The sequence below is a fragment of the Molossus molossus genome, unplaced genomic scaffold (genome assembly GCF_014108415.1).
Source record: "Molossus molossus isolate mMolMol1 unplaced genomic scaffold, mMolMol1.p scaffold_m16_p_19, whole genome shotgun sequence".
NCBI lineage: Eukaryota > Metazoa > Chordata > Mammalia > Chiroptera > Molossidae > Molossus > Molossus molossus.
The window spans coordinates 30,223,687-30,295,121 of record NW_023425354.1 but is presented as its reverse complement, the minus strand read 5'-3'; the positions used below and the strand labels follow the sequence as shown (position 1 = coordinate 30,295,121).

General features: G+C 42.8%; 8 protein-coding genes across 8 annotated transcripts; all 8 read left to right on the top strand.

Moving 5' to 3' along the window:
- Positions 1-4,999: 4,999 nt before the first annotated feature.
- On the top strand, positions 5,000-5,506 carry LOC118634112 (keratin-associated protein 2-3). The gene is made up of 2 exons (XM_036268429.1): positions 5,000-5,234; positions 5,328-5,506. The coding sequence occupies exons 1-2, from the start codon at positions 5,000-5,002 to the stop codon at positions 5,504-5,506; spliced, it is 414 nt and encodes a 137-aa protein (XP_036124322.1).
- A 5,812-nt stretch (positions 5,507-11,318) lies between these two features.
- On the top strand, positions 11,319-11,777 carry LOC118634111 (keratin-associated protein 2-3-like). Its single transcript, XM_036268427.1, has one exon. It carries the CDS (start codon positions 11,319-11,321, stop codon positions 11,775-11,777), a length of 459 nt encoding a protein of 152 aa, XP_036124320.1.
- Positions 11,778-22,422: 10,645 nt separating this feature from the next.
- Positions 22,423-22,833, top strand: LOC118634394 (keratin-associated protein 2-3-like). The gene has a single exon (XM_036268885.1). The coding sequence runs from the start codon at positions 22,423-22,425 to the stop codon at positions 22,831-22,833; it is 411 nt and encodes a 136-aa protein (XP_036124778.1).
- A 3,341-nt stretch (positions 22,834-26,174) lies between these two features.
- Positions 26,175-26,720, top strand: LOC118634391 (keratin-associated protein 1-3-like). Its single transcript, XM_036268882.1, has one exon. The coding sequence runs from the start codon at positions 26,175-26,177 to the stop codon at positions 26,718-26,720; it is 546 nt and encodes a 181-aa protein (XP_036124775.1).
- Positions 26,721-33,010: 6,290 nt separating this feature from the next.
- Positions 33,011-33,487, top strand: LOC118634393 (keratin-associated protein 1-3-like). The gene has a single exon (XM_036268884.1). The coding sequence runs from the start codon at positions 33,011-33,013 to the stop codon at positions 33,485-33,487; it is 477 nt and encodes a 158-aa protein (XP_036124777.1).
- A 6,989-nt stretch (positions 33,488-40,476) lies between these two features.
- Positions 40,477-41,022, top strand: LOC118634392 (keratin-associated protein 1-3-like). The gene has a single exon (XM_036268883.1). The coding sequence runs from the start codon at positions 40,477-40,479 to the stop codon at positions 41,020-41,022; it is 546 nt and encodes a 181-aa protein (XP_036124776.1).
- A 2,735-nt stretch (positions 41,023-43,757) lies between these two features.
- On the top strand, positions 43,758-44,186 carry LOC118634983 (keratin-associated protein 9-3-like). The gene has a single exon (XM_036269871.1). The coding sequence runs from the start codon at positions 43,758-43,760 to the stop codon at positions 44,184-44,186; it is 429 nt and encodes a 142-aa protein (XP_036125764.1).
- Positions 44,187-56,514: 12,328 nt separating this feature from the next.
- Positions 56,515-56,843, top strand: LOC118634766 (keratin-associated protein 3-1). The gene has a single exon (XM_036269516.1). It carries the CDS (start codon positions 56,532-56,534, stop codon positions 56,826-56,828), a length of 297 nt encoding a protein of 98 aa, XP_036125409.1. The 5' UTR covers positions 56,515-56,531; the 3' UTR covers positions 56,829-56,843.
- Positions 56,844-71,435: the final 14,592 nt, after the last annotated feature.

Genomic DNA, 71,435 nt, shown 5'->3' with positions numbered 1-71,435 from the left:
AACACATGTTTTAATAAACTGATATATCCTGTAAACCTCCCCGCTACCTGATTCATTTCTAAGTGCAGGTATTCCAATCAGTGTACACAAGTGAGCAGATGATGAGCAGGAAGGAGAGTGAAGAGGGAGACAGGAAAAGAGACAGAGAGGATGAGGAGAACAGGACAGAGAGACAGAGAGGTGCTAGGGACCCTGGTAAGAGTCTTGAACATGGTACAGGATGGCCAGGCTAGTCCTTGGGCTGTGCATGTGGGTAGGAATCTATGCACACCAGGTCCTCCATGGCCTGTCCTTTGTCCATATCTCCAGGTTCATGTCTCAACATCCCTCACTAAGTTTCACTAAGCAATACGAAACTTCTCATGACACATGCCATGCTGTTCCATTTGCTTCTATCATGTTCCTTCATTTTTCTGGAGTATTCTTCCCCTTCCCCTTCCCTCCACCTTCTTCACTTACCTAACTGAGTCATTTCCAAGTTCAGTTCAGTCTTCTCTAGCAGTCCTGTCCTAATCTCTGGGTCACACACACACGCACACACATGCATGCACACACGTGCACACACACGTGCACATACACGTGCATGCACACACAGGCTAGGGCAGGTACCCCAACAGATGTCAATAGCACCCTGTGATCCTGTGCTCATCTCCCTCCCCATAGGACATGCACTGAGATCATCTATTTCTCTCCCTCCAAGGACAAACCACAGTTATTCACTCTGGCTCCCAGTACTGAGCTCGATGTTTAAACAGAGTTGGTAATTAATCTCTATTTGTTGAATTAAACTGAATTAGAAGGGAATCGTCTTTATGACAAGAATTCTAAAAGACAGATATTTACGTAAAGGAAAAACGTCTGCATCAGTATAACTTCACTTTTCTCATCCTCAGGTTTCCTCATCTACAAAATGGGAACATTAATAGTCATCAGTGTAGATCACTGGAAAAGTTAAACGACTCTAGTTATGTAACGTGCCTTGTACATCGTAAGCACCCAGGACCGTTCATTCATATTCCCTGTTGCATATTTCAGCGTCACTGTATCAAACAGGTGCAGATGATGTGCTGTTTATTTATTTACATTAATAGGCTTATATATTTATTTTTCCCATTTAAAAATCATTTTTATTTTTCAGTTACAGTTGACATACATTATTATATTAGTTTCAGGTGCACAAAAGGTGCTATTTATTACATATCATGTCACAGAGAGTGGGAAAGGACTCAGGGAAGGCTATTTTAATTCAAGGATAGTCCACTTCCACTGATAGAAATAAATTTCCTACTAAATATAATAAAAAAGGCCCAAAACTTCATCATCAGATCGAGACTGTCTTGTAAGGAAAGGGTTCTTTAAAAGTTGACCTATAAGTTCATAGGCACGAGTCCTGGATTATAGGATTTATGAACAGAGATTTAGCATCAGGTACAAGAAATAGCCAGGGACAATATATGCTTCTGGCAATTTTCCTCTCACCCTGAACCACCCACAGGAATTGAACAACTCAAAGCTCTAAGAGACTCCGAAAGAGAACCTGGGTTCGTCTTCCCTGGCTTTAGGCAGATGAATATCTAAACCACTTACAAGAGATCTTTCTTCTTAAAATTTCAGAAATAAATCCCAATGGTCCCCTGATCACCTAGAGTTTTCTGTCTTTTCCAAGGAAAATATTTCTCTTCTCAATAATGACATCCATCTCTTCTGCCTTTCACATTTGTATGGGTTTACGATAAACCTGGCCCGTGAGGCCTCCTGCGTTTCACAGATGAGGAAACAGGCTGGCAGGGTGTGGTCCTTGCTCTAAGTCACACAGCTGCTGGGGGCGGAGGAAGGATCTGAATCCTTCTTGGTCTCCCCATCCTCCTCCTGTCCCTTCCCATTGATCTTCCCCTTCCCCATTTCTAACTGTTACGACTGCAGAATATTTTACTAAAGACCATTTTGGAGAATGGAGGAATTCTGTTTGCAGAATTTTAAACATTCCCTAACATCTAGTGGCCCCCAAACTAGTTCCTACAGAAACACAACTTACGAAGCTCTTGAGATGGGGGCCTGGTTCAGCATCACAAAGAGTCACCAACACCACGTTCTGTTTCCATCTCACCACAGAAAGTCTACAACTGACCACCACCTTGGCTAACGCTCACTTGCTCCCGCTCTGGTAATTATGCTCTGGCAGAATCTGAAATTTGAATGTTACGACACGAAAAGCCCACGCGATAAAGACCACAGACGCCATCTCTCGTCCCACAAGCTTACGTCCAGGAATGTGCTACAGCGAAGGAAACCGCACAGCACAGGACCACAAGGTGAAGGGAGAGGAAAGGTTTCTGTAGGATTTTGAGAAATAGTGGATTTAGGTGAAGTTATATAAAATGGTGTTTTGTTAGGCTCAAATAAAATAGGGCTTTGTGCAGAAGAATTAATAGCAGGACTGGCCTGTGAAAAGGACTTAGATCCTCTTTCTTCGGATACTCTACAGCTAAGGTGAGGGCGAGGGTCGTGTCTGAAAAATCTCGTACCTGAAACTCTGCCTCCGGGTTGGATATTGAGGCTGCTTCTCTGTGTTAAGGTGACTAAGGTCCTGGCCAGGCAATAGTGGGTGTAGGATGTTCCCTTCTTACAGAGGTGACTCAGACGGCAACGTTTCTGACACTCTGTAATTTTAGAACACAAAATGTCTTAGTACTATGTCTTTTTGTTAGTTTTTTAAAAAAAAAAAAGCAGTGACTTCTCTTCCTGGCACTGGAACCCTGAGCTGAGGGGCCTGGTGTGGGACGGGGACCCCTCACTCCTCAGGGAGGACCTTCACAGTCAAGGTGTCCCTCCTGATTTTAATCCGCCACACGTGGGTCTGGGGCCAGTCCATCCCTGCCTCTGCCCCTCCTACCAGTCTCCATGTGGCTTCTTCTTCAATTTTGTAGTTGTAGGCCTTCCATTCAGATTGATTTCACACGACCTAGAACCAAGATTACCCTACCCTGCAAAGCTCTGATTTAGAATCGGTGGACATATAGAGTTACCCAGACAAGAAAAAGCTAAAGGAATTCATCACCACCAAACCAGTGTTATATGAAATATTGAAGGGTCTTCTTGAAGGAGAAGAAGAACAAAAATATGAACAATAAAATGGCAATTGATACATATCTATAGACAATTGAATCTATAAACAAAATGAGCAAGCAGAACAGAAACAGACTCATAGATACAGAGAACTTTTTGTTGCTTGCCAGATGGGAGGGGGTTGGGGGATGGGTGAAAAGGATAAAGGAATAAGAAGTACAAATTGGTCGTTAGACTGGTGAACCTCAAAAAGAAGGGGGGAGAGAGGGCAGGATGAGATAAACCAAAGAACTTCTATGCATATATGCATAACCAGTGGACACAGACAATAGTGTGGGGAAGGCAGGAGAGAGGAGGGATTGGGGGGGGGGTTGTAAATGTAGCAAAAGGAGGGAACATCTGTAATCCATTCAATAATAAAGATAAGTTTATTTAAAAAGCAGTGAATCTGTAACAAAAATAAATTAATAAAAATTGCAACAACAAAAACAGCAGTGAATAAAATAATGGATATATTCCTATTCCTAACATCTGGATCTCTCTATATATAATCTAAACCAAACAACAATATGCTAAACCGTAAATCAAGCAAGTTCTTCTTTTCTTTCACTAGATGGGACAAAATTTTTGATAATGTTCACTACACTGAAGTGGCTCAGAGTTGGGAAAAGACGAGGCGTCAACCACCAGGGTTTACACGCAACAGAAGACCTGTGGAATCGCTGCAAGTTGGCCGGTCTTTGCTCTGTGTGACTCAGAAGCGGTTCCACAGATCTGGCCGTCCCCGCACTGTGATGGGCTGCGACAGTCCGCAAGTCAAAGGCTCTGAGCACCAGGACTGCGGTGGACCAAAGAGACAGAGCTCTTTCATGTCACCAGCTCACTGAGGCCCCTTTGCCTTCTCCTTCGTAAGGAATCAAAACCCTCAGCCAGCAAACCTAAGCATCCACTACAGAAATATACTGATTCCTGCAGAAATATTTTCCATATACTTTGAAGAACTCGAAACACGTGCTCATGTCACACCCAGCAAGCAAGAAATAGGTCCGTTTAAATGTCATTTCTAAGACCGTGTTCAAGCACAGTAGCAATAAAATCCACATTTAGTTTGGCTTTATTGTGCCATGAGACATTCTTTTCCTTCAATTGCTTTATCTGCCTTGTCCTCCCTGCCTAAAATCTGTCATTACTGTGTGATCAGAAGCTACTCAGAACATATTTTTCTTTCCTTTCCCTCTCTACCTCCCAAAGAGCAGAGCATTGTTTACGTGGTAAGTGTCATACGTCACTGTGAGTAAGAGACCAACGCGAACGGCCTGTAACACCAGCAGCCTTGTGGTCTGCGTGGTTATGTCCACGTAAACAAGGAGAAGCAATCTGTTGTTTGACAGAAGCTCTGCACCATTCTTGTCCTAGCAGGTTCGGGACACATCTCCTTTCATGAGTCATTTTGGTGTGGTTAGGGTTTTTTTGCTCTGTTTTTTTTTTTTTAGAAATTCTTGCTTCGTTGCAAGAAATCAAGCCCGTGAACATCACAGTCGCACACTTGGTCAAGGATGTGAACCGGAGGAGAGTGTGACAGTGGCAACCCTGGATTCTTCAGCTTGTCACGAGGTCTGGGGAAACTGGCTATTCAATGAGTAATTTTTCTGAAGGTATAAATCATCACGTAATCATTTCAAGGGGGAAAGCAGGAAGGAAGGAAAGCATCCGTCGGTGATGTTGGAATTGCTGCCTCAGCAACTGAATCCACCAATCTTGACTTCTCATTTCAGTGGGCAACCACAACTTTGGGAAGTGACCTTGTGTATCCTGGGGGTTATCAGATCCTGGCCAGAGTATATAAAGGGCCCCGATGGGATGGAGCACAGTCACACCTGAGAACACCCAACTCCTCACACCAGTCCAACCCCGCCCAGCCCCAGACACCACCATGACCGGCTCCTGCTGCGGCTCCACCTGCTCCTCCTGCTGTGGGGGAGGCTGCTGCCAGCCCTGCTGCTGCCAACCCTGCTGCTGCAGAGACCCCTGCTGCTGCCGCCCCTGCTGCTGCCAGACCACCGTGTGCCGCCCTGTGAGCTGTGTGCCCCGCTGCACGCGCCCCATCTGTGAGCCCTGCCGCCGCCCCATCTGCTGTGACCCCTGCGGCCTGCAGGAGGGCTGCTGCCAGCCCATCGCCTGCTGCCCCACGTCCTGCACGGCTGTGTTCTGCCGCCACCGTATCTGCTGTGACCCCTGCGGCGTGCAGGAGGGCTGCTGCTGCCCCATCACCTGCTGCCCCACGTCCTGCACGGCTGTGGTCTGCCGCCCCTGCTGCTGGGCCTCCACCTGCTGCCAGCCCATCTGTGTGCAGGCCCCCTGCTGCCGGCCCCCCTGCTGCCAGCCTGCCCCCTGCCGCACCACCTGCAGGACCTCCCCCTGCTGCTGCAGCTGCTGCTGAGCAGCCCAACAGGAAACTTTCCAAGTGTTCAGAAACATACAAACTTCCCTCCACTGTGGATCAGATCCATCTTTCCACCTGCTGCTCTTCAACAACCAATTCAGCAGTGACTGTCTGTGCATTTACCACGTCATTGTGCAGCTCATCCCAACCCTTTTTGAGAAACTTTAGAAAAATTCCAACCTTCGTCACTTGAGTTGCTGGCTTGAAAAAAACGAGTAAACACAGTTCAAATTTCCTCTTGAATGAAACGCTACCCTACTGGCTCATCATCTCTCCTCTGCTGTTTCGAGATGGGATGTGTTTCTAGGATAAGATCACATTCATGCTGGGTTACTGCACAGTAAAATAATAAAATTTTACTTCTGGGAAGCAAATGCGTTTCTCTTTATTGCTTATTCATCTGCAAAAGCTGATATTTAGCTGAAGCTATGGTATGCGGAATCGGAAGAACCAAAGGAAGGATTTCTCATGGCCATTATTTAGCTTTAGGCACAAGTCCAGGACAAGGTCTGTCATTTTAACAGCAATTTGAATAATTCGGAACATCTCATGTTAAGTACCCTCCTCTTCCAGGCCACAGGTTTTGCGGGGATGGTGACGAACTGGACAGGCCTCAGCGGGCCTCTCTGGTCAGGCACGTGACTCATGAATCATCAGCACCTGTGTTCCCTGATTTTAAAATGACACAGTGAGGAACGTCCACTGGTACCTGGGAATCCCTAACAACAGAGCCTGTGCTGGGAAACTCCCAGCTTCTCCAGGGCTCCCACCGGCACCACTGTGGCCAATTCGAATTTCAGTGGCATCACTGCCGCTGAGCGGTCAGAGAGATGTTCCTTGGTGGGTACCATTCTAATTTAGAACTCCGGATAATGTGGCCATTTAAAATAAGGATGACACAGTGGCAACGGTGATAACATAAATCCGCACTGGATCTCTTACTGCTACAAACTTTTTGGCTGGCTAGGGAACTAACTATTATTGTTTTCCCAAGCACTATGTACAGAGTTCCAACGATCTGATCTATGGGAGTTCTTGTCACTTGCTGCCTGTATGCTTGGACATATCTACCTGCCCAGTGAGGGGAGACAGGCCTGGATCTTAACTGACTTTGCTCACTAAGGGATTCCCTCTGACCTGCACGGGGTTTGGCACATTGGCTATAATCAGAAATGATTTGTTGAATCATTGAGTAAATTCTAAGGTTTGGAAGAGAGAGATTTCCCACTCCACTGTCTCCTCATGCCGGACATGTGCTTTCTTACAACGAAACAACAAGCCATCTCATGAAGAAGAGTATTTTTCTTGAAATATGGTAGTAGCTTCTCAACAGGTATCCCATTATAATAAAAGCTTAGCACTGTCCATGCATTCACAATGGAGTTTTCCCTTTACTACAGGTTGAATAGTTGACCAATGAGTAGGCTCCAAGGTCCAGTTTCTTTCTACATATTCTTGACCACCACTTTTTTTTTGAGGGGTATCCTCACTCGAGGACATTTTTTCATTTTTTGTTCAGATAGAGTGGGAGGGAGAGAGAGAGAAATATCGATGTGAAAGAAACACATCGAGTGGCTGCCACCCACACTACCCCAACCAGGGCCGGGGACAAACTGCAACCGAGGTACGTACCCTTAGCAGGAACTGAACCCAGGACTTTCTGGTCCGCAGGCCGATGCTCTAACCGCTGAGCCGAACCGGTCAGGGTTTGACTACCTTTTTTTTTTTTTTTTATGAATAACAAAAATTTATTTCTCATAGTTCTGGAGGCTGGGAGTCCAAGTCCAGGATGCCAGCCTCGTTAGGTCTGGCAGGGACATCTTCCAGGTTGCAGACAGCCAACTTCTCCATGTGCTCACAGGGTGGACGGGACGAGGTGTTGAACCTCTTTTGTAAGAGCAATGACCTCATTCATGAGGGCATCCTCATGACCTAATCACCTCCCAAAGGCCCTACGTTCTAACCCTATCACCTTGGGTTTCCACATATGAATGCGGTGGTCCCACAGACCATAGGATTACCTTTCTTCCATTCTAGCTCTATGTTAGAAGCACCGTGGAGCAATTTATTTTTTTTCCTTTTTATTTTATTTATTAGGGTGACACTGGTTAACAACATTATACAGGTATCGGGTGCACAGTTCTACAATACATCATCAGTACACTGTATTGTGTGTTTACCACCCCAAGTCAAGCCTCCGGCAGCCCTTTCTTTTCATCTGGAAGGCACAAACTTTAAAAGAAAAAAAGCGGCAAACCCACATTGTAGCCTTGCAGGTGGCTTAGTTTTTATCCCGTTAGTCCACCATCTTTCCGTTCCCTGTAGGCCATTAGACCGCCCTCCACACCAGGCAAGGCTCAGCCAGGGATGGGAGCAATTACATTTCACATGAAGGTGCCACCTGGCACAAGGTTGACCACCATTTTTAAAGGTTCTCTAACTTCCTCTGTTTTCCTTCATCCCAGAATTTCCCTTGTTAGCCTTTTAGCGACTTCCTCGTCTCACAATAGTTTCTCAGACACGGAATGCTTGCTTTTCGCCCAGGCTCATCATCATTACTGGATCCGTTTGCTTCGACAGTAGCTCCATGCTCTGGTCAGCCACAAGCTGGCACCGGTCTGGGTAAGCTGCAAGGGACTATGCAAGCAGAAAGATCGAGAAGAAGGCTTAAACTGGAGCCTTGGACCACAGACCCAGAGCAGACTTTGCTGTAAAGCAAAAGGTTGGAACCCAGCAAATCCAGAGGCAGAAGCTACCAAATTGCTGAGTAACAGGATTCTCCTACAGGCCCTGACGGTTTGAGACAACTGAATGTCACAGTTGGTTCTGTGGGCAGTTAAAGGTCTGATGCGAGGGAGATCACATCCACAACACAAGGCCAACGTAGAGCAAAATGGCTTTATAGCATGTGCCTGGGTGCAGGCGGGCTGAGCCAAAAAGGGTTCAGCTTCAAATAACAGTTGGGGTGTAGGTTATATACTCTACTTTTAGCTTCCAGCAGCTCCTGCTGACGTACTCTGCATGACCCATTGTCCACTTTGCAGTTGGACTGGTCTGGTACCTCATCCAGATTGTCTTGCGGATAACCCGAGAATCCTTATCTGTACTCAATAGAAAGCTGAGCAAAGGTCATGCAAGCAACACAATTTTTCACAGTTTCCGCCTTTTGCAAGCTTTTACCCTTACCCTTTAAAATCTTACTAACGCTCTGGCCGGCTTGGCTCAGCAGTTAGAGCGTCAGCCTGCGGTCTAGAGAGACCCAGGTTCGGTTCCCACTAAGGCCATGTGCCTCAGTTGCAGTTTGTCCCCGGCCCTGACCCAACCAAGGCTATGCGGGAGGCAGCCACTTGATGTGTTTCTTTCACGTCGATGTTTCTCTCTCTCTCTCTCTTCGACTCCCTCCCTCCCACTCTATCTGAACAAAAAAAATGAATAAATATTCTCAGGTGAGGATAAAAAAAATGTTACTAACCTTTTTGGGCAGGAAGAAACTCAAGCAGAGTACAGGGTTGGGGGAGACAGTGGAGCAGGGCGATGGGGTATGAACAAGGTGCCTGAACTGCACATGTGGTTGGAATCACTGCCTGGGCATTTTGCCATGCTGGCAGACCGCAACCCTCATCTGACCACGGCTTTGCTCATAGTGCCCATGGCCACTCAGTTACGTCCAGTTGTATTACTACCTCCTTATGGTATGTTTTGGAATTGTGAGAAGGCTGTGAGAAAAACTGGGAGACAGTTCTTCCAAATCCTGAGGATACTGGTGAGACAGAATCCTTTCAGATGACACTAAAATTTTGCTATTTCACAAATAACAACTATTCTTAAAAATTAATTCACTGCTAAAATTCCTAAATAAAACAGACATTGCTTAATGACAAGGGGGAATGCGATACCTACAGCTCCATTCTTCAGCTTCTTGGGCTCCCAAATAAGGTTCCCACAGATGTTTTTGGAATAAATATTAGTTCACACACTGCAAAGTTTACGAACTTAGGGAAGTTGCTTGTCTGGTTCATTGTGTGTAAAATGACTATAATAATACCAGTGTTACAAAGAATAGAGTAATACCTTTATGTCTTTTGCATAATGATTGCAACAGAGTTAGAACTCAGTGATACTAGCTATTATGAAGGTTATAAATAATGAAATTCACCTTGGTATGAAAAAATATAATTATAAAAATTAATGAGCATGTAATCCCTCCACACGCCCCCAAAAACAGAATTCATAGAATGAAATGGTGGTTCCCATAGGCTGGGTTTGGGAGCAAATAGAAGAAAAAATTTTTTTAAGTTTTATGTATATATATATACACACACACACACACACACAATTTTTATTAATTTATTTTTGTTACAGAGGTTTCTCCTTTTTCCCTCCTAGTCACCCTCCTCTCCATCCCACCCCCAGCCCCCCAGCATTGTTGTCTATGTCCATTGGTTACACATACATACATATAAGTTCTTTGGTTTATCTCATCCCTCCCTCCCCCCACCCCCCTCCTCTGATGTTTGTCAGTCTGAATCATACTCCTTTCTATGTCTCTGGGTCTATTTTGTTCATCAGTTTGTTTTGTTCATTATATTCCACATATAAGAGAGATCATGCGGTATTTGTCTTTCTCTGATTGGCTTATTTCGCTTAGCATAATACTCTCCAGGTCCCTCCATGTCGTCTCAAAGGATAAGAGATCTTTCTTTCTTACAGCTGCATAGTATTCCATTGTATACATATACCACAGCTTTTTTATCCACTCATCTACTAATGGACATTTGGGCTGTTTCCAGATCTTAGCAATTGTAAGTAGCACTGCTATGAACATATATTCTTTCTGATTGGTGTTTCAGGCTTCTTAGGATATATTCCTAGAAGTGGGATCACTGGATCAAATGGCAGATCAATTTTTAATTTTTTTGAGGAAACACCATATTGTTTTTTATAGTGGCTGCACCAGTCCGCATTCCCAAGAAGATACTTTTTTAAAGAGAAAGTATAATGGTCATTGCCAGGAGCTGGAGAGGGGGGTCATGGAGAGTTAGTGTTTAATGGGTAGAGTTTTCGTTTTTCAACATGAAAGAGTTCTGGAGATGCATGTTGCTGACGGCTGCACAATACTATGAATGTGTTTAATGCCACTGAACTATATACACAAAAATGGCTAAAACAGTCAATTTTATGTTATGTGTATTTTACCAAAATTTTTTTAAAATGAGGAAAAAAAGAGAAACACTGATTATAGAAGTTTATAAAGATACAGGCCTGTAGCTCCAAAAAGTAGACTGAAAAATTCTTTTACTGACAAATTGTGACTTTTAAAATATTCCTGCAGTATTTCTCTGAACTTGCTTTGCCAGGAGGCTTAGCAGCGCAACAGGACACTCGGCCTGGGGAATTCACTTCCACTATGAGGAAGTAACCCTGAGAAGCATGCCAGCTACGCTGTGCTGGCAAAACACCCATTGGTAAAAGCATCACCAAGTTATAAAGATAATTGGAGACTTTGAACTTAGAGTCATTAAGTTCATATTTGAACCATATATAGAAAATATAATGAGTTTCCATTAAATAAGGAAAACAAAGTCTTTTATGAGTACCTGAGCACCCAAAAGAAGTGTCTGGAGAACTTACTAACCTATCAGTGCCGTTTCAAAATAAAATAATCAAAAACAAGGAAATGACCCTGTGTCCTGGGGTTATCAGCACCAGGCCAGGGTATATAAGGGCCCCGATGGGGAGGAGCACAGTCACACCTGAGAACACCCGAATCCTCGCACCAGTCCAAGCCAGCCCAGCCCCAGACACCACCATGACCGGCTCCTGCTGCGGCTCCACCTGCTCCTCCTGCTGTGGGGGAGGCTGCTGCCAGCCCTGCTGCTGCCAACCCTGCTGCTGCCAGCCCTGCTGCTGCCAACCCTGCTGCTGCCAGCCCTGCTGCTGCAGAGACCCCTGCTGCTGCCGCCCCTGCTGCTGCCAGACCACCGTGTGCCGCCCTGTGAGCTGTGTGCCCCGCTGCACGCGCCCCATCTGTGAGCCCTGCCGCCGCCCCATCTGCTGTGACCCCTGTGGCCTGCAGGAGGGCTGCTGCCGCCCCATCACCTGCTGCCCCACGTCCTGCACGGCTGTGGTCTGCCGCCCCTGCTGCTGGGCCTCCACCTGCTGCCAGCCCATCTGTGTGCAGGCCCCCTGCTGCCGGCCCCCCTGCTGCCAGCCTGCCCCCTGCCGCACCACCTGCAGGACCTCCCCCTGCTGCTGCAGCTGCTGCTGAGCAGGGCATCATCCCTAAGGTCCCTCAGGAGATGCCCGGGTCCATCCTGCTGTCCCTTAGCGCCACTGCAGAACTAAGAAGCCCATTTCTTATCTCTTATCTCGTAGTAGGCACTGAAGACACCTTGTCGGGCTAACTACTGATGAAGAGCACCCTGTCTTCTCAAGACCCTGTCCAACTCCAAATCATGTTGTCTGTTTTCTAATAAACTTTGCACTGTCAGCATAGAAATCATGGTCTTTGTGATATTTCCTTTCTGTAGATTTCTGTCTCTTTGTTTTGTCCAGAGATCTTCAAGGCAAGATGTCAAATAATCCTCTTACATTGTTTTCTGCAGTCATCTAAGTCCGGTCAGTGCCCTTATTATCCTTGGAAAAGCATTTACCGGCACAGTAGCTGAGTGAGGAAGATGGACATGGCTGTATTTCCATCACGTACATGGAGTCACACGTGCTCACTAGTCCAGACACATAAAACACCTTCCAAATGACCAGGAAGGAGGCTGCGTCTGGGCTGACACTTCTACATCCCAGTCAGAGGGTGGCTCACTGACCACCTGTCAGCACAGCACAGCACAGAAAGCCCAGTATGTGGGAGCTAGAAGAACCTTAAGGGACACCTGGCCAATCAACTGATATTGAAGCTGAGGAGCCATGTGTAATGAAAGATCAAATAAGTTCTTACTAATGTAATTATAATGTAATTATAACCACCAGTGTTCAGAAGAGACCCAAGAGAAGACATTCACCCCCTGACATTCACCCTTTAGGTCAAACATTCCTCTGAGTGTAGTTCGTTGGCCAGAGGAGCTCTGTGGTCTTCTGTGGTCGAGTATAACTGCTACTCGGTCAATGCATCCTCTGCTGTGCTACATCTGATTGTTATCTAGAATGTTACTCACAGTAGTGCCTCTTGTGGATGTTAAATTCACACCAGCTCCCAAGGGCTGCTTGTCTTTGTACTTTGGGCATTAATGGCATTTCCCAAGTAAATTAATCAATTGTTGTCAATCTTCACGCATTTATTAAACAGCTACTGTGGAAAGAGCGCCGAGTTGACCACCTTGAGGGAATGTAAAGCCATGAAAGAGGGCTCTTGCCTCAGAGAGGTTATAATCCACTTAGGGAGGTGAGGTATGAACAAGAAAAAAAGTCAAATAGTACATAATATAAGCAACATAAATATAGAAGAAATGCCAAAAATAGTTTAAAATAGTTGAACCTTGTAAAGCAATAACATCATATAATTGCCCGGTCATGTATTTAAGTAAAAAATAAGTAAACTGCCCTGGCCGATTTGGCTCAGCGGTAGAGCATCAGCCTGCGGACCAATGAGTTGCAGGTTCGATTCCAGTCAAGGGCACGTGCCTCGGTTGTGGTTCATCCCAGGCCCTGGTCGGGGCCGTGCGGGAGGCCACCAGTCGATGTGTCCCTCTCACCTAGATGTTTCTCACTCTCTCCTTCTCTCTCCCTCCCACTCTATCTGAAGATAAATAAAAAAATATCCAGGGGTGAGGAATAAAAAAATAATAAGTAAATTTTAAAATAGTCAACTATTTTGTGAGGGAAAATATGTTCTTCATGTGCATGCCTCTGCTTTAGGTATGTTTTTTTCCCTAAAAAAATATCTGGACCAATATGCAACAAAATCTAAGAGTAACTAAGAATAATATTCAGTTTCTTTTTTTATATTTTATTAATAATGTAATTTTTCAATGAAATCGTATTTTATTTTTAATACAATGTACTGTCTAAAACCTATATCTATTTTGGGAAAAGATATTTAAACTTTTCTCACAATTATGCTCTGTTTTCTAAAACCTGTCAAAGTCTAAATGGGATTTAAAGCAGATAAATTAGACAGCAGCTGCTTGTATTCCTAAAGAAGTCTTTTAGGCCGGCAGATGTGCCTCAGTGGATTGAGTGTCATCCCAATGACTGAGAGGTCCCGGTTTGATCCCCTCAGGGCACATGCTCAGGTTGCGGGCTCCATCCCCAGCTGGGGGCATCTGGAGGCAGCCAATCGATGTATTTTTCCCACATCGATGTTTCTCTCTCTCTTTCCCTTCCTCTCTCTGGAAAAATGAATAATAACATATTTTTTTAAAAAGAAGTCTTTTATCATAAATATCATGAAATACTGATTATGATAACACATGCCTTGAAAGAGCATAGTACAAGCAACAAAAGCGAAAATCAGCAAATGAATCTACATCAAACCCCAAAGCATCTTCACAGAAAAAGAAACAATCAACAAAATGAAAAGGCAAACTACTGAAAAGGAGAAAATTTTGCAAACCACATATCTGACAAGGGGTTGATATCCAAAATAAATAAGGAACTTCTACAGTTCAATAGCAAAATAGGGAACCAATCAAATTAAAAAATGAGCCGATGACTTGAATAGACATTTTTCCAAAGAAGACTTACAGATGGCTGAGTACATGAAAACATGCTCGACATTACTAATCCTCAGGGAAATGCAAATCAAAACCACAGGGTGATATCATCTCTTACCTGTCAGAATGGCTATCATAAAAAGAGCGAGAGAAACAAATGCTAGTGAGGATGTGAAGAAAAGAAAACCATGGTGCACTCACTGTTGATGAGAATGTAAATAGGTACAGCCACAGTGAAAGAGAACATGGAGGTTCCTCAAAAATATTAGAGGAGACCGAAAAATGGCGGCGGAGTGAACGGAGCTACACAGACCGTCTCCCAGAACCAAACTGGAATTACAACTATAACACAGACAAATCGACGGGAAAAACCAACAGAAAAGCAGCTTGCGAGGACCATACAACGAGGGACACTGACTCCATCCCGGTAGGCTTGCGAAGGCGCCAGACGGGGCTGGGAGCGCACGGTCGGCAGCTCGGCAGCGGCCTTAGCTATAAGCGGCGCCCGCGGGTTACACTCCCAGGTGGCCCCACAGCGCAGCCGGGACTGAGGCTAAAACAGCCACAGCCACTCACCTTGGGCTCCGGCAGAGGGAGGGCAGACTGGACTGGAACTGTGTCGGGACACTCGGGGTTTGGAGGGCTCTCGGAGCTTTGGCTGAGTGCAGCCACTCAGGACGGTGGCCACATTGCTTCTTCCCAGGGCTCTGAGAGAGGCAGCAGCCCCTCCCTCGGAGATCCAACCCCACCCTGTGGGCCATTGAAGTGTTAATTGAGGCTCACTAAGGACCAGCATCTGCCCCACCCTCGTGAAAGCCCCTTGGCTGAGCACCAGAGGGAGTTTTTCAATCAACTGACAACCCAAAACTCATCAATTAACCTAGACTGCTAGCTTCCAGGCAAAAAGCTAGAGGATAACAGTACGTTTCCTGGGCTGGCAGCTTTAACCAGGAAAGTAAGACTTGACAGTGGTGTTCAACGCGGGTCCTCCCTCGCTCATCTAAACACAGGAGAGGGAGCCACAAACAGCAGAACACCAACACCCACAGGGAGAACTTGACAGGCTCCAAAGCCCAGAGTGATAGCTAAAATGGTGAAACACAGAAACAGAAGCCAAATGAAAGAGCAAACCACCTCCACCGAAGATGAGATCAATGTGGAGCAATTAGGCATGTTAACAGAGCTAGAATTCAGAGCCATGATCTTGAGGAAGCTGAACAGCATGAGTAAGGACATAGAGACACTGAAAATAAGCCAAATGGAAATTAAAAACCAACAAGAAGAGATAAAAAATGACATATCCGAAATGAAAAACACATTGGAAGGTTTAAAAAGCAGAGTAGGGGAAGCTGAGGACCGGATCAGCGAATTAGAAGACAGGGTAGAAAAAATCAACCAATCAGAAAAACAAAAGGAAAAAACTATTAAAAAACAGGAAGACAGCTTAAGAGAACTATGGGACAACTGGAAACGTAATAATATTCGCATCATAGGAGTCCCCGAAGAAGAAGAAAAGGAGCAAGGGATAGAGAATATATTCAAAAAAATAGTGAGAGAAAACTTCCCTAATTTGGTGAAGGAAGAAGGCATTCAAGTTCAAGAAGCACAGAGAGTCCCAAGTAAGAAGAACCCAAACAGGCCCACACCAAGACACATAGTAATTAAAATGCCACAAATTAAAGACAAAGAGAGAATCCTAAAAGCAGCAAGAGATAAGCAACAGGTTACCTACAAAGGGAACCCCATAAGGCTCTCAGCTGACTTCTCACAAGAAACACTACAGGCCAGAAGGGAATGGCATGAAGTAATCAAAGTCATGAAAAACAAGAATCTGAATCCAAGACTACTCTACCCAGCAAGGCTATCATTCAAAATAGAAGATCAAATAAAGAGCTTCCCAGACAAAAAAAAGCTAAGGGAATACATTAGCACCAAACCAGCACTGCAAGAAATGTTAAAAGGACTGCTGTAATTAGCAGTAGAAATGGGAACAAAAATAGAACCACACTAAACAAAAATGGCAATAAATAAGTACATATCAATAATCACCTTAAACGTAAATGGACTGAATGCTCCCATAAAGAGACACAGAGTAGCTGATTGGATAAGAAAGCATGACTCATCTATATGTTGTTTACAAGAGACCCATCTCTCAACAAAAGACTCACATAGGTTGAAAGTGAAGGGATGGAAAAAAATTTTCCAAGCAAATGGAAAGCAAAAAAAAGCTGGGGTAGCAATTCTCATATCTGATAAAATAAATTTCAAAATGAAGACCATAACTAGAGACAAAGACGGCCACTACATAATATTGAAAGGATCTATCCAACAGGAAGATATAACCTTGATAAACATATATGCACCCAATATAGGAGCACCAAAATATATTAAAAATCTTCTGGAGGACTTCCAAGGAGAAATCGACAACAATACAATCATAGCTGGGGACTTCAACACCCCGTTGACAGCACTGGATAGATCCTCTAGGCAAAAAATTAGCAAGGAAACAGAGACTCTAAATGAAGCACTAGACCAAATGGATTTAATAGATATCGACAGAGAATGACACCCCAAAACTACAGAATACACATTCTTTTTCAAGTGCATGTGGGACATTCTCAAAGATAGACCACATAATAGGACACAAACTAAATCTCTGCAAGTTCAAGAAGATTGAAATCATATCAAGCATCTTCTTAGATCACAATGGCATGAAACTAGAAATCAACTGCAACAAGAACATGCAAAGACATTTCAACACATGGAGGCTAAATAGCATGTTATTAAACAATGAATGGGTCACCGAGGAGATCAAGGAAGAAATCAAAAACTTCCTGGAAACCAATGAAAATGAACACACAACAACACAAAATCTATGGGATGCAGCGAAAGCAGTTCTGAGAGGGAAGTTCATAGCACTACAGGCCTACCTCAAAAAACAAGAAAAATTTCTAATTGACTGTCTAACCTCACAACTTAAAGAATTAGAAGCAAACAAAAAGAACACCACAGCAAGTAGAAGGAAAAAAAATAGTAAAGATGAGAGCAGAAATAAATGACATAGAGACCAAAAAAAACAATTCAAAGGATCAATGAAACAAAGAGCTGGTTTTTCGAAAAGATAAACAAGATTGATGGACCCTTAGCTAGACTCACCAAGAAACAAAGAGAGAGAACCCAAATATACAAAATCATAAATGAAAGAGGAGAAGTAACAACCAAAACCACGGAAATACAAAAGATCGTTAACAACTACTATGAACAACTATATGGCAACAAATTCGACAATCTCAGCGAAATGGACAAATTTCTAGAAACACACAGTCTCCCAAAACTATTCCCGGAAGAGATAGAAAACTTGAACAGACCAATAACAACTAAGGAAATTGAAGAGGTAATCAAGACTCTCCCAGCAAACAAAAGCCCAGGCCCAGATGGTTTCACGGGGGAGTTTTACCGAACATTCAAAAAAGAACTAACACCCATTCTCCTCAAACTATTTCAAAAAATTCAAGAAGAAGGAAGACTTCCAAACACGTTCTATGAGGCCAGCATAATTCTAATTCCAAAACCAGAAAAAGACACTACGAAGAAAGAAAACTACAGGCCAATATCCCTGATGAACATAGATGCCAAAATCCTGAACAAAATACTAGCAAATCGGATCCAGAAATACATCAAAAAAATTATTCACCATGACCAAGTGGGATTCATTCCAGGGATGCAAGGCTGGTACAATATTCGCAAATCAATAAACGTGATACACCACATAAACAAAATGAAGAATAAAAACCACATGATCATATCAATAGATGCTGAAAAAGCATTCGACAAAATCCAGCATCCATTTCTGATAAAAACGCTCAGCAATGTAGGAATAGAGGGATCATATCTCGACATAATAAAGGCCATATATGAAAGACCTACAGCCAACATCATACTCAATGGACAGAAACTAAAAACATTTCCATTAAGAACAGGAACAAGACAGGGATGTCCACTTTCGCCACTCTTGTTTAACATTGTACTGGAAGTCTTAGCCACAGCAATCAGACATGAAGAAAAAATAAAAGGGATCCAAATTGGAAAGGAGGAAGTGAAACTGTCATTATTTGCAGATGACATGATATTGTACATAGAAAACCCTAAAGACTCCATCAAAAATCTATTAGACTTAATAAATGAATTTGGCAAAGTAGCAGGATACAAAATTAACGTCAAGAAATCGACGGCATTCTTGTACATCAATGATGAACTCACAGAAAGAGAAACTGAAAAAACAATCCCATTTACCATCGCTCCAAAAAAATTACGATACCTAGGAATAAACTTAACCAAAGAAGTAAAGGACCTATTTGCAGAAAACTACAGGTCACTGAAAAAAGAAATAGAGGAAGATATAAAAAAGTGGAAGAACATACCCTGTTCATGGATTGGAAGAATTAACATAATTAAAATGTCCATACTACCCAAAGCAATCTATAGATTCAATGCAATCCCCATCAAAATACCAACGACATATTTCATAGAACTAGAACAAATACTTCAAAAGTTCATATGGAACCAAAAAAGACCCCGAATAGCCACAGCAATCTTGAAAAAGAAGAACAAAGTTGGAGGGATCACATTACCAGATATCAGGTTATACTACAAAGCGACTGTAACCAAAACAGCCTGGTACTGGCACAAGAACAGGCATATAGACCAGTGGAACAGAACTGAAAACCCAGAAATGGACCCAAGGCAATACGCTCAATTAATATTTGACAAAGGTGGCAAGAGCATACAGTGGAGTAAAGACAGCCTCTTTAATAAATGGTGTTGGGAAAATTGGACAGCTACATGCAAAAAAATGAAACTCGACCATCAACTTACACCATACACAAAAATAAACTCAAAATGGATAAAAGACTTAAATGTGACCCGTGAATCCATAAAAATTCTAGAAGAAAATGTAGGCAACAAAATTTCGGACATCATACGGAGCAGAATTTTCACTGATACATCACCTAAGGCAACAGAAATAAAGGAGAAAATGAACACATGGGACTACATCAAACTAAAAAGCTTCTGCACAGCAAAAGAAACGATCATCAAAATGGAAAGGCAACCCACTCTATGGGAGAACATCATTGCCAATGATGTATCAGATAAGGGGTTAATTTCCAATATATACAGAGAGCTCACACAACTCCACAAAAGGAAGACAAAGAACCCAATTAAAAAATGGGCAGAGGAGCTGAATAGACACCTCTCCAAACAGGACATACAAATGGCCAAGAGACATATGAAGAAATGCTCAACATCACTAATCATCCGAGAGATGCAAATTAAAACAACAATGAGGTATCACCTCACACCTGTCAGAATGGCCGCCATCAACAAATCATCAAACAACAAGTGTTGGCGAGGGTGTGGAGAAAAGGGGACTCTAATACACTGCTGGTGGGAATGCAGACTGGTGCAGCCGCTATGGAAAACAATATGGTGCTACCTCAAAAAATTAAAAATTGAACTTCCATTTGACCCAGTGATCCCACTGCTGGGAATATACCCTAAGAAGCCTGAAACACCAATCAGGAAGAATATATGTACCCCCATGTTCATAGCAGCACTATTTACAATAGCTAAGATCTGGAAACAGCCCAAGTGTCCACCAGTAGACGAATGGATCAAAAAGCTGTGGTACATATACACAATGGAGTACTATGCAGCGGTAAGAAAGAAAGATCTCTTATCCTTTGAGACGACATGGAGGGACCTGGAAAGTATTATCCTAAGTGAAAGAAGCCAAGCAGAAAAAGACAAATACCACATGATCTCACTTATATACGGAATATAATGAACATAACAGTCTGAGGAATACAGTAGACCCAGACACATGGAAGTAGGGCACAGACTGACATCCCTCAGAAGAGGGGATGGGGGGTGGGGGGGTGGGAAGAGATAAACCACAGAACTTATATGCATGTATGCATGACCAATGGACATGGACAACTAAGCCGGGGACAGGGTGGAGGGGGTGGGGTGGGGGGTGCCAATGGGGTAAAAAGGTAAAATATCTGTAACAAAAAAATAAATAAAAATTCATAAAAAAAAAAAAAAAAAAATATTAGAACTAGAACTACCGTATGATCCAGCAGAGATCTATGCACTCAAACGTGAATATTGCATTATTCACAATAGCCAAGACTTTGACTCAACCTAAATGTCTAATGACAGATGGATAAACAAATCAAAATGTAGGAGATATACCTATATATCTGTATCTATCGATGTATATATACATATATAAATACAATGAAATATTATCAGTCATAAAAAAGGAAGAAAATTCTGCCATTTTTGAAACCATGGATGGTCCTTTAGGGCATTATGCTAAGTGAAATAAGCCAGACAGAAAGATATTGTATGATCTCACTTATATGTACAATGAAAAACACAGAACTCCCAGAAACAGAGTAGAAAGGTGGTTGCCAGGGGCCAAGGTATAGAAGAAATGAGATGTTGGCCGAAGGATACAAACTTTCAGTTGTAAGATGAATATATTCCAGTGATCTGACTGTACACATGGTGACTATGGTTACCAACACTGTATTTTGTACTTGGAAGTTGCTATGAAAGTAGAACTTTAATGTTCTCTCCATAACAACAACAACGAAATGATTATGGGAGGTGAAGGGTATGTTAATTACCCTCATCACAGTGAATACTTTGTAAGACATGTGTGTCAAATCATTACAATATACATCTTACTTGTTCAAAGTTATGTGTCAATTATATCTTCATAAATCTGGGAGGGGGGAAGAAAGCGGAATATACAAGTTTTTACCTAACTCTGGTTACTGCTTTGAAAAACATCACATGTCCATGGACAAGAGAAGAATGTGAAATGTGAGCGTCAGAGGTCTGCACTGACGGGAACTGTGCTAGATTTCTCCCCGATTGTGATGACATGTTCAGTCAATTTACATTCCTTTTGAAGTTTTAAAGTAATGTTTGAAATTCCACTTAGGGAGCTTACGTTCCTGGGGCCCAAGGCACGTTCTTCTGAACAGTGAGAAAGATCCTGAAGTGACCCCAATCCTATCTGGTGAGTAACAGGAGGGCACGATGGGAGAGCAGTGAGCCGGCCCCACGCAGCTCCTGCCCTTCCTCTGCCATGGGTCCCGGGAAGCATGGCCATCGCACGGCAGCAGCGCCCAGCGGAGCCAGCGGCTGGGTGGCGCCCGACACTTCTCCCCGAACGGTGCACTGTACATGTTTGCAGTGCTGGTTGAAAACCCCCATCTTGTCACTTCTTAGTTGTAGCACCATGCCAAGGAAAATTAAAACTTCTCATGACATCATTCTTCATCACATATCCAAGAGAAACAAGTATAAGGTTAACAGAGAATTTACGTGCATGTATATATAGCCCACGGACATAGACAATAGCGCTGTGAAGGCCTGGGGTGGGCGGGAGCAGGTGGGGGGCCAGAGGGGGAAAATGAGGGACATCTGCAATATTCTCATTTTTAAAAATGTCATGCCTCAGAGATAAGATCAGCATTCTGTGATCAGGACCAGAGATATGCACAACATGAACTGGAGAAAAGAAATAAAAAGTGAATGGTTGTCTTGGATGCTTTATTCCAGTGCCTGGTTTACAAAAATAAAGTTTTGTGCCTCCCATACAAGTATATGAGCTGCAGTCCTATTCAAGGTATATATACATTCCATTACACCAAGTAACATGTAGTTCTAAGGAATCCACCCCGAAGGACATGTCTAATACCTGTGTGATTAACACATGGGCTTTTCAGGAGAGCTCTTGGGGGTCAAGGATAGGATCTGATCATTGTTCCATAAACCCCTATATTATGATTAATTTCCTTTTAAAATTCCATTCCTGTAGAACCATTTTGTCAGGAATGATCAGGTGCTATCTACTCAAAATGAGCATTAAGAGCTGCTATCGCCTGAAATGACTGTAAGTGCTTAGATTTTGATGATAAACAGCATGAATATATCCATATTGAGGGTACAAAGAGAGTTCTTTAATGAGATCATGAGTATGTCATGAGCAATGCAACCATTAGTCAAAGCAATATTCTACTTAATTGGCCCAAAGATAAACAAGAGGGGTCATCACCTCATATACCATGCCAGAGTATATAAAGGGCCCCGATGGGATGGAGCACAGTCACACCTGAGAACACCCAACTCCTCGCACCAGTCCATCCCAGCCCAGCCCCAGACACCACCATGACCGGCTCCTGCTGCGGCTCCACCTGCTCCTCCTGCTGTGGGGGAGGCTGCTGCCAGCCCTGCTGCTGCCAGCCCTGCTGCTGCAGAGACCCCTGCTGCTGCCGCCCCTGCTGCTGCCAGACCACCGTGTGCCGCCCTGTGAGCTGTGTGCCCCGCTGCACGCGCCCCATCTGTGAGCCCTGCCGCCGCCCCATCTGCTGTGACCCCTGCGGCCTGCAGGAGGGCTGCTGCCGCCCCATCGCCTGCTGCCCCACGTCCTGCACGGCTGTGGTCTGCCGCCCCTGCTGCTGGGCCTCCACCTGCTGCCAGCCCATCTGTGTGCAGGCCCCCTGCTGCCGGCCCCCCTGCTGCCAGCCTGCCCCCTGCCGTACCACCTGCAGGACCTCCCCCTGCTGCAGCTGCTGCTGAGCAGAGCACCAACTGCCTAGAGCAAGGCCTCAACCTTCTGAATAAGTCACACTTCCATTTCTCTTGCCAACTAACCCCCTGCCTTGAACCATTAAGACCTCAAGTCAGCCAGAAGTTGCATGGCCATCCAGACTCAGCTATTAAGACCTAGGCTGTTCTCCAGTCTCTGTAATAGTAGCAACATTTTTCTTTCCATCTTAGATCTTAGGTCTATGTGGCATGTTTGGCTTCTAATAAACTTCTCTTTGGCCTAGCAAACACAGCCTTGGTTTTACTTATTCACTCTAATTTTTTAATAATTTTAAATCATTCTAATTTAATTTTCGTTAAAAAATTTTTTTAAATTTATCTTTATTGTTGGAAGTATTACAGATGTCACTCCTTTCCCCCCCATTGACCCCTTCCTCTCCACTCCCCCCCTCTTCACTGCACTGTTGTCTGTGTCCACTGGTTGTGCATATATGCATGTAAGTTCTTTGGTTTAGCTCTCCAGCACCCCTTTCCACCCCCTTTCCTCTGAGGTTTGTCAGTCTGTTCCCTACTTGCATGTCTCTGTATCTATTATGTTTATCAGTTTATTTTGTTCATTAGATTCCACAAATAAGTGAGATCATATGATACTTGTCTTTCTCTGACTAGCTTATTTTGCTTAGCATATTTTAACATAAAAATGTGCTGATTGACTACCGTCTGCAAGTTACACACAGTATAGTATATAATAGAAAATAAAATTGACTTAAAAACGTTCTCCTTTTCAATAAACTTCCAGGAAGGTGAATCAAGTTCACAATAACTCAGCTAAAAATTAGAATATGGAAAAATAAAAGTACAACACATGTATAGTATCAACAGAGAAGTCACTGTTGTTTGGGGAGAACGAGAAAGATTGAAAGGAGAAGCCAGCATTTCATAAGGGTTAAGATTTCAGGGTGCAGATCTGAGGGAAGATGCATTCTCAGCAATGGAAACAGTATTCACAAAGGTACAGACATGTCGTTCGGAGGATAGTTGGCTGGGAGCATTGGATATATCTAGAGTAATAGTGGAAGGTACATTTGGAAAATCTGTGTGTTGAATATTAACCAAATGAGTATACCCTTAAAGCAATAAGCACTAAGGAGCTGTTGAAAGCCTTGAGACAGGGAATGGCTTGACAGGAGTTGGACACTGGGGTGATTCCTATGGTCACTGCTCATAAAGACAGAAGGCCAAAGCCTAGATATATAATGACTATACAGAAACAGATTGAGAGCTGAATTATAATGATGGCCACTACAAAATAAAGAAGACACAAAGAGTATGGCAGACCTGGAAACCCAGAAGGAATATTAACTAATCTGAATGTGAGAAACAATTAGAAAGCAAACATGACTTATTACAGTTCCAGAGGAAACTCTTCTTGGGGTCAGCAGACGCCTGAAAGAATTTTAACATATCTATGCTTATTTACCATGTGTTTCAAATCACTACTCCACAGTGTATTCTGTCTTCCACTAATATTCATATTCTTGAGCTATTATAAAATATTTTTAAAAATAGAAACCAAAGAATTTTACTAACTCTGATCCCAGAAAGTAGCATGGTATAAAATAAAATGAACAGATTTAGGAGTGAAGGATAAGAGTTTTATACCCAGCCCTTCTGGCTATGGACTGGCTGTGTGAATGGAGCAAGTCACTAACATCTCCAAAATGCAGCCATTTCTTGACTCAATAATATTCGAACATCAACTGATGCTCAGAGGAAATTTAACATTGAACTTTGAGATTGAATAGGTCTATATTTGACTCTTTTCCTTGATTAATCCCTCCTATCAATACTATACTGATTTATGCACTAGAGCAAGATATGAGGCAGACAGATTATGTCTTGCATTCTGCATAACACTTTAGTGCCTCGTGCCATAATAGAATTTAATAAACATGTTATATATGTAAAAAAATTATGTCAGTTTTGATACCTATAAAATTAAATGGTTAAACAAGATGATTTACTAAGGTTTTGATCTCCAATATGTAAAGATTCCATCTAACTATTTTTCAACTTATAGCTACAGTCATAGTTATCATATGACATATACATCTTTACTGACACCAGCATGAATCACTTTTTAAATTTGTCCTCGTTCTAACCAACACCTCTACCTCATAAAAGCTGACTATGTGCTTCTGTTCATGATCGGAAGGAATAAGCCTACCACAAGTAGCAATACTAAGTTCTTTTGGCCACAACTTGGTTTTTTTGTTTTGTTTTTTTCATTCCCCCCATGTAACCATGAACATCAAATGGAAAGTCATACTTTTTCTTTTAGCAACCACGAGGAATGGTTTCAACTTTTATTTTGCTGGAATTTATTTGACTCTCTTTGCACTTATTGAACAATATTTGATCCCTCATTTCCTAACCTGTCTTACAAGCACTATCACCCAGAAAAAGTATTTCCAAAGTCCGGCTTTTTCTTTTATTCTTTCCCCTTTGTGAATCAAGTTGTTGTGCTCCTTGTTCTGATATCTTTTCATAAGATACAAGGTGGAGTTACAGAAAGTGACGTAAACTGAAATGAATCCCACCTTTGAGAAATAAATACTGTCCAGATAATCTGTAGAGCAGTGATTTACATGATTCATAGAAATACACATTTTTTGTGTGATTTTTTCCCCCTAATTACTGGATATAAATTTTAACCCTTATTTTAAATTTGTAATATCAAAATATGCACATTAAATTGGAATGGAACTGGTTTTGTTCCATGTGTCCTCCTGAGTGATAAAAGTTTCCTCAAGGCTGAATGTGGGAACTTCAGGAGAGAGCATAGAAATTGGAGAGACCCAATTTCTAGAAAGATCTATGAATTTCTATGAATATGGAGTTTATCAGAGTTTCTATCTGGGTAATTGTCAAGACTATAATCTTATTAATCCAAAAAATATATAGATAGCCTTACATAAAGGCAGTGGTTAACAATAACAACCAACGGTTAATATTTTTTTCTGAAGACTTAAGTTTTGGTGAATATGACCCCAAAATCTCATCATCTCATGAGTGAGAGTCACTTTGTCAGGTGAAAATTACAGCATTGTTTGGATACAAAACATCAAAACGCTAACGAGGACTACCAAACATATTTGGTGAATGCTAGCTGAGCAATAAGGAAAAACCAATTTGGACATATATTTAAAATAACTCAGGATTTGAATAATCAGAGGGCCCTGGGAAAGCTTGCTTAAAGAGTAACAAGATAAAAATGCTTTTCATCACCCAGAAAATGGCCTATAAAAGGCCCAAGTGGAACAAGCAGCCCTAACACAGAAACTCCTCCAAGCAACCCGACTCCTGCCACCATGGCCTGCTGCACCACCAGCTTCTGTGGGTTTCCCAGCTGTTCCTGCGGCACCTGTGGCCCCAGCTGCTGCCAGACCAGCTGCTGCCAGCCAACCTGTTGCCAGACCAGCTGCTGCCAGCCCAGCTGCTGCCAGACCAGTTGCTGCCAGCCAACCAGCTGCTGCCAGACCAGCTGCTGCCAGCCAACCTGCTGCCAGACCAGCTGCTGCCAGCCAACCAGCTGCTGTGGAACGGGCTGTGGGACCGGCTGTGGAACCGGCTGTGGCACTGGCTGTGGCCAGGCTGGTGGCTGTGGAGCTATGAGCTGCCGCACCAGGTGGTGCCGCCCTGACTGCCGCGTGGAGGACACCTGCTTGCCCCCCTGCTGTGTGGTGAGCTGCACCCCCCCAACCTGCTGCCAGCTGCACCATGCCCAGGCCTCCTGCTGCCGCCCATCCTACTGTGGACAGTCTGCCTGCCGTCCAGCCTGCTGCTGCTACTGCTGCCAGCCCACCTGCTGTGAGCCCACTTGCTGCCAGCCCACCTGCTGTGAGCCCACCTGTTGAAAACCTCCTTCTGAAGGGAATCCTGAGAAAACAGCACATCCAAACTAACCAGTGTAGAGTCCCTACAGACTTCCGAGCTTCAATACCCATAACCAGCTTGCAACCTCTTGTCACATGGCTACATGATTTCCCTAAGATGTAACGTATATAATAGAAGGCCAAAAATATTTCATAGGCCTGGATATCAACCGAAGTCCTACAATGTGAAAAGAGTGCATAATATATTGCTATAAATACCACCTGAAATATTTCTACAGCTCATTGGGTTTGGGATTTAATAAAAATTTTCATTCTTCAGTGATGAAGTCATTGTTGAAGAGTTCTTTACTTTGGAACTTGTTATTACTACTGGGGTACTTGGATTTTTCAAAATCTCAATAAATGCAGCATAGAGGTATGGTTTTCCATTACTGTGCCTTTAAGAGTGGTCTTTAAAAGGTGGTTTTGTGGAATATAATGAACAAAATAAGGTAATGAACAAAATAGACCCAGAGGCATAGAAGTAGGGTTCAGACTGACAAACCTCAGAGGAGGGGGGCAGAGGGGAGGTAAGAGATAAACCAAAGAACTTATGCATATAGGCATAACCAATGGACATAGAAAACAATTCTGGGGGTGGGGGATGGGAGGAGGGTGTCAGTGGGGGATAAAGAAGAAACATCTGTAACAAAAACAAATTAATTAAATTAAAAAAGATTTTTAGTAAAATAAAAGGTGATTTTCTTTTGTTTTGCCATTAAATGGTCCAATATTCTGCAACCAAAATATGTGATTGAAAGAATACATCAGTATTTATGAACTATTTCTCGAGGTCCTCAAATGTGCAATTGATGGACTGGTGTGCAGAAGAACTTTACAAAAAGGAATTTTATGTCATTTAGCTTCTTGACAACATTGCCAAATCTGTTCCTTTCATTTATATATGATTCTGTACACAAGTGTTTCACTCAGCAAGGGCTTAAAAGGGGTAATGCATAATTGGAAAGACAATAAACACAAGATTCTACAATAATACATAAGATGTAAAGGCATCTTGAGTTCTAGACCCCGCCCTGTAACTAATAATCCATGAATTCTTGTGCAATCCCTTCACCTGCCTGGGCAAATGGGAGAATTGGAGTTTCACTTACAATGTCCCTTCCAGGCATAAGGTCGTTTTCTAAACAGGTGGCACACTGACAGTCCCTTCAATTCCCAAAGCCGAAAATGTAGTCAATGGTCAAACGCTGTTGCATGTGTTAGCACCATTTCATATGTATAAAGCACACTGGAATATCAAGGGCCCGAGATGGCCCAAAGCGGCCTCCGTAAGCGGAGCTCCCAAACTGACCTAACCAGGGGATTCTCCAGTCACCTGTCCCCAACTAGCATCCTGCATCCTGCTGTTCCTCGAAATATACCTCACAAAATGTTTTTATAATAGCTCTGCAGTTCTCTTGTGTATTGTGAAGCAGAACATAAACATCCGTTCCAGGGATGAACTTAAATGAATGGGGTGGCATATCCCCATTTTCATTCCAGTCTCCGCAGAGAGTTCTAGAATGAAGCAAGAATGAAATGAAAGACACATAATGGGGCTTCTATTATAACACATCAAATCTTTGGGGTCTTAAAATCAAAGTTGTGAGCCAACCGCTGGAGGGAGAGGGGAAGGAGGGGTGATTCTTAAAGGCTGTTGGGCATTCCTCTGGGTGAGGAAAGGGTTGGAGCTGGAGAGGAGGGGGCACCCGTAGTGAATGCACCAAAGGCCACTCCACTGTACCCTTTAAAATGGTCATTTATGTTACGTAAATTTCACCTCAATATTTTAAAAAGTCAAAGGGATGGGGGTCTCCGCAAACACAACGTCACAAAGATTAGAAAAAGACACCACCTTTGGCTCAGTGCACCCCAAGGAATGTGCAGCTTATTGAGCCCACAGCTCTTTGTGTGAAGAATAAGGTCCTCCTTCCTCTGGGGGACAGAACACCCCCTTCAGGGCACAATCCACACATTCTCATACAACACCTCCCAAAGGCTGTCAACACTCTACTCCCCCCTCTGCCACTCTCCTGCCTCCCATCAGGTCGGGATGATTTAGATTGGATGCACCTTTCACTTAGAAGGTTTCAGCTCAGAAGCACGGAAAGGAGGCAGGCTGGGATCTAGGGGAAGAGAGAAAAGTCATGTTACTTGGTTTCGGATAAAAAGTTGGGGGCATTGATTTGGTTGGTGCATCCACCATGTCTTAGCTCTCAGGAATTTAAGTAAGGCAGGCACAATGATATAGAGAACTGATTAAATGAGTTTAAGAAAGTGAAAGAACCCCCAAAACATAACTAGAACAACGCAATCCTGACATCTTCAAGAAAAATAATTCAATACATTAGTATCTATAAACATTTAAAAATCAGATAAACACATCCTCTCTTATGGTACTGGAATGATCTGGAATAACTTAAATGAAGTAACTAAAACCAAAAGGAATGAGCACAGTAATAGTAAAAAGCTTTAAATGTAAAGTTGCTGGTATTTCTTCCCCCAAAGACCACCAACAGGAGTACCGGCATTTGAGTAGGATAGAATATCTACATGGGGAAGATCACAAAGGAGTCAACTTCTTACTCTATTTGTATGAGGACCAATCAGGAAGAAATGGGTTTAAGTAGTTGGAAAAAAAAAAACTTGATTTTTTTTATTTATTTGGGGGATTATTTAGGGGAGGGAAGGGAATGTTCAGACTAATGTTCAGACTAATCTTTCATCTGTGACAGAGGGGGAGAATTCTCAAATTTTAAGTATCATACATTATGCGATAGTTAATTTTTTAATGAAGAATTCATTTCTTTATTTAATATTATAAATATATTTTTATGGATTTTAGAAAAAGAGGAAGGAAGAGGGAGAGAGTTAGAAACATCGATGTGAGAAACACTGTTCAGCTGCCTCCTGCACACCCCTTACTGGGGATCGAGCCCGCAATCTGGGTATGTATCTTAACTGGGTATTGAACCAGTGACCTCTCAATGCATGGGCCGATGCTTAACTGCTAAACCACACTGGCAGGATTTGTGAGAATTAATTTTGTCTCAAGTTGAGTGGGCTAAGGGATAAGCAGATAATATTATTTCTGGGTGAGCCACTGAGGGTGTTTTTAGGAGAGATTAGCATTCAATCGAAGATTGATTTAAAAAGATGGATCACCTAGGAATATACCCTAAGAAGCCTGAAACACCAATCAGGAAGAATATATGTACCCCCATGTTCATAGCAGCACTATTTACAATAGCTAAGATCTGGAAACAGCCCAAGTGTCCACCAGTAGACGAATGGATAAAAAAGCTGTGGTACATATACACAATGGAGTACTATGCAGCTGTAAGAAAGAAAGATCTCTTATCCTTTGAGATGACATGGAGGGACCTGGAAAGTATTAGCCTAAGCAAAATAAGCCAAGCAGAGAAAGACAAATATCACATGATCTCACTTATTTGTGGAATATAATGAACATAACAGTCTGAGGAATAGGGTAGACCCAGAGACGTGGAAGTAGGGTATAGACTGACAACCCTCAGAGGAGGGGTGATGGGAGGAGGGAAGAGATAAACCACAGAACTTATATGCATGTACACATAACCAATGGACATGGACAACAAAGCTGGGTACAGGGTGGGGGGGAAGAGGAGGAGGGTGTCAATGGGGAAAAAAAGGAGAGACATCTGTAACAAAAATAAATTAATAAAAAATTTTAAAACTAAATTAATTAATAAAATAATAAAAAGATAGATCACCTCACCAATGCAGTCAGGCATCAGTTAATCCACTGAGGGCCTGAATAAAACCAAAAAGGCAGGAGAAGGGCAAATTTGCTCTCTTGATCGAGCTGGGACATTCATTGTCTTCTGCCCTCAGGTCAGTGCTCCTGGTGGGACTTCTCCCCTCCATGATCATATGAGCCAATCCCTCATAATAAATAAACATATATGTTTATACTTTATATACAGGGGTAGAAAAAAGTAGGTTTACAGTTGTCCGTATGGACAAAGACACGCAGGTTACGATTATTACAATAGCTTTATTAACGGAAAAGAGTGTCCCTCACAACCTACTTTTGCCCACTCCTGTGTTTATATATCCTGTTGGTTCTGTTTCTCTAGAGAATCCTGACTAGAACATCTTATTCTTAAGAATTATCTCAGGGCACCTGAAGACTAGAAATGTGAAAATTGAGTTGAATTTTGGACTGAGAAAGATGTTGAAAGCAAGCCACAGTAGAAAAGCACAGATATGGAAATATGACATAGTGTTAATATCTCCAGCGCCCTTATCAACATGCATTTCAACTCCTCAAACATCTGAGATTTGTGCAAGGGGAGATAAATCACTTTAGTATCAAAGATTCTACTGAATTTAGATATGAATTAGATAGATCCTGAGATTGTAGTAATGACAAATCCACATATTTCAAACGTCCACGGTGGGAAAATTAGCTAATCAAAGAATCAGTGATACAGATTTGTGAAGGGAGAAGAAGCAAACAAATTCACAAAGAACCCTACCTTTCGATTCACATTTGATGTGGAATTTGAAAATTTCTTAATTCTCACTTGGGGAGAGTTATGGTCTGAACTCAAAGTTGTCATTTCTAGAGAAGCAGAGCTAACACTTGGTGTTCTGGTTCAAACCCTGTAAATGACATTGGATTAGTCTCTGACATTTACAGTGAAATGCACACTGTAGGTCTAACACCACAGTATGCCACATACTCCAGTTTTATTTTATTCATTTATTTATTTTCTTTATTGATTTTAGAGAGAGAGGAAGGGAGAGGGAGAGAGAGATAGAAACATCAATGAGAGAACATTGATTGGCCACCTCTTACATACCCCCCACTGGGGATTTGGCCCACAACCTGGGCATGTGCCCTGACCAGGAATCAAACCAGTGACCTCTCGGTGCATGGGTTGATGCTCAACCACTGAGCAACACCGGCCGGGCATACGCCAGTTTTATATATTAAGAGCATGATTTTTTTGTGTAGTTAAAAACATTTGTTCTCATCACAAGAAAAAAATGTGTAACTACAGTGGTAATGCATCTTAATTAACTTACTGTGCTGATCATTTCATAATATATACATATATCAAATCATTTCATTACATTGTACACTTAAAACTAATACAATGTTATATGTTAATTGTATCTCAGTTTTAAGAAAAGAACATTTAAATACATAGACTAGCCTAAAATCAAAGACTGAATGGAGTCACAAGTCAAGTAGTTTAACTCTATTAGCACTTAAGATTTTTCTTCACGGATGCTTATTACATACTTTTAAAAAAAATTAAATCTCCAGAGAAATCTCTAATCAACAGTGTTATTACTCACCCTACACTCTGTCTTTCCTCCCTTTACCCTCCAAACATTTGCAAGAAAGGGGGCGACTTTTCTTTTCTTTTTCTTTTATTATTCTTTCTTTTATTTTCCTGCTTACCTGGAAAAGACAGAATTGACTGTAACGGTTTAAAGAGCTTAGTTTGGAGTCAGATGGCATGGGTTCAGATTTCAGATTCACATGTGTTCGTGTGAACTTGAGTGAAGGAGTTCAATCGGTTTAGGGCTTAGTGTCCTCATATAGATGATGGAATAGCAACAGTACCCACCCCGTAGGATGGCTGTGAAAATTAAATGAATTGATGCAAGCCAAGTACTTGGAACTGTGTGGACACATAAGTGTTTCAAAAATGTTTTCAGTAGCAACCCACCCATAGTTCCTAGCCCCCGTGAGAGCATCGCATTCTGGCCAGCTGAATCATTTTGCAAAGTCAAGAGAAGAAAGGGTAGAGAGGGGGCAGCTGTCAACATCGGAGGCCATGTTGCTGAGAATTAAACTGTCATGTGAGACCCAAGAGTTCAGTGATTAGGGTCAACACTGAGTAATATTGACACTCCTTAAAGGTGAGGCATCAGTCAATTGTTCTTCAGGCAATGAGCAAATTGTAACAAATATGGGAAATTAGGGGTTATGTACTCAACAAACGCTAATGACTGACTACTTGGCCATGGTGAAGAATCCTAATTGAAGACCACATAAAATAAACTTTTAAAGGCTTTCAGAAGGTCGAACAAATAACTCAGGACCAGAGCAATTAGCATTCAAAAACAAGTTATTTAAACACAAACAAGGAAGAGACTTTGGGAAGTATGTAAATAATAGCTGGCCAGGGCTTATATAAGGCCCAATGTGGAAGTCATCGCCAAAACTAGAAAATTCTCCAAGCAACCCAACTCTCAACACAACTCCTGTCACCATGGCCTGCTGCACCACTAGCTTCTGTGGGTTTCCCAGCTGTTCCTGCGGCACCTGTGGCCCCAGCTGCTGCCAGCCCAGCTGTTGCCAGACCAGCTGCTGCCAGCCCAGCTGCTGCCAGCCCACCTGCTGCCAGCCCAGCTGCTGCCAGCCCACCTGCTGCCAGACCAGCTGCTGTGGGACCGGCTGTGGGATGGGCTGTGGGACCGGCTGTGGGACCGGCTGTGGCACTGGCTGTGGCCAGGCTGGTGGCTGTGGAGCTATGAGCTGCCGCACCAGGTGGTGCCGCCCTGACTGCCGCGTGGAGGACACCTGCCTGCCCCCCTGCTGTGTGATGAGCTGCACCCCCCCAACCTGCTGCCAGCTGCACCATGCCCAGGCCTCCTGCTGCCGCCCATCCTACTGTGGACAGTCTGCCTGCCGCCCAGCCTGCTGCTGCTACTGCTGCCAGCCCACCTGCTGTGAGCCCACCTGCTAAAAGCCCACCTGCTAAAAGCCAGGTTGCTGATTTTCAACCTGAAGTTTCAGCTTCCAACTCAATCCATGAACTAATTACCTCTTCAGCCATGCCTGGACCACTAACAAGTTCTTGAACTTTTATTTGGCTTTTGTTTTGGGGGTTACCAAATATTTGAGCCTCACAGATCTGATCTCCCCATTGAGGCTGCCAAAACACAAATCTGACTCAAGAAATGGGAACACCAGTTTGTGTTGGGATTGACCTTCCACAAGTGTCTGACCCCATGCTCCAGGGCTCAGTGCCGCCGAGGCCGTGAAGAACCATCTGTACTCCTCAGCAACACTTGCCTCCTACACTCCACCATCCTGCCAACTGCACTTCCCACAAGAGGGGCGTACCATTCCACGGTCTAATAAATTATATCTATTTGGTGCAGCAGACATATCGCTTTCTCTTCATTGAGTGTGCTCCTGATGTCTATTTCATAGAAAGTCATACAAAACACTTTAATCTGGTTTTGCGATCCCACACATTTCTTCTTTTCCGTTTATTGATTTTAGAGAAAGAGGAAGTGAGAGAGAGAGATAGAAACGTCGATGAGAGAGAACATCGATTGGCCACCTCCTGCATGCCCACAACCTGGACATGTGCCCTGACCGGGAATTGAACAGGTGACCTCTTGGTGCAGGGGTCAGCGCTCAACCACTGAGCCACACCGGCCGGACCACACTGCTCTTCTTATACAATGTTAGGACATTTGATCAGATCGGATGGAGGTTAATCCCCATACAAAGATCCAGCAAAAGCAGTGCTAGGGGCTCAGAAACGGCACAGCTCGGTGGCCATATCCTGACTTAACACATTGCTTTCACACCAGAAAGCTACCGAAGTCAGGACCTCTGACTCTAGCGCCAGAGTAGGAGTGATTTTTCATGTCTATTAGAGGAATTCTCTTTCAGGCAACAGTTCCTTTACACGTGGTCTCACAGAGTAAAGCAAGAGAACTACAAGTTGGGGAAGCCTCTCTGAGGGAATATGCTTTTAATTAGATGGACATTTTTACTCCCAAAACTTCTCCCCTGGTTTCTAAACTGAAAGTGAGGATAACAAAGTTTTTGCTCTGTTTTTAGAATCAACGTGTGTACTTTGGCTTAAAATGTATACTTAACAGAATTACACACATATTTATTATACATATCCATTCACGTATATATAATACACATATATGACGAATTGATACACATTTAAACACAAGTATTACAGAATATTTCATAAGTTTGGGTGGTTTTGAAGACAGGATCAGGATTAATTAATGGCTCCTTGGGATTAAAACTGGATGAGACTGAAGGTATTATTTTTTATTAAGAATGTTACTTTGGCCCTGGCTGGTTTGGCTCAGCGGTTAGAGAGTCAGCCTGTGGTCCAGAGAGACCCGGGTTTGGTTCCCGCTAAGGGCATATGCCTCGGTTGCAGTTTGTCCCTGGCCCTGGTTGGTCGAGCAGGTGGCAGCCACTCGATGTGTCCCTTTCACGTCAATGTTTCTCTCTCTCTCTCTTCCTCTCTCTCCCTCCCACTCTATCTGAACAAGAAAGTAGAATAGTGTCCTCAGGTGAGGATAAAAAAAAAAAAAAGAATATTACTTTGGCGCTGGCTGGGTGGCTCGGTTGGCTGGAGCATCACCCCATACATCAGAAGGCTGTGGGTTCAATTCCCCGTAAGGACACATACCTGGACTATGGGTGCCAGCACCAGTTGGGGAATGTAAGGGAAGCAACTGATCTCTCTCTCTCTCTCTCATCAATAAACATACCCTCAGGTGAGGATAAAAAAAAAAAAAGAATATTATTTTGGTTACAATTTACAATGCTTTATTCATTCAAGGGTTAATAAAAATTAAGTAATTAGAAAGCATGAATGAAGGATAACATGTAAGCAATGTCAGTTTTCCCGACATAGCACCTAGAGACACGATCAATCCAGAAGACACCCCTTGAACAACAGAATAAAAATGAAGACACATCTCTCCTCTTACCCCTCTGATTCCACCTACTGACAACCTTCAGGTGTCACTACCTAACAGCTCCTGATGAGAAAGGAAATGGACAAGTGACTTTGGTAACAGGAAATCTAGTTGTTTACCATTACCATACGCTGCCAACCATTCATTCCCTCTTCAATTCAACAAGCACATACTGAGCATCTACATGCAAGGTGGTGCGGAAGGTAATGAGTAGAAAGCAAGGTGAACCAGACATGGGCAGATCATGCCCTTAAGGAATGAATGATCTGGTGGAGCAATGACACAATTTCAGCCCTGGAGGTGTCATCTCATCTTACAGATGACTAAAGCAAGGGACTAAGCAGAGGGACTAAGTGACTTTTCTGAGGTTCGGTCACTTAGAACCAGTTTGAGAAGCTTATTTGGTTTAATTAATTTAATTCTCAATTAAGAGCTCAGTTCCCTACATCATGGGACCACCTCTAATCACCTAATTCTGTACCTGCTTAAAGTCACTTTCAGCTTAAAATTCTATGATATTTTAAAATTCAAAAGCTCAAACTAAAAACAATTGAGTACTTATCAGTAGGAGATGACTGAATAAGGTGTGGTGTGCTCAGACTCTGCAATATTACATATTTAAAAGAACTAGTAATAATATGTATAGAATTAGCCAACAACTCGGAGAACCTAGATGAAATGAGTAATTCCCATCGAAACTGAATCATAAAGAAATAGAAATCTGAACAGAGCTATAACTAATAAGGAGATTGAATCAGTAATAAACAACCTCCCAACAGAGAAAATTCCAGTATCAGAAAATTCCAGTATCATGAATTCTACCAAACGAACAAACAAACAAACAAACAAAAAAAATAAGACCAATCTTTCTCAAATTCTTCCAAAAAATGAAAGAGGGGAAACACTTCCAAACTCATCCTATGAAGCCAGCATTATCCTGATACCAAAGTCAGAAAATACAATTATAGACCAATATCCTTCATTAATATTGATGCGATATTCCTTGAAAAAATACTATCAAACAGAATCCAAAAGCACATTAATAGGATATACACCATGACCAAGTAGATTTTCAACATATGAAAATCAATCAATGTGATACGTCACATAGCAGAATGAAGGGGGAACATATGCTTATCTCAATTGCTACACTGAAAAAAATTGATAAAATTTAACAGTCTTTTATGATTAAAAGACAAAACACCACTCAACAACTAGGACTGGAAGGAAACAACCCCAACATAATAAAAGTCATATATGAAAAGGCCACACTAACATCATACTCAGTGGAGAAAAACTGGGAGTTTTTCTTCTAACATCGATAACAGAAGAAGGATGCCCACTTTTACCTACTCCATTTATCATAGTATTGGAAGTCCTAGCTAGAATAATTAGGAAAAAAAAAGAAAGAAAGAAAGAAAGAAAGAAAGAAAGAAAGAAAGAAAGAAAGAAAGAAAAGTTATCTAAATCAGAAAGAATGAAGTAGTCTCTATTTGCATATGACATAATATTATATATAGAAAACCCTAAAGACCACCAAAAAAACTGTTAGAACTAATCAACATATTCAGTAAAGTTTCAGGATACAAAATCAATGTACAAAATCAGCTGCATTTCTATACATTATCAACAACCTATCAGAAAGCTAAATTAAGAAAACAATCCCATGTACTATGGCACAAAAAAAGAATACTTAGACATAAATTTTACCAAGGAAGTGAAGGATTTGTACAGTGAAAACTATAAGACATTGATGAAATAAATGAAAGAAAACAGAAATAAATGGAAAGGTGTCCATGCTCATGGCTTTTGGTCCATACTACCTAAAGGAATCTAAAAATTCAATGCAATCTCTATCTAAAGTCCATGATGTTTGTCACAGAAATAGAAAAAATCCTAAAATTTGTATGGAGCCACAAAACAAGCAAACAAAAACAAATAGCCAAAGCAATCTTTAGAAGGAAGAACAAAGCTAGAGGGATCACACTTTCTGATTTCAAATTATGTTATAAAATTATAGTAATCAAAACTGTATGGTACTGACATAAAGGCAGACATATAGATAAATAGGAAGGGCAGCCCAGAAATAAACCAACACATATATGGTCAAATGATTTCCAACAAGTGTGCCAAGACCATTCATGAGGAAAGGTCAGTCTTTCCAACAAATGGTACTGGAAAAACTGGATATGTACATGCAAAGAAGAAGAAGGAAGAGGAGGAAGAGGAGAAGGGCGAAGGGGAGGAGTGGGGAGGAGGAGAAGAATGAGAAGAAGAAGAAGAAGAAGAAGAAGAAGAAGAAGAAGAAGAAGAAGAAGGCCTCTACCTTGTACTATACAAAAAAATTTAACTCAAATGGATCAAAGACCTAAATGTAAGAGCTAAAACTCATAATAGAAAACATAAGGGAGAAAAGTTTCATGACATTAGATTTAGCAATGATTTCTGGGATATGACACCAAAAGCATAAGCAACAGAGTAAAAAATAGGTAAATTGAATTACATCAAAATGAAAACTTCTGTGCATCAAGGGACACAATTAACAAAATTGATAGGTAATCTACAGAATGGGAGCAAATATTTACAAATTATATATCCAGTAAGGAGTTAATATTCAGACTGTATAAAGAACTCCTATACTCAACAACAACAACAATTAAAAGTTGGGCAAATGATATGAATGGACATTTCTCTAAAGAAGATATACAAAGGGCCAACAAGTGCATGAAAAGATGCTCAATGTCACTAATAATTGGGAAAATTCAATTTTACCACAATGACATACCACCTCACACCCATGGCTACTCTCATAAAAAGCAACAAATAAAAAACCAAAATGTGTTGGCAAGCATGTGTAGAAATTGGAACTCTTGTGCACTCTTGGTGGGAATGTAAAATAGTCCAGCCACTATGGGAAAGCAGTTATTAAAAAAACTAAAAATAGAATTACCATATAAAGTAGCATTTCCATTTCTAGATGTTTACCCAAAAGAATTGAAAGCACAGTCTTGAAGAGATATGTGTACACATGTTCATGGTAGCTGGTAGAGGAGGTAATCAAGAGAACGTGACCACTGGTTGACTCAAGAGCTGGACCCCGGCATTCCAAGGCTCGTTCCCTCCCCTGCCCCTAGAATGTCCTCGCTGCCTACCATTCCCACAATGTGAGCTGTTGAGAGAGCAATGCGTTGTTGAGACCTCTGGAGGGAATACATCACGAAATCCAGTTAAAGCCTCCATGTAAACTTTTAAGATTTGGCAGGCAGTTGAAGTGATCTGCTTATTTTGCTATCACCCAAGATAAGCCTCATAAGTAAGTTCCCTTGCTTTTTAAACCTGCCCTCTGCCATTATGGAGTGCTCTGCCTCTTTCTTTGGTCTCTCCTTGCCCTTCGAATATGAGGTCCAGTTTGCAAACCAAAAGCAGTATTGATCACATAGCCGAAAGGTGGAAGCAACCCGAGTGTCTGTTGATGGATGAATGGATAAACAAATTATAGTGTATGCATACAATACAATATTACAGATGGAAGAGAAGATGGGGGTGGGAGGACCAGATGAAAGAAGGTGAAAGATTAGCCAAAGAACATATAGACATAGCCCATGGACACAGACAACAGTGTGGGGAAGGCCAGAGGGAGGGGGAGCAGAGGCTGGGTGGAGGTGGGCAAAGAGAGGGAAAATGGGGGATATCTGTAATAGTGTCAACGATAAAATTTTTAAAAGAAAGGAAATTCTGACACATTCTACAACATGGATGACCCGTGAGAACATGAAGCTAAGTGAAATAAGCGTGTCACAAAAAGACAGACACTGTATGATTTCACTTGTATGAGGTACCAAGAGTGGTCAAATTCATCAAGACACAAAGTAGAACGGTGCTGCCAAGGGTTGGGGAGGGGAGAATGGGAAAGTGGTTTAATGGGTAGAGAGTGTCTGCTTCACAAAATTAAAAGCATCCAAAATGTAAATTTACTTAACCCTAGTGAGCAGTACTCCTAAAAATGATTAAGATGGTAAATAAATGTTATGTGCATTTTACTACCATTAAATGGTTTAAAAATAAATATGTGTAAGAGACCCCCAACTTTACTGACTTAGAAGATAGATGTGTATATGCTGGTTCATGTTTGCAAAGACAGGAAGAAAAGTATTGAAGAGAAGCCACCAAACTTAATCTTGATTAGCTTCTGGAATACTAGTTTTGGAAGGGTGTGTGTGTTTTGGGGAAGGGAGGGAAAATATTAACTTTTCTATGTGTGCCTTTGTACTGTTTGACTTGTTAAAATGTGTGTTCATGACTAGCATATATTTTTAATTTAGCACAGTCAGAAAACAATCTACAAGCTAAAGTCATTAAGGGTCTTGTTTGGGAATACGTACACTGATGGCTGAAGACAAAACGCCCTTTAAAGTTCTGAGGCTAGAAAGGCACACTCATCCTAGGTGGCTCACTTCTTTAGGATGTTGATGAATCAAGCTCATGTTTCGATGACACCAATGCTAGTTATCCCAAGCCCAGACAACTCGTTTATGAAATCATGATCCTAATTGAGTGACCACCTACTAAGAAAATGCTCAGTTTCCACAAACTCTGCCTAAAGGTCATCAAAGGACAGATCCAGCAAAGCCAGTCAGGGCAGTGGTTGGCTCCAGTTACGTCTGGCGTGTGACTGACATACAAAGGAGCTGCCATGCTTGGCTTCAGTAATGGGCCTTCACTTCATCCACAGGGCACAGAAGAAACATAATGAAAATTAATTGAGCAATGACCAAAGCAGGCTATTGAAATGTTATTTATAACTTTCTAAACAACTCAGGTATTAGCCAATTAGAGACTGACTTTGCAAACAGCATCAAGGAAAGATGCTAAACGGTAGGAAAATAGGTGTCGCTAGGTGACTATATAAAAGGCCAGATGTAAAAGGTGCAGTCAAAACTCAGACACTTCTCTTAACAACACATTTCTCAGCCCAACTCCTGCCACCATGGCCTGCTGCACCACTAGCTTCTGTGGGTTTCCCAGCTGTTCCTGCGGCACCTGTGGCCCCAGCTGCTGCCAGCCCAGCTGTTGCCAGACCAGCTGCTGCCAGCCCACCTGCTGCCAGACCAGCTGCTGCCAGCCCACCTGCTGCCAGACCAGCTGCTGTGGGATGGGCTGCGGGACCAGCTGTGGGACCGGCTGTGGGATGGGCTGCGGGACCAGCTGTGGGATGGGCTGTGGGACCGGCTGTGGGACCGGCTGTGGGATGGGCTGCGGGACCAGCTGTGGGACCGGCTGTGGCACTGGCTGTGGCCAGGCTGGTGGCTGTGGAGCTATGAGCTGCCGCACCAGGTGGTGCCGCCCTGACTGCCGCGTGGAGGACACCTGCCTGCCCCCCTGCTGTGTGGTGAGCTGCACCCCCCCAACCTGCTGCCAGCTGCACCATGCCCAGGCCTCCTGCTGCCGCCCATCCTACTGTGGACAGTCTGCCTGCCGCCCAGCCTGCTGCTGCTACTGCTGCCAGCCCACCTGCTGTGAGCCCACCTGCTAAAAGGAAGGTTGCTGGTTATTTAAGAATGAAAGGAGACCGGCAGGAAAACTGCCTTGATCTCTGAAGAAGTGTTCACCTTTACTTGGATGCTAAGTATCACGATGTTTCTAAGCGCTCAGAAATAACAAGTCTGAGGATTTATTAGCTCACTGAAAACATGTATCAATCAGAGTGTCCAATCAGTGACTCTGTTCTCTTCCCTATCTCTTGCTCCCCATACATTTTAGACTGGTTTTCTCCTTGAATATCCCCTGTTAATTTCAAATAAAATGTTTAAATGTGCTAAGAAAACTGAGTCATTTTCTTCCTTCTGTCTTTTAGTTTGTCTCCCTTTAGCTGAAATTGACAAGTGGATTTGCATTTTGATAATAATCTTAAAACATAACTATAAAATTTAAACCAGAAAGATTAAATACAAGTTACAATATGCTTCCATTCATCAGTTAATAAAATGTTCCATGCATTAAATAGTGTTTGTAGTTATTTAAATACATGCTCCAATCTAGTATGACTAGGTCTGTACCAGTAAGGCCACTTTTAGTTAAAATATCCAGGTTGATCAGAGCTACGAGATTTCTTTCCTTCTTTTTTTTTTTTTTGGTACATGCCCCTAGCGGGAACAGAACCTGGGACTCTCTGATCCGCAGGCCGACACTTCAACCACTGAGCCAAACCGGCCAGGGCTGAGATTTCTATCTAGATGTACTTCTATCATTTTGAATCTCCTTCCTTTTAATATACTAGATGTTCTCCTTCATGCGTGCCCAATATCAAAGAAATTGTATTGCCTACTAAATAGATCTTAAAATATCTACCAGATACTATCTATCAGACATTATCCATTTTCCAAGAGTATTTAGGTTTTAATTCCTATGCCTTAGGCTATTATATTCTGCCTACTGATCCCCAAAGTGATCTCTAAGTTTCAACTCCCAGCACTCACCCCCATTTATTATAAGCATGTGTAGGGTGAATCATTGGTTTAAATGAAGTTAGAATAAACAGCTTTGTAGATAGCCAGTGAATTCCGCCATCACCATTTGTCAGATACATGCATTCGAAATATGAAACAACTATATATTTTGCACTTTGTAATCCAATTTGAAAGATGTTCTCTTAAGAAGTTAGCACAGCCTGGCTGATGTGGCTCAGTGGTTGAGCGTTGACCCATGCACCAGGAAGTTGCTGGTTTGATTCCCAGTCAGGGCACATGCCCAGGTTGTGGGCCCGATCCCCAGTGGGGGGCATATGGGAGGCAGCCAATCCATGTTCTTGCTCATCAATGTCTCTATCTCTCTCTCCCTCTCCCTTCTTTTCTCTCTAAAATCAATAAATAAAAATTATTAAAAAATTAAAATAAATCCTGGCCGGTTTGGCTCAGTGATTAGAGCGCTGGCCTGCAGTCTGGAGAGACCCGGGTTTGGTTCCCGCTAAGGACACGTACCTTGGTTGCAGTTTGTCCCCGGCCCTGGTTACTTGTGCGGGTGGCAGCCACTCGATGTGTCCTTTCACATCGATGTTTCTCTCTCTCTCTCCCTCCCACTCTATCTGAACAAAAAAATAAAAAAATGTCCTCGGGTGAGGATTTAAAAAAAAAAAAAAAAACTGCAAAAAAAAATTAAAATAAAATAAAAAGAATTTAGCCCAGATGTAGACCAAAAATCCATTTTACCAATTAATTTTCCATTATTCTCAAGTATTTGAGTGCAATATACAAAACATAACATGACAAAATAGTAGACACTTTAAGGCAAGTATTTTCCAAGTTATTTACAAGCTCTCAGCACTTAATTCTGCCATTTAATTAGTAGCAAAATAAAGTAAATGGCAGCGTATTCTTCTAAAGGTCATAACACCCAGGTGTTTTTCCTGAGCCTTGGTTCAACTATCAACTGCAGAAAAAAATTTCCAGCATTTCCTGGTCTCTTTGGACAATAACAAGGACTCCTCCATGAGAGGTACTAAGCATGAAGGTTCTACTGATTGAGTGGTCTAGGCATCCATGAATCATGCCTTCCTCCGCCCGTTCAAAATCATATTCAGTAAATAGTAAGGTTCTACTGGAAACGAAGCACTCTGCTAGCTACTTTTATATATACTATGTCATTTGGTTCACAAGAGAAGATTTTTGGCCTGAAATACAAATAATATTCTCACATTTCCAGTTGGTTGAAATAAAAGGAACTACAGCGGGATTTTTATTTGATGTTGGAGTAAATGACTTGTAAATTAAATTATGCATGACAGAAGGTACTCAATTCAGTGGATGTCCTGATGTCCTAAATTCAAGAGAATTTAGTCTACATACCCAAAAGAAAAGAATTATAGTTATTTAAAAAAAAAAAAAAAAAAAAGGAGCACAATTATCCTTAGCCTTCGGGGTCTGGACAGAGTATCACATGGAACAAACACCTCCATAAAGCAAGTGTGTTGACATGGACAAAAATAGGAGGACTCTTTGAACATGGAAAACCACAAACCTATTCCGAAGGGCAAAAGACCGATATGAGGAGTCCAAATGAAACTATAAAACAAAGTAATTTCTAAACTGCTGCTCATAATGTGTCACACATATTTCAATGTCAGCCAATCAGAGGCCCACTGAGGAACACATTTAAACAAAAACAAGGAAGGTATGTTAAGAATCGTATAAATAGCAGCTGGCCAGGATATATAAAAGGCCCAACACAGAAGTCACCAACAAAACTCCTCCAAGCAACCCAACTCCTGGCACCATGGCCTGCTGCACCACCAGCTTCTGTGGGTTTCCCAGCTGCTCCACTGGTGGGGACTGTGGGTCCAGCTGCTGCCAGCCCAGCTGCTGTGGAACCAGCTGTGGGATGGGCTGCGGGACCGGCTGTGGAACCGGCTGTGGGATGGGCTGCGGGACTGGCTGTGGCACTGGCTGTGGCCAGGCTGGTGGCTGTGGAGCTATGAGCTGCCGCACCAGGTGGTGCCGCCCTGACTGCCGCGTGGAGGACACCTGCCTGCCCCCCTGCTGTGTGATGAGCTGCACCCCCCCTACCTGCTGCCAGCTGCACCATGCCCAGGCCTCCTGCTGCCGCCCATCCTACTGTGGACAGTCTGCCTGCCGCCCAGCCTGCTGCTGCTACTGCTGTGAGCCCACCTGCTGTGAGCCCACCTGCTGTGAGCCCATCTGCTAAAAGCCAGTTGGATGATTTTCAATTGCCCAGGACACATTTATCTCCTCAACAACCTTGGACCACTAACAAGTTCTCAGCCTTCTATATGGGTTTTTGTAATGGGTGCTACCAAGTAGCTGGGTTCTAGCTGACCCCATTCTACAGTGAATACCTTGACGCTCCACTGCGGACACAGGAACGCTTTGAACCCACCTGCCGATCATCAGAGTGCTTGGATATACTATTCCTGATTTTTCCTGCAGGGTTGAAAATTACTGCCATATTGTGGATTTTGTCCTTGAGAACTGTCCACCGTCTAATTTCCCCTTGCTTTGTGATCTACTTTTAGCTTCTGTTTACATAAAAACTTTCCGACATTAAAGGCACCAAAGTAGAGCTAAGTGACATTCCTCAGATGTCACCAGAGAGAATGGAAGCTCTTCATCCAACATTCGGCTCCTAAGAAGTAGACCAGTCTTTTCCATATTTCAATATCTTCTCATCATCTGATTCCATCCCTTTGCCGGGGGGGGGGGGGGGTCACCATGACCTTTCCTGTTGGCTATTTTAACTTTGTCTGTGAGTCCTCTGTCAGTTCTTAATAAATGTTAAGTACTAGGCAAAGAAACCATGGTCAGTGTTTCCACTTGGACATAAAATGGGCTAACTGCTTCTAGTTCAAGAAATACACTTGTTTGTGTGTGTGTGTTTGTTTTTCAAAGAGACCAAAGCCATATATAGTGTATTCATTCAATAAAAATGTACTGACCACCACTTCTAAAGCAGGGGGTATGGGAATCAGAGGGATGAAGAATTAATTCTTATTCTTGAGGATCTTACTATCCAGAAAGAAAAAGGAGATGTGTGAAAACAGCTACATACAATGTGATGAGATAAATTGTATTTTCTTAGAAGTTGGAAGAAAAAAAAAAAACTCCCCCTACCTTAGAGATAGATGCTTTGGTGACCAATATGCCTCAGTAGTTCGACTTCCAATAGGTTCGTGTACGTGGGGCATGCATGGTGGCCACCCCCCAAGCTTAGAAGAAGATGTGAAACAGTTACACATCAGACAAAGAGAAAGCAGAGAGCCAGTCAGGAGGTCATGAATACCACTCTGTAATCCCTCTACATGAAGCTGTCACATCCACACAGTCTCGGGTGGTCAACGTCCCTGCGAAAGCCAGCGAAGGAGCTGAGCTCCAGGTCTGCGTGGATTCAAGGGGGGTGAAGACAGCCCAGGAGCCGGCAGCGCAGGGCAATGACGAGAAAGGAATGGCCCAGGAACCCTCGGAAACCGTGGAGAGGTTCAGGGTGGATCCTGCAGTGGGAAGTAATATCTTAGGTGTGTAAACCGCCACGAAGACAGGAAGTCAGAAACAGGGTTTCAAAAAGAAAGAGATCAAGTGAGGACCAGCCAGGGCTCTGCTGGGGTCAGCATCAGGGAAGACCTCCCAAGGGAGGTCATCTTGGAAGTGGGCCCTGAAGATCATTCTAAACGGAACAAAAAGAGTGAGTGAAAACAAGGCCAACCTATACACCGATTACATTGGCTCAAAGCCAAAGCAATGACACCGAATACTGGCAAACTGTTGGTGCAGCAGCAGGAACTTTCGCTCACCGCTGGTGGGGAAGCAGAGCGGCACCACCGCGTCAGAAGACCGCGTCTTACCAAGCTGAGCACAGTTCACCATACGACGCAGCAGTTGCTCCTCAGCATTTACCCCAATATGTTGAACACACATGTCCAGCCCTGGCCGGTTTGGCTCAGCGGTTAGAGCATCGGCCCTCAGACCAGAGTCACGGTTCAATTCCAGTCAAGGGCAGGTACCCTGGTTGCAATTTGGTCCTCGGCCCTGGTCAGAGTTGTGTGGGAGGCAATCAATCAACATGCTCTCACATGGATGTTTCTCTCTCTCTCTCTGTCTCTCCCTCCCCCCCATATTCCCCCCCCCCCCGGTCTGAAAATAAATGGAAAAATATCCTTAGGTGAGGATTTTTTTTTTAATTAAAAAAAAACACTGCCCTGGCCGGTTTGGCTCAGCAGCTGGAGCATTGGCCTGTGGACCAGAGAGTCCCGGGTTCAGTTCCCGCTAAGGGCACATACCAAAAAACAGAAAAGCATGTCCATGCCAAAACCTGCCTATGAATGTTTATAGCAGCTTAATTCGTGATTGCCAAAAACTGGCAGCAACCAAAAATGTCCCTCAATAGGTGGATGGATAAACAAACTTTGGTACATCTATTCAACAGAATGCTATTCTGTGATCAAGAGAACCGATTCATCGAACCCCAAAAGGACATGGAAGATTCTTAAATGCCTATTGCTCAATGTGAAAAGCAAATCTGAAAAGGCTGCTTACTAGGATTCCAACTCTATGACAGTCCAAAAACTGCAAAACTGTAGAGACAATAAAACATGGCCAGAGTCCTGCCTACTATGCCCCGCAGATGCCTGTCGTACCACACTACAGACAAGCTTATGCATTTAAAAAATAACACAGAGAGAGACATAGGACTGGCCTAGGAAATCTAAGCAGAGGCCAGCGGTGGGTCGCTCCTCCTCTTCACCCTGACTCTTCCTCGTCCTTGAAACACAGACACGACTCCAGGAGCTACAAAATCCAAGAGAATGACATAGCTGAGCCTGCAAACCAACGCTAGCAACTGCCCAACTGTGAAAAGAATAAGTCCTTTGATCAAGTCAATAGTTATGAGCTTTTCCAAAACTGGAAATCTAAAACATGCCTTACTGCTACACTATGCAAGATGGCAACTTCCTATATATGATGCCAAAGACGATTGCAGGTGCATAAACAGCTCAGGGATGAAAAGGGACATCAATTATACATCATAAATTTGAAAGCACAGGTAGGGTGCATTTTTACTGAGGCTCATTGACCATAATATGAGTAGATGGATAACAAAAAAGACTAGGAGAAAATATGGGGGGGAGGGGGAGGTAATAAAGGATGGAGAAAAGAACAAAAAAGAAGAGAAAGTACCTAATAGAGAACATAAAAAAAAAAAAAAAAGACAAGGGACAAGCAGAAAAGGAGGAAGAATGATGGGGAAGACACACATGAAGGAGAAAGATGGGGACCTACGTGACCCTGTGAGTACCATATGCTGTGCCACATGCTAAATATAATACAGGGATTTTACTTCATTTAGTGCTTAAATCAGTCCTGTGAAATATATATTGTTATTCTGGCTTGTAGATGAGGGAAATCAGTCTAAATGAAGCTTTAAAAAATAATAATAATAATAATAATAATAATAATAATAATAATAACTGAAGTCTGAACTCAATTCTGTCTGACTCCAAAACTCACAGAAAATGAAATTCAGGAACTAGAGGTAAAGGCAAGTGTGGGGAAGTTCAGCAGATTTAAAGATGACTTGTTTGGAAACTGTGGGTTTGAGAATAAGTTCCTCTTTGTGCCAGGTGTTAAGTTATTATCTCTCAGCCCAACTGGATGACCCAGGATACTCTCCCTATTTTAAAGTCAATGAATTAGTAACCTTAATTACATCTGCAAAGTCCCTTTTGTTCTGTAATGTATCTACAGCTGTGGAACCAGGGCTCAGGATCCGTGGGAGCAAAAAGTCTGCCCTTCACAGTGAGTACACTAGTACGTAGACACCAACTCCTAGGGACCCAAATGTTACTCCAGTCCACTATTGAAAGCGGTGGTTTATGGCGGCCGGATCATAGTTAAAAACTTAGCCCACATTTTAATCACAGTGGACCCAGTAGGTCCAGAGATCAATTCCCCAATCTGTGAATGTACAATTGGAATAATCATGCTTGACAATTGGCAGAGTCCCCGCACTCAGGCTTGGGAACACAGCTCAGATGGTAGGAAGGACCAAGCAGAAGCCCCTAGAAGGTCTCCTCATTACATGAGTAGTAAACCATGGATACTATATCCATGGGGAAATTTTGATGAGAGACTTAAATAAAGCCAGGGTGGTGATATCTAGCATCTCCCCATTTACATACTTGTTTGTCCTATGGAAAGAGCAGACAAATCTTAAAGAATAACAGGACAATTATTGATTATTATTTTAAATGAATGCAGGGAGTGGCCCCCACTGAAGCTGATGTTCCAGGTCGAGTGGGAACCGAACCCAGGACTCTCTGGTCTGCAGGCCAATGCTCCAACCGCTAAGCCAAACCGGCCGGGGCAAGGTCGAGTATCTTTAATGAAACAAATCGACACAGCCCGGGGCATCTGGTTTGCCGCTTTTGTCTGAAAAATGCCTTTTTCTCCATATCAGCGCAAGAAGTAGTTTTACAAGGCACGACTAACAACTTTCCAAGCACTGCCCCGGGCTGGGTCAGCTCTCCAGTTTTCGGCCGTAACTACTCAGGAGAGGTCATCTGACCTCCCACACATCACCTCCCTCCTTGGCACTGATGACACCACACTCCTTGTTTCTATGAGCAGGATGTAGCAAACACTTTCCACGTCTTAGTAAAACACGTGTGGACCAGGTTAGGAGATAAACCCCACAAAAACACAAAGTGCCTACAACCCCAGCGAAGTCTCTTGAAGTCAATCCTCTAGAATATGTTGAGACTGCATTTCCAGAGGGAAAGAAATACTGTTGCTCCATGAATTGTCTTCAGTTAGAGAAGCACGGCCTTGGGGTGGGCTGTTTCGGATGTTGAAGTCAACATATACCACTTGAACCCACTTACTGATAACCTGGCAGATAGTAGCACCGTCGGACTCAGCCCTTTCAGAAAAGATGTAAACCACCCCCACCAGGTAAAGAACCCCAGCAGCAGAGGTCTTGGCTGAGGGTAAAGAAAACATGAAATGAGTAGAAGGAAATGAGTTGTAAATAGTAACTATAGTCTTGTAACCAAGGGGGGGGGGAGCACTATAGAAACTATGTATATTTTCTTGTTTTCCTTCCTTTTTCCTTCCCTTTGTTCATGTCCTGTCCTGTGACACAAGCCAGTAAACTTCATGTGGACCTAACTTCACTGAACACTAACATCGGTCCTGTGAAACAGACACTGTTGTCTTGGTTCTGTCAATGAGTACATTAAGTCTACAGAAGGTTAAATGACTTGAAATCAGGATCACGAGACGTCTGCACTGCACGGTCATTACAGCATTAGTCACACTGCCCATGACATGAAAGCAACCTCAGCACCCATCAATGGATGACGGATGAAGACAATACATTTACATACCATGCAATATCAGTCAGACATAAAAAAAAAAAAAAGAAGAAAGAAATCATGCCATTTTCAACAACATGGATGACCATAAAGGACATTATGCTTAGTGAAACGAGCCAGACACAGAAGAACAAATACTACACAATTCCACTTATATAAAGAATCTGAAATCATCAAACACATAGAAGCAGAGAGTGGAATGGTAGTTACCAGAGGTTTGGGGGTGGGGGAAATGAGGAGGTGACAGTCAAAGGCTACAGAATTTTATTAAGGAAGGAATAAGTCTTAAAGATCTACTGCCCACCATAGTGTCTATAGTTAACAATACAGTATTGTATACCTAAAGATGTGTTAAAAGGATAGATATTAAGTGTCCTTATCACACACAGACAAGGGTAGGAGGACGCTTTGGAATTGATGAGCGCGTTTATGGCATTGTTCGTGGTGATGGTTTCACACATGTGTACTTTTCTCCAAACTCATCAAACTACATACATTAAATATGTACAACTTTCTGTGTGTCAATCAATCTCAATCAGGTGTTTTTATTAAATAAGTAAATAAATAGATAGGTGAATAAATGACATTACATAGTTTGCTTATAGTCACACAAGCTCATAAGTAAAAACTGAAATATGAACCCAACTCGGACTCCACAACACATGGAGAGAATGAAATCAAGGGACTGAAAGCCAAGAGCGGTGTGGGCAGGTTCGGCTGACTTAGGCACAGCTATTCTGCAAGCCGAGGGTTTGTCCCAGTTGGTAAGTTGTTGTCGGGCAGCTTCCAGGCTTCACGCCCTCACTCTGGCACCCAGCTGCCGGTCCTGGCCGTGCTCTGCACACCGCAGGCTCCGCCAGCTGCTCCCTTGAGGTTCGGCCACTAGGGGGTGACAGAGGGAAACAACAAAGCTGGAGGAGGAAGCAGGGACTTGTTCCTTCCTTTCTGTTTTTGTTTTTTCCTGCTTCATCAGGGCTTCCTGTACGCTAGTGGTTCCCAGGATGATCGCCCCAGTAACACGTCTTCATTACAGCAGCTACAGATATGGGGAGAAGTCAATAACGACCAAAAACCCATCTACTGTCAGGTCTCCCTGGCTTTCCGCAGCAACACCCAAATTTAGTTTGCTGTTTTCTCAACACTTGTAGAACCAGCTGGCTGCACCGCCTGGGAGTCATAGTAGCAGGGAGCAGCCAGGTCTCCTGAAACACCTGAGTTTCAGCCCCGCAGGGCAACCCGCTCTCTGCATCCTGTGTTTTCCTTCCTTCCCTCCTCCCTTTAAAGAAAGGATCACTCTTAGGGCTGTCTGCATTTCCTACATTTGTGATATCTCAGTGTCCTCTTTCTTATCCTCTTAATACCTCACTAACAACGTAGTTTAAAATTCTTCCTATGAAATTCGCTCCATTCAAATAATGGGAATGGTTCTTCTCTCCGGACTGGACCCTAACTGTTAAACTCTTACTGCCTTTTAAAATTCACTTTATTTAGTGAACCATTTGTTCAGAATTTTCACTTACTCCCTTTAATCATACTAGCTGATTACAGGGTTGGGGGTGGGGAGACAGTCTCTGGGCTTTGGAGGTGGCTGCCAGAGAATGAAACATTCGAGACCTGGCAGAATCCGGCTGAGGAACTAGAAATGCTACTCAGCACCATTGAGTTCTGTAACTTCCAGGGAGACCTGACAGCAGGCAGTTTCTTGTTAGCTGCTGACTTCTCCCCAAAACCATAACTCTGACTTAAGAAACCTGCTTTCCATCATGATTATTCAAATTGTATTGAACATGTACTTTCTCAACCGGGCTCATTTTATTTTATTTTTTATTTTTCTTATCCTCACCCGAGGACATTTTTGCATTTATCTTGAGATAGAGCGGGAGGGAGAGAGGGAGGAAGAGAGAGAGAGAAACATCGATGTGAGAGAGACACATCGAGTGGCTGCCACCCACACGACCCCAACCGGGACCGGGAACAAACTGCAACCAAAGTACGGGCCCTCAGCAGGAACTGAACCCGGGCCTCTCTGGTCCACTGAGCCAAACCAGCCAGGGCTCCACCGGGCTCATGTTAGTGAACACAGATACCTTACTTGACTGGATGTAATTCTCTGCTCTACCTGCATATTCTATAGCATACAATGATACATGAGGGTTAGACTGAGAGCTCGGGGGCCCCAGGAAAACAGGCGACACTTCCAGCCAGCAGACGCAGGCTGAGATGCTTGTGCCACGTGACTAGGTGCTGTGACACCCCCTCTGGCCGCTGGAATGGGAACATGCCTGTCCCAGCGACACAGGGCACCCCTTTTAGGTTATATATGCCTACACAGCCCTAGCCAACATCAGCTGTGCTCAAAACAGCATGACCTTGGTTGGAAAGAAATCCAATCTGAGAGCAATTCTCAGTGCCGGCTAACACACCGGCAAGAGCTGTGTCGGTCTTGACGATGACCACACACTGGAGAAAACGTCCTGATGCAACGGCAAAGGGGCCCCAAAGTCTGCCATTCACCCAAGCCCAGGATCCCCTGCCTGCACACTCAGCAAAGTGGACTTTCTGCAATGGAAGGGTGGTGGCGATGGCAGTCCCGACACCAGGCCTTCTTTCTGCCGATCTGTACTATAAAGGAGCTGACCAGAAATGTCAAAGATCGCGCGATTCGGGAAGTAAAGACCACGTTTGTTACTTACAGGCATTTTTATGAGGATGACACATTGCAAAGGTCCCGATACCCTGCGTTTGTGAAGGGAGGGAGCACTCCATCAAGCTCCGGGAGACCGAGTGGCCTTGAAGTGTGAAACCTGTGAGCACTGCTGACACGGGAGGCCGTCACGGGAGGCTTCTCGACAGCAGCCCGGAAATCCACCGAGTTGTGGGGAGACGGATGTAGGTAAGTCACACGGAGGATCACAACAAACTGTGACTAACACACATAAAAGTGACCTTTTCTCTCAGCCCGGAACTGAGCAGTAACCACATCTTTATGTGTGTATTGGGGCGTCGCAGATCTTCAGCCCTGCTCCCTCTCCCCAGGTCCTACCCTGAGCTCATCTTTGACCCTTTCCCTACGACCCTACATGGAAGCTTTGGGGCTCAGGTCCCCTCTCACCTATGAATAAAGCTGGGACCTGGCTGTGGTTGGGGTTGTGTGGGAGACAACCACTCGATGTGTCCCTGTCACATAGATGTTTCTCTCTCTCTCCCTCTCTCCCACTACTCTCTCGATCAGCACAACCTACCATCTCCACTTACAAAAATGCCTCCTGAACTCTACCACCTCTCACCGTCCATCAACCACTGGCATCGCCGTTCACGCTTCATCTGACCCACTTACTTGTTGTGCCCGTTTCCACCCTGGCCCCAGTGCAGTTCATTTTCCATGGAACGTAACTCAGATCTTATCACTCCCTGCCGTAAACCATCCAGGGGGTTCTCGGTGACCTTCGAATAAAAGCTAAATGCAGAACCACCTGCACATTCCTCCGCGGCCTGGCACCTGCCTCCCTGTGTGGCCGCCTCTGCCACTGCACCGCATCTCTCCCACTGGACTCCGGCCACTCGGCAGACTGCCCCCCCTCCCCCCCCCCCCCCAACCAGAGCAGACGTGCTCCCTGCACTACCCAGTCACACTTTGTCACTTTACTCTATCTGTTCCGGCACTTATCACTGTCTGCAGTTCTTATGTATTCATCCGTTCACTGTTTTCCTGTCTCCCCCGCTTGCATGAACACCTTGACAGGGAGGACCTTATCTGACCTACCTATGTCTACATGCTGAGCACCCAGCATGGCTCTGGCATTTTTGCTAAATGAACGAACACATGAAAAAGAAAGAATGAACATAATTTACAAGTATATAAAATATAATTCCACAGAAGTACTGAGCTATATTAATAAGTGTGAGGTATTGCTATTAGATGAGCCATCATTCACTAACTGACTTTCAGATGTTATTTAATACCATTACTCTCTGTCTCACTGTCTAAGAAGTGGGCAGAAGAATAGTCCTTATCTTATAAGGTTGTAAGAAATAAGAAAGAAGAGGTGCATAGAATATTTAGCACGATGCCTGGTACATTGCATACATTCAATAAATGCTAGCTATTACTGGATAAGATTAGGATATTCCAGCCCGGGCTAGTTTCGTTCAGTGGTGAGTGTGTTGGTCCATGGACCAATGACTCACTGGTTCAATTCTGGTCAAAGGCATATAGCTCAGTTGCAGTTCGTCCCTGGCTGTGGTTGGGGTTGTGTGGGAGACAACCACTCGATGTGTCCCTGTCACATAGATGTTTCTCTCTCTCTCCCTCTCTCCCACTCTCTCACTCTAAAGATAAATAGAAAAATATCCTCGGGTGAGGATTAAAAAAAAAGATTAGGGCCCTGGCCCATTTGGCTCAGTGGTTGGAACATTGGCCTTTGGACCAGAGAGTCCTGGGTTCGGTTCCCACTAAGGGCATGTACCTCGGTTGCAGTTTGTTCCCGGCCCTGGTTGGGGTCGTGTGAGTGGCAGCCACTCGATGTGTCCCTCTCATGTCGATGTTTCTCTCTCTCTCCCCTCTCTCCCTCCTGCTCTAGCTGAAGATAAATGCAGGGATGTCTTCAGGTGAGGATAAAAAATAAATAAATTAGGATATTCCAATTATCTTAAAAACAAGAATATTAGTTTTATTTTGGAAATTAGAGTGCCATCCAGATAGCGGTCCCCAGAAAACTGAATGATGGGATGAGAAATCCCAGATAGACCCCTCTGCTCTAGTCCTACACAACCACAATACCCTCCAAGACAGAGCCAGGCTCTCCTCGTCACTCCCGTGGGACCCCCAGGCACCCCGCCACTGCCCCTGCCTTCAGAGTGTCTCCACTCTACAGAAGAGTAGAAGAGAGCTCTAAAACCTCCCCCTCTTGTGGCCCCAAGTCTTCAATAAGCCGGGCCCATCCCTCTCACCAATCTTACACACACCTGACGGGTCCAGAGCAACCCTTCCAGAGTGAGAGGGAGGCACACGGCGCCCAGGAGCGTGGACTCTGGAGCCAGCTGCTCCGCCTCAAGAACCAGCTCCATCGCTGGCTCACTGGTGCCAGCCTCCGCAACGTGGCAGGGACAGTAAGGCTGCACACGTCATCAGCTTGAGGGGGGCACTCAGCACAGGACCTAATGCTTAGTAAGTGACGATGATGATGATGGTCCTCCATTCAAAGCTACAGTCATCCTTCTAAAATACAAACCCAGGCACGGCCCATATGCATTCAAACACCTTTAACTAATGCCCGTTGCCCATCGGATGTTATTTCCAAGTTGTGAGTGTGGAATACTAAACACAGTCAAAGTCCTCCCCACATTTCCAGTGTCGTCTCTCATAACTCTCCTCCCACACCTCCCTACAAGAGACTCAGAATCTGTGCCTTCGCCAACCAATCCTTCTGCCATCCCGTGGCCATCTGCTTCTGTTTCCCTTGCTGACGTCCCCTTCCTATGCCTGCGAAGTTCCTGTTGGAGCTTTAGTACCCACACACATGTTCCCTTGTCATAGCGTTCTCCCCAGATCTTCCAGGCAGTGACCCCAGCTCTAAACTCCCACTTCTTACTTAGGAAACCTGAAGCTACAGCCCTGCGTGTCATTTGCCAGCTTACTTCTCTTCTTTTCTCCTCTCCGACCTCCTCCAGGACGAGCACCGAGGGCTGCTTTTCTGCACCCTGCGTGACCTGCAGCAGGCGCCCAGCCGGCGCGTGTCGGCTGAACGGAGCTGTCTATCCAAGCGGTGATAGCAACAAGCTACAGCCCAGCACAGGGGTCCGAAACCACAAACATTCTCGTAAGAGAGTGACTACACTGAAAGCAGTCTCCATGTTAAGCACTTTTGGATCCATCATCTTGTTGATTTGCATGACTTCTGGTTCCTCTCTATGGGGCGATTTTTAATGATTTGTTTAGAGCCTGTGCCACTGTATCTGAAGGTGGGTCAGAAAACACATACAATACTGACTTTCAAATGATCATCTATCCAAAAATTTACCAGTTAAAATGTGTCCTATTTTAAAGTCTAAAATATCATACTAAGTTTTATGTCTTTCAAATTAAAGAATTTTGTTATCAAGGTTTTAGTGATTTAGATGTATTTTGGAATCTCCCCCACATATGTTCTATAGAACACTATAAAGCTAATCTATGATCACTAAAGTACAAAAATGATTCCATGGTCAAGTCAGTTGGGAGAAACATACATGCTCCATCTCTGTAGTGAAAAGTCCCAGAGCACCTTAGCATAGTAAAGGCTCTGAGAGGGCCACTCAGTATTTCCCAGACTTATTCACCAGAGAAGCCTTCCGTGCTCCTAGGAACAGGTGCTCGCGGAAATCCTTTTGGGAAATACTACACCGTCTGATTTCTAAATGGCTCAATACGGCTAGTCTTTAGGCAAAAATGATCTTAATTCATAACATGGTTGGACAGAATGTTAAAGGACATTCATCAGGGTCACCCACGTAGGCCTCCACTCCCACCTCCGAGCCCCTGCCAAGTCATCATTCAAAGCACGTGTGAAGGAGGAACAATGATCTGTGACAGCTCTGTAAGAAAGTGCTTCTTCACACAGAGCCAGAATCTCTTCCTCTGTAGGTTCCGTCTATCATCTTAATTCAGCTTCCCGGAACCACGAAGAAGAAATCTACAAATCTCATCGCTTTTTCAGCCAGAAAGCCAAAATGATCACCTAGAATCTCCAGTTGCTGGTAGAAGAGCAATAAAACAGCCAACTTCTCTCTTCATCTGAAAAGAAGACAAAAACATGGGGGTGTTGGGAAGACACCCAGCACACCAGGCCGTCATCAGTGACGTGTAGGGATGAGAAGGCAATCACGTGGTGCCTTTGAAGACTGAAATGAAATTCCCGAACAGTGACAAACAACCAATGTGGAGAGTCCCAATCTGACGACAAAACAAACTCCTTTTTATGAGGTGAGGAGTGTGTCTTAGGTAATAAACACTTAAGTAATTAGATGGTTTTTATGGAGATAGCTGTAAACTGAAACATGGGGGAAAAGTCTTGCTAATAGGCTGACGCCCAGAGAGGTGGGTATATAAGAGCCAGAGCAGAAGAGAGAAGCATTGAGACACCAGAGACTCCTCTCCTCAATCTGACAAAAACCCAAGTCTGGACACCATGGCTTGCTGTGTCCCCTGCTGCTGCAGCGTCCCCACCGGCCCCGCCACCACCATCTGCTCTTCTGACAAATGCTGCCGCTGTGGAGTCTGCCTGCCCAGCACCTGCCCGCACGACATCAGCCTCCTTCAGCCCACCTGCTGTGACACCTGCCCCCCACCCTGCTGTATGCCTGACACCTACGTGCCAACTTGCTGGCTGCTCAACTCTTGCCACCCGACTCCCGGGCTGTGTGGGATCAACCTGACGACCTACGTTCAGTCCTGCTGTGAGAGTCCCTGTGAGCCCTGCTGTTAAGCAGCCAGGTCTCTGCACAGGGATGAGCTACTCAGCCTTGTACCCGTCACCCAGCCCTGTCTCTCACTGCTGTCTACAGCGGGCTCACTCTGTCCCGAGGCCCTGGGCCATGCTTTCGTGAACCAGTCCAGCTTCTTCATTCTTTCCTCCATTGGGGAGAGTTGGGGACTTTTTTTTCTATCTTTCAGGCTATTTCACTGCTCTCTGAGAAATAACCATTTGGACTCATTAATAAACTTCATTCTGGCTTAGCAAATACGGCTTTGTGATGATTCCGTCCATGTTCCCTCTTAGGGAAAGCAGAGTGCTTACCTAGACCTGAGCAGCAGGCCATCCTGCTCCCCGAGATGTGCCCCCCGCAGAATGAGAGCTTTCATGGTGGAATCATTGAAAGTTAGACACTGGCTCTTTGTGGTAGGTTAAAAAGTAAAAATTTCAGTAGGTCATTTTGTGGAATCTTTTCATTCAATAAATATTTTTTAAGACAACCACTGCACCAAGCCCTATGCTAGAGTCCAGAGATTAATATGTTTTAAATATATTTTATTTATTTTAATTTTCATTACCCCTAAAAGTGATTTTTCTTTCTTCCTTAACTGATGAAACAAATTGATCGCTTTGCTAGTGTGTAGAAATAATTTTGACTCCTTTAGTCATAGTCATCAATGATATTCCAAGTTCAAAAATACTATGAAATTTTGGTTGAAAAAAATATATGTATATTTCTCATATACATTTATTTATATATGTTATCTTCTAGGAAAATCCATTTGGAATGAATATTTATTGGGTATCCCTTGTTTCTTCAGATTAGGCGTGGCTTCCATTAGTCATAACTATATTTAGAAGTTTACTAGTCCAAATGACATATAATAGCATGGCATTGAAATAAACTGAAACATCAGACTACAGCGCGGTCTTCTCCATACACCAGAAATAGCCATACAATTATGGGAGTAAAAACACATCTTTCCTCCTACAAAATTTTATGCTGACCATTAATTCATCTCCTTGGCTGTCCTGGAAAAATCCAAGTGCAGTAAGATTTTTGCAGAAAGGTCCCAGAATGCCGTCTAGTGATTTATTTTCTTGGATTTGCCTTGGGTCCTTGGGCCACTCACTTCCCTCTCAGCCTCTGTTTCCTCATTATTACAGCAGAAACGATACTCTCTTCTCTGTTTATGTCCCAGGGTCACTGTGAGAATCAAACGACTCGAAGCATCCACAGCAGCACTGCAGACACAGGCAGAGACTCACCATCACTGCCGCACACTGGCTCCCAGCTTCCTCATTTCTGATCAAAACAACTTGACCCGAATCCTCCATGAAGTCTCTTTGATCATGTTAGCCCTCTGTCATTGTATTTCCTCCCGTGGAAATTCTCACAGTATCCAGAGGACAGACTACCATTGATTGGATAACTAGATTGTGCCACACCCAGTGCTAAACAATTTGCATAAGTAATTCTCATTTAATCTTTACTTAACTCTTGCATGAAAACTATAGCAGATGATTATTATTCTTTTCCAAATTTGCAGTTGAGAAAACTGAAGCCCAAAGAGGTTAAATAACTTGATCTAGGTCTCACGGCATGTAAATTATACTTGGCATTCAAATCTAGCTCTGAAACTCCTTCCATTACCACATTGATTATTTATGTTGTTTGAATCATACACAAAAAGATTTCTAACCTGCCCTGGCCGGTTTTGCTCAGTGGTTAGAGCATTGGCCCACGGACCAGAGAGACCTGGGTTCAGTTCCCGCTAAGGGCACGTTCCTCAGTTGCAGTTTGTCCCCAGCCCTGATTGGGGTTGTGTGGGTGGCGACCACTTGATGTGTCTCTCTTACATCCATGTTTCTCTCTCTCTCTCTCTTCCTCCCTCCCTCCCTCCTGCTCTATCTAAAGATAAATGCAAAAATGTTCTCGGTTGAGGATTAAAAAAAAAAGATTTCTAACCTTTTCCATCCGGCTGCACACTCCTAGAGGACAGGGACCATGTCTTATCTCTACCACACTCTTCAGAATATGTTAGATAGTCAATAAATACTTATAATGAATGGACTTGCTGATCAGTCTCCTTCACTGTAATTACATACTAGCTTTAACCATACGTATTAACACTATAACTGACTGAAAGATACCTGTCTGCTTGATAGGAGATGCTTATCAGCTTTGGCACTGGTTTTGAAAAATGGAATAAGCAGGTCAGCAGTTTGGTTTTTCTGAAAAGAAAGAACTTTTCATGCTGTTTTGCAAAGGGGTCCAAGCTCGCTTTTCAGACCATATATAATCTCACAAAGCTATTGTTAATAGGTTCCAATTTGTGCTTAAAAAAATCAACATCCTTTGTAAAACTGGGTGCTTATTTATATTTATACATAATTGTACATATAGATAATGCAGTGGGTTGGTATAAAGGATAATCTAGCAGGCTCTGCACTTCCTAATCAAGATCATATTGCTTATCTTCAATATTCATTCACTCCCTCAAGACCATATAAAGATAGCAAGGTGAATCTGGTAGGGTAAAAGCCCCCCAGCTTTTGACTTCTCAAATAAATCCAGGGCACACATTTCAAGAGGGATCCTTTTTTACCTTCAGGGAAATCACTCTTGATTCTATACACTCAGAAGTAATCATTTGTAAGAACAAATTCTGGCTGGTTAAAAAACGAGAAAAGTCAGAGTAACACCGATGTATTGACCTGTCATTGAGTAAGTGGAGAACCTACTAACACCGTTTTGAAATTGCAACATGAAGCAAGTTTGAATGTAGCAACACAACAAAATAATAGCTGGTAAAGAACAAGGTTGGGATTATACAAACAACAAGGAAACATTCTGACGACGGCAGCATGTTTCCTGACACAGGCAGATATAAAAGACCCACAGAGGATGACTTTGCAGAATAAAACCTCCCTCTGCAACAAAAATCCACCTGATCCACCATCACCATGTCTTGCTGTGAGTCTTGTCTCCAAGGATGCTGCCGTGTCCCCACTGGCCTTGTCTCCGCCATCTGCTCCCAGATGTGTGCTGTCAATTTGGAGACAACATGCCCAAGCTACCCACCTGAGATTAGCCTTCTTCAGCCCACCTGCTGTGACACCTGCCCCCCACCCTGCTGTGTACCTGATTCCTAGTGCCATTGCTTGGCAGTGCCACAACTGAGCATGCTGTCACCCCCGCTCCAGCCCTGTGAGTGTCCAGCACCTTGCCACTAGCCCTCATTGCCCCACGGGACTGCTCAGCAAATGGTTTCTAATCAGAAGCTCTGGAAGAAGACGTTCTGACTCTGTGCCTTCAGTTTTGCGGAAGTCTTCTTTCTGCGTTTTGAAAGTTGATTTTAAATGAGAAGAGAAAAAAAATATCATTTGCCTCCTTATTTTAAAATAAAATAACCAGGCCCTGGCCAGTTTGGCTCAGCAGTTAGAGCATCGGCCCGTCGAACAGAGAGTCCCGGGTTCGGTTCCCGCTAAGGACACGTACCTCAGTTGCAGTTTGTCCCCGGTCCCAGGCACTCGATATGTCTCTCTTGTATCAATGTTTCTCCCTCTTTCTCTTCCTCCCTCTCTCCCTCCTGCTCTATCTGAAGATAAATGCAAAGAATGTCCTCGGATGAGGATTAAAAAAATAAAATAAAATAACCAACACTGCTCCCCAAACCATGGACTGTCTCAATGTTTAATGCTATAACTACCCAGGTTCTTGACACACACATATATCATGGACCTATGAGCATGTCCAGCAGAATTGTACTTTCTAATATCAACATAAATCTCATAGCCAAGAGGAGACCTCACAGTAAATATCTGGGGAAAAAAACTGCCCAGATAATAAAATATATTAAGCTCTAACCTTACAATCATTTTAAATTCTGAGAGTTAGCACCTACTTTCAATTTTTTTTTTCTTCTTCCTCTTTAAGTAATTTATATATGTCCTTCAAGAGGCCGAGTAACTGGCATTAGAGCTCAATATATTCACAAAGGGAACCCAAAGATTGAGCTGAGCCATATTTTTTCATTGTCTCATTTATGGGAAGCTTTATATGTAAAACTCTTTTGACAGTGGTTAAGTACTTCACAGGTGAAATGGATCATTTTGCTGATGTAAAATCTATAATTTAATCCAATTCAATAAACATTGATCAAATGCCTACTATGGACCAGGCATTGTCCTGGGTGCTTGACAGAGACAAAGGAGATTATGACAAGATTCCCACTTTGGAGGAGTTTGCCCTGGGGTGAAGAAGGCAGATACACATGATAAACTATCATGTATAGCAGAGTAAAACGAGGAGTACATGGAAAAGACAGACAACACACTTTGGGAGAGCACAGAAGACAATGAAAACATCAAGAAGAACCAGCTGAAGTTTCTTTATGAGATATTTGAGCTGATGCTTGAGGAGTGAGTAAGATCTGAGAGGTAGAAAATTGGGGAAGGACGTTTGTAACAAACAATATGATCGTGGTCACAGAATTGTAAGGTACCTAGGAGACTCTGGCCTCCATTTTCATTTGATGTGCTTTATGATAAATATCGATATTTAAGCAAAAATCAAACTAACTTCAGTAACAAGTTCTTTTGCTCTTAGATCGCCTAAGGCTTGTTTACCAAGAACGTTTAGATTTCCCGATGAGGTGTTTTCGCCAGCATTTTTCTCTTCTAAACAGGCCGGCTATTGTTCATAAACGTGGCCTTAGAAACCACCCCCATTCATCTGTACTCTGTTTACTCCGCAACCATTTGCCACCCAACAGATTACGTCATTGAGATTCTACTACCTGGACAGTTCTGTGCTGCCCATGGGGGAGTCTGTGAAGATGCTGGAATCACAGACTATTTCACACTGGAGATGGTCCAGTTCAACCTCCTCATCGGCCATCCTACAGTAAGGAAAACTAAGGCCAACCAAGGTGAACAGTGTTGTCTAAGGCATCCCTCAAAGGAATTTATAGCCTCATTGAAGATCCAAGATACAAACACAAACATGTGCAGGAGGAAGGCAGTGGGAAAATGCTTTGCCTGAATGCCAAAGTTCTAAATCACACGGATCCCATCCCCATCCAGAACCCACTGGAATTTCTGTTTCATCTTATGCTAAAGTTAAGTATATCATTCATGTGAAAAAGAATGAAGACTGAGGTGATTTTCTTTTAATGGTACATTTAACAAAAAACAGCAGCTGGGTTGATGTTTCCTTCCAGTACACTTACACGTTGACTCACTACAAGACTGACATAACCATGAGGATAGTGTTTTTTTTTTAAAAGAAGCAGGTTAGAGAAAGACAAATACTATAGGATTTCACTTATGTGTGGAATCTAATGAACAAAATAAACTAATGAACCAAATAGAACCAGAGGCATGGAAATGAAACAGACTGATGAATGTCAGAGGGGAGGGGTCAGAGGGTCTGGATAAAAGAAGGTGAAAAGGCCCTGGCCGGTTTGGCTCAGCGGTTAGAGCGTCGGCCTGCGGTCCGGAGAGACCCGGGTTCGGTTCCCGCTAAGGGCACGTACCTCGGTTGCAGTTTGTCCCCGGCCCTGGTTGGTTGTGCGGGTGGCAGCCACTCGATGTGTCCCTTCACGTCGATGTTTCTCTCTCTCTCCCTTCCTCTCTCTCCCTCCCACTCTACCTGTACAAAAAAATGGAAAATATCCTCAGGTGAGGATTAAAAAAAAAAAAAAAAAAAAAGAAGGTGAAAAGATTAGCCAAAGAACATATATTCATAGTCCATGGACATAGAACAGTGTGGCAAAGAGGGGAAATGGGACATCTGTAATAGTGTAAGCAACAATAACATAAAAAACCATAACATAACAATAAAAAGTAAAGTAAAATTGTTTTTAAAACCCATAGAGTAACACCACCTTTGGAAACTCACTATAGATTTATTAAAAATAATAAAAAGAGGTTTTATTTATAAAACCTTTTTATTTATAAAAAGATGTCACCCTGCTTGCTCAATAGAACCTGAACTATGTCATCAATAAATGAGGCAAATATGTGTGAGATGACTATAGTCATAGCCTCTGAAACTATAGCTGAATTGTCACTTGGTCTGATTATCCATAATTTATGTAAGGTTTGGCATGCCAGGACCCAGTGAAGATAAAATGTAATTATCTCATGACAAATTTAATAAGGGCAGGACTTCTTCATGGACAAGTAAATACCAAACTTATTAGAGGATCTTAGTGGGTAAGAGTGGCATAAACAAAAAGAGCAAGCCTTCTGGTTGGACCAGCACCCCCTCGGGGAGAGTATATAAGAGCCCCAAAGCCAGAGGAGACATTTGCATCTCAGGAACCTCATCTCTTTCTAAAAACCAAAAGCCCACCAGCCTCCCACCGCCATGGCTTGCTGTGTCCCCTGCTGCTGCAGCGTCCCCACCGGCCCCGCCACCACCATCTGCTCCTCTGACAAATGCTGCCGCTGTGGAGTCTGCCTGCCCAGCACCTGCCCGCACACGACTTGGTTACTGGAGCCAACCTGCTGTGACAACTGCCCCCCACCCTGCCACATTCCTCAGCCCTGTGTGCCCACCTGCTTCCTGCTCAACTCCTGCCTGCCCACCCCGTGTCTGGAGACCATCAACCTCACAACCTACACCCAGCCCTGCTGTGAGCCCTGCCTCCCGAGCTGCTGATCATTGGCTGCTTCACTCAGCGCCCGCCGATGGGGAACCCAGAAGCCGGCTGTTCCGCATTCACTTGCCTCACTGGTTGACCAGACGTCGGGGCAGACCAGATGGCCCAAATATGGAGAACCTTTCATTTTAATGGAAAGAAAAATTTTAAAAAATGTTTATGGTTATTTGGCTGAATGATCATTTGGTTCATTTGGGCAGGTGAATATCATCTATTATCAAAATATATTGACACCTGTGGTACCTCAGACAATATTTTCTTGGTCGTGTTGCTTCTGGGATCCCATTTCTGGTAGTGGGTATTTTCAAAAAGGGAAACAAATTCTTAATGGGTTTTCCAATAAACTTGGTTTCTCTGGCAAGTTGCATTCTTTGTTTGTGTTTTTGTTATATTTCATTTTTTAAAAAGGCAAAGATAAGATGATTATTTTATTATTTTTTTAAAAGAATCTGTTAGAGAGGAATGGCTGAAACTAGCTTACTAACATGGTTGTGAGTTTAAATTGGTTATTTTCTATGTTCACCTCTCTCTCCTCTTACTCAGAGAAATACAATTTTAGAGGTGAGTCAACATTTATTTACCTATATTTTGCTAGGAAAATCCATGTATTAACTTATGTAATCTTTAAATAGCACTAACAGATGAGAAAAATGAAGCTATAAGAGTTATTTAGCATTCTCAAAGTCATAAATTTACTTACTAAGAAACCAGAATTCAGTTCCTTGCATGTGTGACTTTAAGGTCCAATTATTTTTACCACATCATAGAACCTCCAGTACTGACAGAGCCAGAAGCCTAATGGTCATAGCTATGACATCAACTTTAACTATACACGTGAAATATGCCCTGGCCGGTTTGGCTCAGTTGTTAGAGTGTCGGCCCGTGGACCAAAGAGTCACAGGTTCGATTCCGGTCAAGGGCACATACCTCGGTTGCGGTTTGGTCCCTGGCCCTGGTCAGGGTGTCTCTCTCACGTTGATGTTTCTTTCCCTCTCTCTTTCTCTCTCTCTCTCGCCCTCCCTCCCTCTCTATCTGAGATAAATAGAAAAATATCCTCAGTTGAGGATTAAAAAATATACATACACACACACACACAAACATGTATATATATATATGAAATATATATGAAATGAAAAGTGTAAGAGTCTTAACAAAATCATTCTATCCAATTGTAATAGAAAAAGATATATTGGCTCACAGATTAAAAGTGACAGGTACTCAATTCTAAGATCTGGGTCACTTAGTGGGCCTACCAATTTTGACTTCATTTTCCCTCAGAGGGACCTTCAAGTGGCCAACTCTAGCAGCAGGGCACTAGAAATATCTCTCTACCTCCCATCACACTCAGCACAGAGGTTCTACCCCAGTAATCAATGTAATGCCAACACTGTCCGGGTGATGACCTAAGAACTAGAGCTAAATCCCTGACTACACATGACTTAATCTACTATGTTTTACTTTGTTCTACCAACCTGCCTAACTTTTCTTACGCAGAGTATCTTTCTCCCAGCCTTAAGAGATTACATATATTACATATACATGTTACATATATATGTAATATTACTTGTATAACATATATAACACATACATAAAGGCACAAGTCAAACTCTGGAAAAGCAGTGAGCTGAAACCAAGACTGCTTGTGAAAAGGAAAACGACAGGCAAGGAAGAGAGGAGGCAAATGCCTTTAAATAAAAATGCTTTCAAATGTCCTCAGTGTGACTTCCGGTCAAGATGGCAGAGCAGGTGAACGGGGTACTGACATCCTCCCATGACTACATCAAAATTACAACTAAACTATAGAGCGACCATCATGGAGAACTGCCTGAAATCTAGTTAACAGAAATCGTATAACTAAGGATGTACGGAAGAAGCCACATGGGAACAGGCAGGAGGGGCTAAGACTCGGAAGGAGCTGGTCCCACATCCACAAGTGGCCATTTAACCAGGAGGAAGATCTGGCCCTTTAACCCTGAGGAAGGTGGAGCCCCAGCCCTATAGCAGGCTCCCCAGCACAGAGAAGAAAAATGAGTAGTTGGAGGAGGAGGAGGAGGAGGAGGAGGAGGAGGAGGAGGAGGAGGAGAATATGAAAAATAAAATGTCAGTAAATACATATCTATCAACAATTACTTTAAATGCAAATTAATTAAATGCTCCAATCAAAAGACATAGGGTGGCTGAATGGATAAGAACACAAGACTCGTACATGCGCTGTTTACAAGAAACTCACTTCAGATAGAAAGACACATAGACTGAAAATAAATGGATAGAAAAAATATTTCATGAAAATGGAAAAGAAAAAAGCATGGGTAGCAATACTTATACCAAACAACATAGACTTTCAAACAAACTCTATAACAAGAGACAAAGAAGGACCCAGCAATGCCACTTCTGGGTATTTATCTGAAGAAACCCAAACACTAATTTGAAAAGACATATGCATCCATATGTTCGCAGCACCATTATTTATAACAGCCAAGATATGGAAGCAACCTAAATGGCCAAAATAGATGAATGGATAAAGAAGAAGTAGTACACATATACAATGGAATATTACTAAGCCATAAAAAAAGAATAAAATCTTGCCATCTGCAACAACGTAGATGGATGTAGAAGGTACTGCGCTGAGTGAAATAAGTCAGGGAAAGACAAATACCATGATTTCACTCAGATGCCAATCAAAAAAACAAAATAAGTGAACAAAACAGAGACAGACTCAAAGATATAGAGAACAATTTGACAGTTGTCAGAGGGGAGGAGTTGGAGGGCTGGGTGAAAAAGGTGAAGGGATTAAGAAATACAAATCGGTAGTTACAAAATATTCATGAGGATGTAAAGTACAGCATAGAAATACAGTTGATAATATTGTCATATTTATGCATGGTGCCAGATGGGTACTAGATGTATTGAAGTGATCACTTCGTAAGTTATAAAGATGCCTAACCACTGGGTTATATACATGAAACTAATATGATATTGTACATCAAGTATAACTGAAAAATTAAAAAAAAGAATTATTTTTAAAAGTAAAAATAAATGTCCTCAGTATATCTGTCAGTCTCTCCAGAAAAGAATTTCTCCGAGGATCCCTCAGCTTGTTAGTAGCACATCTTTAAATGAACAGAACTTAGAAGCCATGAGGTGGATGGGGCATAACCCAGGATACAGTCAACAAGGGAATTCGTCCATTTACTCTTTCATTTGATCAGTATTTCTTGAGTGCTTCCCCTGTGCTAGGAACCACATCCATGCTAGAAGTATAAAGATAAAAGAAAGTGATCACCTAAGGAGCCCACAAGTTTTTCTCAAATCTGGGGAGGTCATTATAATCATGATTTACGTGCTCTAGATACAGTGATACCTCGGTTCTCGAACATAATTCGTTCCAGGAGGACGGTCGAGAACCAAATTGTTCGAGAACCGAAGCAATGAAACCCAATAGGAAATAATGGAAACTGGATTAATTCGTTCCAAGCCCCAGAAAATGCCTACTTACTGGCCTAATTTGTATATAATATGTAGAAAAACATAAGTCTCAACAAGAAATAAAAGTGTACAGTATGTCTAAGGGTTAAATTCAGTGTAAAGCGTGACTCTCTCCACAAAGCGTGACTCTCTCTCTGCACTCACACTGATGGCGCAAGCAAGGCGCGCTGGGCCGAATGAACGCCATTCGGCTCAACTCGGCTCATCTCGGAAGTTCGAGTTCCAAATATTTGTTCGGATTCTGAGACAAAAGTTTCTCGAATCTCCTGGTTGAATACCGATTTGGTCGAAAGTCAAGGCGTTCGAGAACCGAGGTATCACTGTATATTGAATGAGTGTAATTACAATGCAGTGTGATTTCTGCTGTGACTGGGCTGTGAGCAGCAGGCATGCAAACACGTACAAAGAATACCTAAAGCCCAGATCTGGTGATTCAGTGTCAGGGTGAGGAATAGTTATGGAAACCTCTGAGTTATTCAGGCTGAGCATTAAAAGATGACAATGCAGAAGGGGTGGGGAACAGTTGTTCCAGAGAGAACAGCAGCTTGCTAACTCATGGATGCACTGATGATGGGGAGAAGAGGGTGAGGCGAGCAGGAGAGAAGAAATGCAAAGGCCCTGGGGTGATGGCTCCCCAGACAAAGGTAGATGGAAACCTCAAAGCAATGAGAGATTTGAAGCAAGAGACTAACAATCATATTTTACTTCTCTTTCTTTTTATTATCTATTTTTAATTTTTGTCTTCACTGTCACAGATACCTCTACTGCCTATAGAAAGAAGGGCATAATTAAAACTGGGCACATTCTAGGGTATGTGTGTGTGTAGATTTTTAGCACTTTGAAAATCTACCCTCTAATCAGGAATCACCGTGGTTTGTTTCCCCACATTTGATTTAAGGAAGAAGATATCCTTTGTTTCTCAAAATAAAATTTGTTTAATATCTCTGACACAGACTTTAAACTTAATTTTAAACCACATCAAACACAGCTCAATCCCAATAGGTCCTATATTTAGTTTTTAACAAGTCAGTCACCAGACCATTTAAGGCAAATTATCTCACTCTTCTTAGACTCACTGTCGTAATTTATAAACAAAGGAAAGTAATTCTCAGGTCTCTCGACCACTGCAGAGAAAATAAATTTTAATAAATTATTGTGAGTCTTTTCAAAAAAAGAGATGAGTTTAGCCAAGCCAGTGTGGCTCAGTGGATTGAGTGTTGTCCCATGGACTGAGAGGTCCCGGTTCGATTCCTGATCAGGGCATATGCCTGGGCTGCGGGCTCGATGCCCAGTAGGGGGCGTGCAAGAGGCAACCAATCAATGTATCTCTTTCACATCAATGTTTCTCTCTCTCTCCCCCTTCTTCTTTCTCTAAAAAATTAATAAAAACATTTTTTTAAAAAAAGAGATGAGTTTATTATAAACTTATTTTACAATGGTTTCTAATATGTAAATCTTAAGTCAATACTCTACACAGAACAGTAAACAATTCCTTTATTCTTATAATTCTGACTCAAAGTCATATTGCAGTCTAAACAAGAGAGTGATATCTTTCTACCATGAAATTCTAATCGTGGGATTCTGCAAGCCCCTTTGTAACATTTTTCTTAAAACTTCCAAATAATTTCCCTCTGCTTATTGTTTTTCTGCTTAGAATTCAATCTTTTTTCTTATCAAAATGTATAACAACACTAATGTATAATAATATATTATGTGTGTGATAAATCTTCTATCAGACCCTAAGTTCTATGACAGCAAGGATGGTATCTATTTTGATCAGTGCTATATAGCCAACATTTATCACAGAGCCTGGCACATGATAACTGCTTGATAAATGTCCATTAAAGTATTTTTGAAATACTGAAAAAAATATGAATGAGCCTTCAGTGAAAGGGTGAGCAATTTGGCATGTATTCACACAAAGGTAAATCTGGGAGTGAGGTCCAGGGACACCGGCAGAGATCTCGAACCCTTTCTTCCAAGCAAAGCCATAGAGAACTTTTTAACATCTGAAATGTATTCATTTGTGTGCCAGCCATTCTCTCTAATTGTAGGTGTGAACTTTTAGCTCAATCTTTGCTATTCCTATAAGGTTGCTCTTTTACTTCAGCTATATTTTTCTTCTTGGGACTATGTTTCTTACCCCTCTCCCTTACCTTGAGTTTGATCTGCAACTTCCTTAGATAATGATGGTAATAATTCATCTTTGTGTACCACTTTATGGTTGTCTGGGGACTGTATCCCATTGTATCTCACGGAGCCTCACAGTCACTTTCTGAGTAGAAGAATAGAGATATCATCACCCTTATTCTGCAGAAGAGAAAAATGAGGTTCCTAAAAGTGAATTACGTGTCATAGCAAGAAAGATAATGAGCTGTACTGGGACCAGGAGTTCTGACCCTAATGTGGACTTCTCAAATCTACCCCCTCCGAAAAGTCCACGCCGACATGCCGCCGTCATGTGCTGACATACAGACACACTTGGAGGGGGGGGGGCAGGAGAAGTGGGAAGAAGCATGACTTAAAGGACAAGGGCGTCAAAGCCGAGTGGAACGCTCCGAGGCGCCAGAATGATCCCCTCTGCGCTCCCTCTTCCATACTGACTAGCCTGGTTGTAAATTGTGTCCTAGACCTAGAACCCAGGTCTTTCTTACCACGGATATATGACTTGGGGAGAAAATGTACTATATTGGGGGGAATGAATAAAATCAAATGTAAGCAGATAGCTCAGTCCCATACCTTCACTTTTCATTGCTAGCAATTTCATTTAAATATTAGCATAATGGCCCTGGCCAGTTTGGCTCAGCGGTGAGAGCGTCGGCCCACAGAACAATGAGTTGCAGGTTCGATTCCAGCCAAGGGCACGTACCTCAGTTGCGGTTCGTCCCGGCCCTGGTGGGGGTCATGCAGGAGGCAGCCAGTCGATGTGTCTCTCTCATGTCGATGTTTCTCTCTCTCTCTCTCTCTCCCTCTCTCCCACTCTATCTGGAGATAAATAGAAAAATATCCTCGGGTGAGGATGAAAACTAAATAAATAAATATTAGTATAATGGTCTTAAATTATTATTTTACTTAGTATAAAGACATAAGCTAAAAATTCAACTTTCTTACACTTAACAGTGAAGGAAACAAAGCAAGCCAGTTCTCAACAGGAAGAAAAATGGCCAATGCACATATGAAAGAATGTTTTAGCCTAACTTGTTATAAGAGAAAAATATAATAATAGTAAAATTTCCTTTTCACCCACCAACTGGCAACCACTTTTAAAATACAATATCCATCAAAAGTATAAAGAAATGGGAATTCTCAAACACAGCTGGTGGGAATACATAAATAAAAAGAAATAGGTAAATAGAACCATTTTGGAAGGCAGTATGGTAATGAATATCAAAGGCCTTAAAATATTGTTAATTAATATTTGTTTCAATAATTCTTCCTAGTAATTATTTCTTCCTGAAATAATCAGAAATGTGCATTAAAATTTATATATACAATTGTTCACTCTTGCCACCAGTATTTATTTATTTTTTTTTTATCCTCACCAGGACATTTTTGCATCCACCCTCAGATAGAGCAGGAGGGAGAGAGGGAAGAAGAGAGAGAGAGAGAAACATCAACATGAGAGAGACACATCGAGTGGTTGCCACCCACATGACCCCAACTGAGGCCAAGGACAAACTGCAACCGAGGTACATGCCCTTAGCAGGAACCAAACCTGGGACTCTCCAGTCCGCAGGCCAACGTTCTAACCATTGAGCAAAACCAGCCAGGGCTCCACCATTATTATTTTTTAAAGTTGAAAATAAAGCAAATAATAATGTGAAATTTTTACGTTACTTAGAAGTACAATTATATAATGAATGCCAGGAAACATTAAAAATAACATTATCAAATATACTTAAGAATACAAGATAATGAAAAGATATACGTTTATCTATTTATTTTTTTAATTCTCACCCAAAGATATTTTTCCATTTATCTTCAGATAGAGTGGGAGGGAGAGAGAGAGAGAAACATCGAGGTAAGAGAGACACATCGATGTAAGAGAGACACATCGATTGGCTGCCTCCCACACGACACTGACCAGGACCGGGGACAAACTGCAACCGAGATATGTGCCTTTGGCCAGAATCGAAACTGGGACTCTTTGGTCCGTGGGCCGATGCTCTAACCACTGAACCAAATAGGCAAGGGTGAAAATATATATGTTTAAACAAGAAGGCAAATTATAGAGCAGTAGGTATAATATGGTTTCAGTAATGTAATACAGTGATAAATGTATGGAAAAATGAGTAGAGGGATATATATAAAAATATTAATAGAGAATTTTTGTAGATGATAAAATTATAGATGAGTTGTTTTCTTTATACTTTTCCATATTGTCTGAATTTAATAAATATGTAATATTTTATAGTAAAAACTGGAATAGGTGTTTTTAAAAGTCTGCCATATTTCTCAATAG

Excerpts from the sequence above, each read along its gene's own strand:
- LOC118634112 (XM_036268429.1), top strand. The coding sequence starts at position 5,000 with ATGACCGGCTCCTGCTGCGGCTCCACCTGCTCCTCCTGCTGTGGGGGA. Across the intron at positions 5,235-5,327 it reads CCTGCAGGAGGGCTGCTGCC|GCCCCATCACCTGCTGCCCC; the intron begins AGCCCATCGCCT and ends AGGGCTGCTGCT.
- LOC118634111 (XM_036268427.1), top strand. The coding sequence starts at position 11,319 with ATGACCGGCTCCTGCTGCGGCTCCACCTGCTCCTCCTGCTGTGGGGGA.
- LOC118634394 (XM_036268885.1), top strand. The coding sequence starts at position 22,423 with ATGACCGGCTCCTGCTGCGGCTCCACCTGCTCCTCCTGCTGTGGGGGA.
- LOC118634391 (XM_036268882.1), top strand. The coding sequence starts at position 26,175 with ATGGCCTGCTGCACCACCAGCTTCTGTGGGTTTCCCAGCTGTTCCTGC.
- LOC118634393 (XM_036268884.1), top strand. The coding sequence starts at position 33,011 with ATGGCCTGCTGCACCACTAGCTTCTGTGGGTTTCCCAGCTGTTCCTGC.
- LOC118634392 (XM_036268883.1), top strand. The coding sequence starts at position 40,477 with ATGGCCTGCTGCACCACTAGCTTCTGTGGGTTTCCCAGCTGTTCCTGC.
- LOC118634983 (XM_036269871.1), top strand. The coding sequence starts at position 43,758 with ATGGCCTGCTGCACCACCAGCTTCTGTGGGTTTCCCAGCTGCTCCACT.
- LOC118634766 (XM_036269516.1), top strand. The coding sequence starts at position 56,532 with ATGGCTTGCTGTGTCCCCTGCTGCTGCAGCGTCCCCACCGGCCCCGCC.